Raw genomic sequence first — 58359 nt, forward strand, 5'->3', positions numbered from 1 at the left:
AGAACACAAAATTAAAGTCTCTCACTGATATACGTCAACTATACATCATATAGCAATGCATAGTGTATATGGGACTTGAACGCACTCCAACTGTAAGCCATTACAGGTGCACGGGTGAAGACGGGGAACACAAACTGTTTCCTCATTAACTGACATACACTCAATATAAGAAGGGTCCACAGTTTACCCTACGCCTTATACAGAGGTCATTCCGATTTAAGGTCGTTCTGATTCAAAACTGTCGTAAAACGTAGTTCACATTACGCCACTCAAAATCCGGCAGATAAGCGTTTTACTGTCCTGTTATTCCCGACACACGATAACATACAAGGACATCGAAACTATGTTCGGAACATGCCTGACTTTACAAGTAAATGTTTCTAGTTTTGTCGTATAACTGTATATGCTGTTTAACAAAGATGGTAAGCACTGGATTTGGTAAGATGCTGTTTAACCAAGATGGTAAGCACTGGATTTGGTAAGATATACGATACTGTAAACACCATGTTACACGGGGAACTTTCCACCTGTAGATCAGCCATCTGCTGCTGTAACTTGCGAACATGGTGTTCGAAGCTCGTTTATACACGTAACGACGTAACAAGAAACTGACTGTTGTTCTATTGTTAAATATTCTGTGTACTGAGTCACGGGATATTATGTATCCCAACTTGTTTTTGTGTGTAAATCTTCATTTTGAAAGTATATATATGACTTCAAAGACATGTGGTGTGTAGAAATGCATATTTATACATACCTTTAAAAATTGTTTATCGACACCGGCGTGCTTTAAATTATAGGCATGTGTACTTGTATTCATGATCAGTTCGGTCCGTCTGTGTTATACACCTGGCATTTAGCCTAGCGTGCTTGCTTTCATATTGTGTGGAGTATTGCACACTGCTGAAACGTGAATACCGCGTCTAACACCTATAGGAAATCATATATATACTCCCAACTATATATGCATATTTATATCCTTGTTGGTAACTCGTAGCATTGGCAGGCTTTATGTCATAGACGTATGTGTAAACAATACTGCCAAACACAGAAAGAAGTGCTTCTAAACAGGGAATTCGCACTAACTACATCTTGATCCTGAGTGGACGGTATATATGTTTAGATTTCCATGCTTTTTCACTGTTAAAAATTTGTATGCATTTTACACCTTCACTTAAGTAACAACATTCCTACCTTTCTGGTATTTCGGACCGACATAATTCAGGCCACACATATGTATATCGTTCATGACTTCCTTGATTGATACTAATGACCCTAAAAGTGACATTGCGTGTCGAGATGTAGAACTAAAAAGTATATTTTTCGGATATAGCTCGGTCTTATCGATAATTTACACGATGAAGATTACACTTCAAACTCGACATACTCGGCAAGTTAGATCTGAAAATAAGTCTGTCATATATTCATAACCCGTCCTGTAAACGAACCCGGTATTGTCAAAGAGATCTCACTGGCAATTACAGTTATTTTCAAGCCAGGCTTAGTATTACCCATAGAGCACCGCGGTAATTGAGGTTTAAGGGGCAGATAACTCCCGAGCTAAGCATTTTACTTCCGTGTTGTGGAATATGGTTAACATTTAGCCGATGTACGAATCAACGACATGGGGGATAAACCTCATTGCCAAGTGGCCGGATATCTGTCCGTCCATTTGAAGGGAGTTTTATGGGTAAGTAAACTTTATTAAGAAAGTAATGACAATTTGCATCGAGCATTTATATCTCATAACAATGACGTTGTTACCCTTACACTTAATAGTGACTTATGTCTTCATTTAGGCCATCATGGCTCAGACGGTAGACTAATGTTATCTAGTGTAATAATGTTATCAGATGTAATCAATGCATTCGTTGGTTACACGGTAATGTTTGTGGCAAGTTGTGTGACAAAATGCCTTATCTCTTATAGTAGAATTAGATCCAGGGTAAATTATAAAATAGTTTTATAACCCGTTATAAAATATTTTAACAACATGCTTACATACAAAATTCTACGTAAAAACAAACCTTTATACAGCTGATGGGAACATTCATAAATAAGGCAATAATCACACTAGTGGAATACGTATTGTAAGTTGTAAAATGATTATTGTAAAAGAATTGTGAAAATAATATGAACCAGTACTATAAAAACTTGAAGCATGTTTTGATAATAAACTATTTAATATGTAGAATATGTGTTTATATGTTGATTAAGTGTAACATAAAACAGCTGGGGGAATTTGTCACATTCACCATGGCTGCAGGTTCATATAATTATATAGATGGGTATATTATGCATGTTATATAATTATGCAGTGTAGTTGATAATGTATATATGATATGGGTATATTCTATCACATTACTGTACCCTTTATGCGTATCATGTTTACTCAAAATAGTCCTTTGAATTAAAGATGATAGATTTATTTCTAAACAGATTAAGTAGGCATGATTTACAGAACACAATGTTTTTACATTAAATACATGTAGTTACTTTACTAAAAAGTCTACTTGAAGTTTCTGTGAGAAAGAGATCCTGATAGAATGTGTCATGTGAACAATTGATACAGACTGACTTTAACCCGAGTGTAAGAATGTGAAAGACTCTGTGTTTATACATTGTACAGGTATCCCAAGGATTAAGTAAGGACAAGATGGATCAACAACTTGTCTATTTACATTGAGGATGTTTTTGGTATAGATTCTAAAACTGTTACAAAGCAAATGATATACAGTGAGTGAGTGAGTTTAGTTTTATGCCACGCTCAGCAATATTCCAGCTGTATGGCGGCGGTTAATAATCAAGTCTGGACCACACAATCCAGTGATCAACAGCATGGGCATCGATCGGGAACCGATGACATATGCCAATCAAGTCAGCGAGCCTGACCACCCAATCCCATTAGTCGCCTCTTACGACAAGCAGAGTCACCTTTTATGGTAAGCATGGGTTGCTGAAGGCCTATTCTACCCCAGACCTTCGTCGGTCAGTGATATACAACGGTAGTATAGAGAGGCATATATGCAGATATGTAAAGAGGTGTTTCCAGTAGTTATTGTCAGCTAGTTTGCTTTGTATACACTTTGAATATCTCAGCTTGTGCTATTGTAACTTGTGAATGGTGCTGCTAAAAACTGGATACTTGAAGTTCAGTCCATCTGTCAAAGGATGATCTATGTTCAACTGCATTATCACTGAACTCCATGTTCTCTAGACTGTCTTTCTAATCTCCATTGCTGGTGATGCACCAGAAAGCTGTCACATCGCCATGTCAACACATCTCATCCTAAGGTGTAACCTGTGAAGATCTGAATTAGAATTGGTTTTCAAGAACCCATACTTGTACGTGTATAAAGTGATTGGTTAGGCTCACTGACCTGGTTGGCACATGCCATCGTAACTTATTTGTGGGGATCAATGCTCATATTGTTGATCACTTGGTCCAGACTCGATTATTTACAAACTGCCATTATATAACCTGCAGTGTAAATTTCCTATTTGATTGCTACATAACTATAATGAAAACAACTAAGGTTGTTTTCTACTGTTTCATCTACCAACGTACTTATCTTGTGCATACTTTTCATTTTGTATGCTTGAGCATGTCACAGACATGAATATATGCGCTATATAAACGGCCTATTATTATTTTATGCAAATCCTTTTTGGTAATAATCTTATAGTCTTTGGCACATACTATTGTGAATATGGTAACTGGATTGTTGCTTAACAGTGTATGTTCTGCTCAGTTTATTAAAGGTAACTTTTGAGTGTCTAACCAGCGATGTGACACCATAAAGTTGTCTCACTGAACATGCTGTATGATGTAGCTTCCAGCAATTGCTGATTGCACTTGTCATCAAGACTGCATTACTGCTTGAGGCAAACATTGAGATATCTCCTGTATTAGCATGAGTCTTGCTATATCACTCGAGGTTAGTGATGTCATCATTAATCACTATCTTGATGTATCAATAAATGTGGATAAAAATATTGAATGTGAACAATGTGATGCATTACTGCAGAATTATCTGTATTGATTATGTTACAATGGTTAAACTGGACAACAAAAAGGCAAAACATTAAAAAGTTAGTTTATATTTGCACAAATGTTTGAAGTTATGAATGGAATCGATTCACCAAATATACTGTTGAGTCAGAATCATGTATCGGCCCTAGTATTCAGGAGCTGTGAAGATCTGTGTTAGAACTGACCTTCAGCTTAAGCCCGTTCTTGTTGTAAGAAGCAACTAACGGGTTCAGATAGCCAGACTTGCACATGTCATTGTATCCCATTTGTGTAGATTGATGCTCATGCTGTTGAATACTGCATTGCCTGGTCCAGACTAGATTATTTACTCATTACTGAGTGTGGCGTAAAATGAAACTCACTCACTCACTCACCAGGTATTCAGAAATAGATTTTTTATTCCAAATTAAGTGCCATGAGCTGAAAGTTGAAGAGTGTTTTTCCAAAGTTGTAGGTATTTTTTAACTCCAATTTTATAAAAATTTAGGAGGATTTTTGACATTGAACATTAACTTTGTATTTAATACAAAACAATAAAGCTTCTACCATTTTTATTATCCTTGTATCAATAAGTGCATCTGTGCAAGAACATAACATAAATTGTAACCCTAACAACATGAATATGGAAATGTCAAAGCATTTTTTAGATGTTTTACTGGTACTTGCTGCATACTTTGAGATGAATCACCGTGATGCATGGTCAGTTACATTGCAACTATTTCAGTGTCCATTGATGTATCAATAGAATATGTTGTGTGGTAATCAGTATTTTGCCATGGTTATAAGGGTCTGTGTCTGTCTGTCTGTGCATGCAGTGGTGATTGATCTACAATATGATATAGGAAGGAATTCATTCATCCTTCCTTCCGTCAGTTCACTGTTAGATAAGGACAATTTTTCACAAAAGCTGTTCAAGTTTGAGAAACGTCCCTCAGGATCTGAAATTGCTCCATGCTTTGCATCTAATGAAATGCGAACAGTTTTTATCAGAAATGGCTAAAGTTACATGAATAGTAGTTTTTATGCTCATCTAAGTATTGCTTGTCAAGACGGAATTGGAAATTGTAATTTCTGTCTTGAGATGTAATACAATCTCAGCTCCATGAGGTGAATACTTGGGCCTCTCAACCTTTCAAAGGATGTCTTTCAGTCTCAGCATCATTTGGAGTATACTATCATGGGTGTCAATCATTAGTATGAGTCTTTGTAGTTCTTACAACTAAAATAACTATGAGAAACAGATAAGTATTCAATAAATACACTCTAATACAGAGAGCATTAGAATAAACTATCATGTAAAATTTGTAAACCCCAAATATACCATCACATAGATCAAAGACTCATGTATACTCATATTTGACACCCAAGATAATACTAAATCAAAGGACTCTCTAATAGCAGATGACTGCCTCCATGGTGTAGTGGTGAGAGCGTCTGTCTGGAGACCTGAAGATTGCAGGTTCAATCCCCGGCATGGCTATACCAAGAGAAGTTAAAATATGGTACTTGTTGGCCCCTCCATGGCATTCAGCATTAATGGGTACAACAAGGGCTGGTCAGCTCGGAGTCAGTTTAATGTGTCCGAGTGGGATATTCATGCTTAACACAGTGAACTAACACTCTAAAACCAGTTTAAATCTGAGCTAGTACAAGCAGCCACACATACACAAGCATGCACATTGTCATTTGAGGGAAATTTATTCTCAAGTACTAAGGTAAGTACTACGGTATAAGTACTACAGTAAACTCCATTTCACTTCATCACACCTATAGTGAGAGGGGCGGTGGGGTTAAGTGTTTGCTCATCATGCAGATAACTCGGGTTCGATTTCCCACATGGGTACAATGTTGGAAGCCCTTTTCTGGCATCTCTGCTGTGATATTGCTGGAATATTGCTGAAAGGGGTAAAAAAACTAAATTCATTCACTCACTCTTCTCAGTCATAATGCAATCTCAGAAACAGGACTCTGCAGTGGTCAATTTCACCATATCCAGGCTGCACCATGGCAGTTAAAATATCCAAGTGCAGGAAACTTATATTGTCAGACTGCACCGAGTGCAGGTAACATTTTCCATCACAAGTGCATGGCAGCAGTTTTATTGATATACACTGTACACTTCCCATTTAGAATAAGTCTTTTCCTATCGTCTATGTAAGGTGAATAAATTGCTGGAAATAAAAAATGTAAACACGTTTGTCAAGTGAATAAATTGCAGGAAATAAAAAATGTAAACAAGCCTGTAGACCGCCGACTGTGTACACAGAACATTACATGGAAGATCTCCTAATGTTCATGATGGGATTAGAAAAATGGGAAGTTTATGTCAATAAAGGTTGCAAAAAGTAGTGAAATCCTGATTTGAGCTGATAACTGAATGATATTATTTCAGGTAATATATACTCATGGAAACAAATAAGGGCACACATGAAAGGGACAAGTGTTCCGCTATTATTTTCCAAGGTATGCATTGCACTGTGAGTGAAATTCTGGAAATAATTTAAGGTTCCCATATATATTTCCATGAGTCTATATCTGAAGCCTGATATCCATTGTTTTCCAGAAAAAAAAATAGTTTGGGGCTGATCTATGCAACCAGACTGGGAATTTAAGTGAATTGAAGGGTTGTGTGTCACTCTATGTATACAGCTTGTCATTGTAGTTATCGGTCAAGGATATTGCAAAGCATTGTACATGTAAATGATATATGATAAGATCAGTACTGTTATAAATAACAGAGAATGTTATTTTTTTACTTTTAGCAATATTCCAGATATATCACATTAGGGGCAACAGAAATGAGCTTCACTGGCGCCATACCCAGATCCACATGTCACGCTGAGTTCAGTTTCCTCGGCTTCTGTTTCACCATCTATGCATCCAATAGGAAGTATAATCCTGTAGGATCTATGGTCTGGTGCTCTCACAAACAATGAACGCTATTTATAGCATCCGTCTGTGTTGTGAAACGCGCATAGTGTGGTTGTCTGGGTTGAATTTTGCCTTTACACTTACCTCTTTTGGTGGGTGCTGAGGTAGCCTAGTGACTGAAGCAGTTTTTGTCATGCTGAAGTAGTGACTATAGCAGTTTTTGTCATGCTGAGGAAGTGGTTGAAGCAGTTTTTGTCATGCTGAAGAAGTGGTTGAAGCAGTTTTTGTCATGCTGAAGAAGTGGTTGAAGCAGTTTTTGTCATGCTGAAGAAGTGGTTGAAGCAGTTTTTGTCATGCTGAAGAAGTGGTTGAAGCAGTTTTTGTCATGCTGAAGTAGTGGTTGAAGCAGTTTTTGTCATGCTGAAGTAGTGGTTGAAGCAGTTTTTGTTATGCTGAAGTAGTGATTGAAGTAGTGTTTCAAACAGTTTTTTCATGCAGAAGTAGTGGTTGAAGTATCTTTTGTCATGCTGAAGTAGTGATTGAAGTAGTGTTTCAAACAGTTTCTTCATGCAGAAGTAGTGGTTGAAGCATCTTTTGTCATGCTGAGGAAGTGGTTGAAGCAGTTTTTGTCATGCTGAAGTAAAGGTTGAAGAAGTTTTTGTCATGCTAAAGTAGAGGTTGAAGAAGTTTTTGTCATGCTGAAGACGAAGGTTTTATTCCCTAAATGGGTGAGGTTAGGTGAGGGGAAATGGAGTTTAACATCTTAATATTTACAAAAGAATATTTCACTCATATGACAACATGCATCTGTGTGTATGTATGGTGCTAAATATTAAGCTCACTGAGATACCATGCCACAGTTAAGCATGAATACCCTACTCAGACACATCATAATGACTCTGAGCCAAGCCAGTCTTTGTTGTACCCATTTATGCCTGGAGCCATGCAGGGACCAACAAGTACCATATTTAACGTCTTTTGGTTTGACATGACCAGGAATCGAACCTGCGAACTTCTGATCTCTCCACATGGGTACAATGTTGTATTATTACTGGTGTCCCCTCATGTACTGGAGTATACTGAGGTTACCTTGTCATGAGACGTCATGTAGTCCAAGCTGCATGACGTAATTACTTCAACTTCTCTGTCTTGAGGTGTGATAAAGTCTCATCTCCCTGAGGAGTATACGGTCTCATCTCTGAGCTCCCTAGGATGTTTACCAAGCCATGCCCTCTTTACAGAAACAGAAGAGAACCTACAGCAGTACATTACAAATAATTCCTTGAGAAGTTTATTTTTACTAGTGATGATGCTAATGATAAACTTCCTGTCATACTTTCTTTGACATTTTTTAATGCTACTTGTTTCCTTAAAATGCTGATTATTGAAAGTACATTTATTCAGAGCTGTTAGGATGTCTTTGTCCAGGATATTTGATGATGATGTACAATGTGAAACAAATGAAAGCAATCAATTTTTTGCTTCATTATTGTTTCTCAGTCACACTTCTGTGATGAATGAAAGAGTTTGTCTGTTTTCTTTATTATTAGCAGTACTGATCTGGCAGTTTAAAAAAATTTATTGCCTATTTTCACCACGTACATTTTTATGCCAACAATTGTGAAAAATGTTTAATGAACAATTGTAAGCCTTATCAGAAAGAAGCATACAGCTTTTGTGTATGGTAATGTTAGTATGTCTCACAGCCCCTGAAGCATGTTATTTTCGGGGCAGTGGGCAATCCTCGTGGTTAAAGTGTTCACTGACTTCATGTCAAAGTCCCAGGTTCAATTCCACACATGGGTACAATGTGTGAGTAACATTTCTTGTGTCCATGGCTGTGATATTGCTGGAATATTGTTATAAACGGCATAAGACAAAACTCATGGGCTGACATTATTTTTCTGACTGCCAGGCTGTCCCTGCAGTGCTAAAACCCTCAATGAAGCAAGTCTATATATCATCTGGTTCTGAATCTCCCATCTCACTATTATAAGGGCTCCATTTCAATTTATATGACTTTACAATGTATTTGTTGCTATCAAAATTATATATATTCAGCGACTGAACGTCAGTCTACTTTATATATAACATTCCCTTGTTTTTTTATTGAGACGTTTGGATGTAGCAGTGGATTCCTACACTGTTATGAAGATAACGTGACTTCAACCATGTGATGCATGCATGCATAGAAGGATGTTTTAGGCATGAATACTAGGTGTGACTATTGAAGGGAGAGCAGCTATTGTGATAGCAACTGTCTGTTGGAATATAGTATTATGATAGCAATAGTCTATTCGCGACCAACTATTGCAACACTACTGCAGTAGTTGTAGCCCTCCTTGAACTGTTTCATTTGATTGCCATAAAAGACGACTATGCTTGTTGTAAGAGGCGACTAACAGGATCGCGTGGTCAGGCTTGCTGACTTGGTGACTCATGTCATCGGTTCCCAATGGCGCAGATCTGTTGTTGATGACTGGATTGTCTGATCCAGACTCGATTTTTTACAGACCGCCGCCATATAGCTGTAATATTGCTGAGCGTGGCGTAAAGCTAAACTCACTCACTCGCTCACTCACTCACTGTTTCATTTGAAATAATTTCCCAAATGAATGTATAGTTTACATGAAATGAAAAAAGATGAAGTAGTTTCTGTCTGTAAAAGCTGAAAAGAAACTTGAAACCCAGATCAAGTTTGATTAAGAGGTAACAAGAGCAGATAACTCTAAATTAAAGTGAAAGAATCTTGTGCTTCCTGTATTTTACACTGTGCATGTATCAACAAAAGTCAAGTACTAAACTATCAGTAGTTACACATGCTATCAATGCGTTGATAGTTTTTCATTACTACGATCAATTAATTGCTATCGGAGACTCTACAATTGCAATCCATAGATGGTTCAATAGGAGATAAACATCATGTGTTGGCCAATTTCCGGGTGTTATTGAGTATTTGAAGCATGGGAATGCATTTGGAACCAACGGCGTCAGCCGGAGGTTTCAAATGAAATATTCCCGTGCTTCAAATACTCAATAACACCCGGAAATTGGCCAACACATGATGTTTATCGACATTGTAAACACAAAAGTAAACCAAAGGGGTTTTAGTGTCTGCACTCGTTTACATCGAATACGGACACAGCAGTGAAGTGTCATCAGCTGACCGTTTCAGCTGGTTCCCATGGTAGCATCTGGAGTTGCTCATTTGTGACGTCATTCTAACTTTACGTCACAATATAATTTGAATGACGTCACCACTGTTGATGACACAACAAAACAATTGTTTACGTGTAAATACGCTGTGAATAGTCTTGCAGTTTCCGGGAATCTAATACCATTTGATCATGTTTTTCAACCAATCAGATTACAGAACACAGTGACTTTTGGTTTACGATGCATCATTACAGCGCTGCTAGAAATTACCACAATCCTTTCATTGCAATAACGTTGTCAAATATGACATATGATATATCCATATCTATATTCAGTGGTTATGCAGACTAATTGCACATTGGCATTTTGGAAGATGCTATTTACTGTTCATTTTGTTTTACCTGATGATTACGCCAGAACAAGCCTTGTATCAGAGAATAAAAAGCCATGTTTGACCAACCCAACACTAAACATGCACAAGGTAACTATCCAGTCATGGAAAAGAAAGGTCATTACAGGTACTCCTAACTAGGAAATTAACACTTGAGTGGTTTTTTGTGCCTACCCTCTCAAACACAAGCAGGAATGCCTGGAAGAATTTGTGCCTCTTATGGTCATATTCAAAGAAAAACATGCCTTTTCTGAAACAGGTTAACAAATATCTTTTTTTTATTATTCACTCATACAAAATTGAATTAATGAATAAATTTGATGATTGGTGAACATCTAGGTTCGAACTGGTCTTCAGCAACCTGTGTTTGTCAGAAGAGATGACTAACAGGATCAGGTGGTCAGACACGCTGACTTGGATGACAAGTGTCATTCTATACCAACTGCGTAAATTGATGCTCATGCTGTTGATCACTGGATATTCTAGTCCAGTGCAATGCTGAACAACAAACAAAACATTCATTCGATGTAATGACACCTTTTTGACACCTCTTCATGCAAGATAACACATAGTTCCTCACAAAGCTGTAAATAAAGCATGTCATGTCCATGGGTAATATGATGTGGCTGCAAAAAGGGATGATACCAGTCATAAGTGGTGTCCTGTTGAATTGCGGAAAGTGATTGGTAGAAATTAGCTAGTAATATGAGACATGGCTAAATAGCATGCATGCACATGATACAGGAAGTTGTGTTCATGTGTTAAAACCTCAGTTCAAAACAGGACATCTCCTGAAGTGGTAGGTAACTCATCAAGTAGGAAAATATTTCAAGCAGTGATTTTTGTAGTGCATGTATTATATGAGGATTTATGTTTATTGATGAGTCTTTTCAATGAGTAGACACTCATTAATTACTGTTGTTTATGTCTCCAACTTCATCCATGTCAGATAACCTACAGTATGCACTAGTGATGGAAACTGGTTGAAATCTCAAAACTGATCATTGCTGTATAGTGAGTTTGGTTTTACGCCGCTTTTAGCAATATTCGAGCAATATCACGGTGGGGGACACCAGAAAATGGGCATAGATGTATAGAACCACTGGGCTGGCTGGCTGTAATTTAGACTGTCAGTCAGAAATCTAACCTGTCTAAGGCAGTATGACGGGCCTTATTTCATACACTGGCTTAACATGCCGTTATGCTTTTTGGTGTTTTTTTGTCTCACCAATCATTGTAATCATGCTGGTCCGTTAGCAACAAACAGTGACAAAACAGTACTCCAGATGGGTCCGAAGGATTGAGAGCAAGACTGTACTGAAACCTAGCCTTGCTTCAAGGTGGTACTAACAGCACAGCCCTGGGATATATAGTAATTCTACCCTTTCAAGAGGCAAGTCTTGATAACTACTCAGTAGCAGACTCTAGTATGTTAGATGGATACTGATATTTTAAATTATCTTTTAAATTATTGATTATTGCCATAGTTTCAAAGGATAATGATTTCTCATCAGAGGATTATCATTTGAAGTAGGCATTAAATGAGCAAAAAATTAAGGCAACTGAACCAAAAGAAATATTTCAAAGGATAATGTTTTGTGTTGTGGCGTTACCTTAACTAAGAGCAACCTTTAACCTTTAAACTACACCAGCTACAACCAAGTATTTTACCCCAAAAGCTTGAAATAATGTAATTTTTGTGGCAGAGAGTTGTATGAGCCCACTAATGCACTGATATACTGAGTGAATGAGCTTGTAAACCACCCGATCCTTTCCAGCTATATGGCGGCAGTCCGTAAATATTGAGCTTAGGCAAGACAGTTCAGTGATCAACAACATGAGTTATAATGCATCTGTGCAATTGAGATACAATGACATGTGCCAACCAAGCCAGTGAGCCTGACTGTGTGATCCCGTTAATCATTTATTACAGAATGGATTACTGAAGATCAGTTCTAACCTGGATCTTCGTGGGTTACAGCAAAGGGGAAGCTGAGGACTTATCAGTTTTACTTAAATTTAACATCCTCATGATCACAGAAATAGAAACGGTTTGCTATTACTGAACAGTATCTGAAATATTTGAAGATGTTTAAGTGAAAAAAAAAATTGAGAAATACAAAATATGTGAAAAAGATGTTTAACTTCAGAAATCCAAAAGGAGAGACCTTACCTTGAAAAAATCTGTTTGGTCACATAGTTCCTGAAAAGCATTATTTTCCCTACTGTCTATCCCTCTCTGCAGTGTTAACGCTCTAAATGAAGCAGCCCAGCATTTCCTCACGTTCTAAGTCTCCGATCTCACTGGGACTCCTTTTCAGTTTAAAAGAAATTTTCTGTCTCTATCAAAATCATGCATATTAGACTAAGGATTAATCTAAAGATGATCAAGTCAAACTGGTATTTCCACACAGGGACAAACTGTCATTAGCCAACACAGAATTGTTTTTATCCTGCTCCACCTGCTTTGGACTAGTGCTTAAAGGTCACATGCAACCAAAAAATCAAACGTAAATAAAATACTGTTATCACTTATTCAGGACATAATATACATTGCTGATTGTGAAAAAAACCCAAATAAACAATTATAAGTGTACAATCGAGAATCAAAAGTGCAATATTTTGTACTTGGGTTTACTTCCCCCAAAACGAAGCACCCGGGAGACCGAACCTGATCAGAACAGATGGATGGGCGTTAAAATGTAATGAACTTTTCAGTGGCTGGTTCATTTGCTGATATGCAGAAGGCGCACTTTGTATATATAGATATTGGCATTTCAGAAGTTTGGTGAATAATAAGAAAGTAACATTTTTTATTGATAACAACTTTTTTATTGTATATGATGCAGCGTTTCAGTATGGCTTCATAATCTGTTGTCAAACAAGATTGATAATGGTATAAACGTCCATGATGTATATAGAAATGTTGGGTTTTGTAAATACAAGCTCTCAGCATTTCCGTTCAATCCAATCAACAAATACTGAGAAACATCTATTGTTCTCCAACTTCGACTCAAGCGATAATCCTTGCACACATCACTTGCTGTGTTTTTATGAGTTACCATCCCAGTTCAAGCCTTAAGTACCTAATCACTGCACATGCCCTATGGGTGCAGTGAAGCACAGCTGATGAAACCACTTTTTTCCCCAGCGGGAAAATTAGTGAATAGTTTGAACTTTGATTTCGTTGGATTTTTTCATCGCATTATGTTTCTACTTTATAAGTTGAATTTGCATTTTTGATAATTACCGAACAGTGTCAGAATCGGGAAAGTTCTTTTGCATTGCATGTTACCTCTAAGGAAACAGTGCTGGTCAGGTGAGGTGGTCAGGTTCCATGATTTGGTTGTGGGTCAACATGCCTTTCTGGTGTATGTCATTGCTCACCATATCGATCACTTCATTGGCTGGTCAAGGGTGAATTCTTTACTGCTGCTCTGGTTCAGATAATTTTGAGAGCAGTATTGATCAGCAGACTCTTGTATGCACACATGCACGCACGCACGCACGCATGCACACATCTGATGACTAGCAGTTCATCATGGTATAATGGGGCGGTGGTGTAGCCTAGTGTTTAAAGTTTTTGTTTGTTGCACTGAAAATCAGGTGTGATTCCCCACTTGGGTACAATGTAAAACCCACTTCTGATTTCCTTTGCAGAGATATTGCTCAAATATTGCTAAAAGGGGCATAAAACTAAACGCATTCATTCTTAGTATGCCACATTGATGCTCTGTCTGTTTCTGCTCTCATATTTTATCCCCTGCAACGCGCTTTGCGGGGGCTGTTAAAATGCGCTCCATCTGTGCACCTTTATATTTTCCGGGGCAGAACTTTAAAACCATGTAAAAATCTCTACCAAACTTGGCACGTAGATAGCTCTGCTGGTGAACTTTTGGCAGTTTTGGAATTCTATTGGAATTTTTGTCGTTTCCATGGCAACAAGTTTAACTAAGACTGAAATTGGTGGTTGTGCTCCTTTCAGCAGCAGAATTTTAAAAACCTATCATTTCTCTCCTTCCACTAGTCTACATACACATCAAAACATTTGGCATAGTCATAACTTGTAGACATATTTATGAAGGATAGTTTGCCTTTGCGGGGGATATTGATGACTTTGTCTCCTTTTTGTCCTCTTTTTTCATTCCTGGTGTACAATAACACACTTAGACGAATCCAAGTTTATGTATGTGTATGTACAATGTTTCACCACTTCTAAGGGCGGTGGGGTAGCCAAGTAGGTAAGGTGTTTGCTTGTCATTCCGAAAACACAGGTTCAATTCCCAACATGGGTAGAATGTGTGAAGCCCATTTCTAGTGTCCCCCAGTGTGATATTACTGGAATATTGCTAAAAGCGACATAAAACCCAACTCACCCACTCCTTCAATGTTTCAGTCCAAGTCATGGCAGAGACGATATTGTGTTCTTGTGGAGCCAAGCAGCAAGTCTCCGGAAATTCATGCATTTGAGAAATTTGAACATTTCCAAAAAAAGAAGGAAGGAAAAGTGATCAGTCTGGATCATGCCAAGGGATTGCATTACCCCAAAAAGAGGAAACTCGGTTTTGATGTGATCACAAAAAAGGACAAGTTCTGTTTTACGGCAGAAAGTAATGAAGACTACATAACCTGGTTGTCTGGTTTAAAGCGATTCTTGAAAGTGGGTGTAGTAGTCGACGGCGACAGTGGAGAAGTGTCAGATGACGACGAAAGTGATAGCCATTGCTACATGGATGACAATATCATATATGAGTCGGCGGATACAAGTATGTTTAAAGATTGGTGACCTACATTTTTAGCATATATAAATAATATTATCCCAGTCCAAGTATATTGGGAACAGTAAAATGTTTTCTTGAAATATGGTTTTGCAGTGATGTATGGAAACAAATATATTATATATCTGGTATCGCCTAATTTTTTGTGGTGCTGTTTTTTCCTATGCATCACCAGGGTCCATGGGGGAGACTTGTGGTTAAAGCGTTCTCTCATCATGTCAAAGACCTAAATTTGACTTGCATATGAGTACAATGTGTGAGGCCCATTTCTGGTGTCCCCCACTATGATATAGCTGGAATATTGCTACGAGTGGTGCAAAACTAAACTCACAATGGAAAACACATGCAAACTTTAATGGTGTCCAGCCTTAGCTAGATTGCATGATCTCCGGTGTACGAACGCTTAGACTTAGAGCCCCAGACCTCTTGCTGCCATAGGTTTGTCAGACCTCACCTTGCATCACCAGGTATACTGTATGTATCAACCATTGTGTTGTCTAACTCTCACACTGCATCACCAGGGATAATGTATGCATCCACCATGATTTTGTCAGACCTTACGCTGCATCACCACATATAGTACATGTATCACCGATCTTGTTGTCAGACCTCACACTGCATCACCAGGTATACTATATGTATCAACTATCATGTTGTCAGACCTCACACTGCATCACCAGGTGTACTATGTGTATCAATCATTATGATGTCAGACTTCACACTGCATCAACCATCATTTTGTCAGACCTCACGCTATTCACTCTACTCAAGCATGCTATTTGTTTGTTCCAGCTCCGATGTTCAATGTCGTTGTTGAAGAGACAGAAGCTTCAGTAAGATGTGACTTGAAAGGTCCGTACATACTTGCAGTGAACATTCAGAATATAGCATTGGTGGACTGTAACACCAAGAAAGCTGTCTACCAATGGCCATTCAGATACATCCGAAGGTTTGGCAAAACAAAAAACAACTTCCAGTTTGAGGCTGGCAGGAAGTGCCCATCAGGAGAGGGGGAATTTTCTTTAAGGACTGACCACGGCATTGCGATCTTTGAGACAGTCACTAACACAACTCAAAAGATTCGAAGTCATGGTGATGACACTGTTTTAAGTGCGTCAGGGAAATCCCAAAGCGAGACCAATCAAGGTTCCCGTCTTAGTCAAGGTAGAAGTTATGGCATGGGTGCTGCACCAGTGGAAACGAAAGTGTCCCCAAAGATTACACCAAGAAGTGTTTCAGTAGATCCTGAGAAAAGATCGAGTGTTAAGTCAGGTGGAAATGTAACAGGAATTCCAGAAGGCTTCACTTCACAGTTGAGCCAAGTTATACAGCACAAAAAGGATGGGGAGCATCTAGTTCCAAATGCAAGACGAGGATCAAATTCATCTTCTGAAATACTCTCAGATGATACACAACATGCAAAGAAGGGAGATAAAAAATCAGATGGTGCACAACCTGCAAAGAAGTTGGATAAAAAAGAACTGAAAGCAAAGAAAGAACAGGAACAAAGAGCAAAGAAAGAACAGGAACTGAGGGCAAAGAAGGAGGAACAAGAACAGAAAGCAAAGAAGGAACAGGAATTGAAAGCAAGAAAAGAAGAACAGAAAGCAAAGAAGGAACAAGAACAGAAGAAAAAAAAACAGAAAGACAAAAAGGGAGATGCAAAAAAGGGTGAGAGTGAGAAGAAGCCGGTACAGGCAACATTGTCGGCAAACACCCCAAGGTATGAAGAACCAAACCTTCATGCATATGAGGACATAACTGACATAACACCCAGCAGTATCAACCAGTCAGGACCGGAACCATTATATGCTGAAGCAGCAGAAACTTCTGCAAGACCTATACCCAAACCAAAACCAAGAACAGTGGACCAGAAGAAGCTTGCGCAAGACAACTCAGACACTGTTCTATACTCTGAGCCCCAGAAGAAGAAGGATGCTTGGAAGCAGCATGCTCGGGATGATGACAATGTTCATCAAGAGGATTATGACAAAATTAAAGTAGCTGCAAATTCCAGTCCTGGCAACCTGGCCAATGGGACTCCTCTGTTTGTCACCCAAGAGGATGATGAAACTTATGATCACATAGTCCATATGGGCGCTAGGTCTCAAATTGCATCTGCTTCTGAGAATATATACGGAATGGCCTCAGGAAGAACAATTGCTGAGCTTCAGAAAGAAAGAGAAGAGAATGAATATGAGGAGGCTACGTTTAATACCAGTGCAAAGAAGAATGTGTCCACACCAGGTGCTTATGAGGAACCATCGTCGATATCACCATCCCTTCCTCTGCCATCCCAAGTTCCAGACAATGAAGAAGAAGAGGAAGATGCCTATGCTGCTATTGATTGATACGATTGGGTAGTATCTAATGACATTTCGGAGTGTGATAAGGTCGATTATTTTGGACAGTCACGGGGCTACTGACTAATATAATGGGGTATATTAGAGCTGGATGAAAAGGTTGATAATCAGAAATATAGGAAAAATGATTAATGATTATCAGTATGACAGTAGTGTCATTGATATAATCATTCATAGACTTTTGTCCTAACTGGAACGTTATGACAATATATATAATATATGACAATGTATATAATTGGTAAGCTGCTGCAAGAAATTTGTTGGCATAACATGGTATTCTATTGTGGTTAATTATGTACAGATGCTTTACATAACCTTGATAATGCTTGAAATTGTGGACACTGTTTATTGCGGATGTCATAACTAGACACTGATGGGACAGTTTTGGAAGAAGACTTTACAGTCACCCTCAGAGAGACCAGACAGGTGGCACTGGTCTATGGTGTTCTTTATATTTTGGTACAGGGAACCCAGATTCATGTGAACTCTGGAAATAAGTCACGATGATGTCAACATGTTGATATGTAACACAAGATCTGATACATATGATTATTATTATAGATACGGTTAAAACTAGTGGTTAAAGCATTCACGTCTCACTCTGAATCCTCGTGTTTTATTCCCTACATGCGTTCAATGTGTAAAGCCCATTTCTGGTGTCCCCGCCATGATATGGTTAAAAGCGGCATAAAACTAAACTCACTCTCTCACACATTATTATTATTATGTAGCAAGTGGGTACAAGAATATAATTCTTGTCATTCCATGACAAGTTTTCAAATGTTTTCAACTGTCCTGGCCTGAAAGGTCTGAAGCTAGAATTCTTAGTTTGAACAAGTGCAAACACAGACAATTCCGTATCTGGTGTGTGCATCTCAAAAATGGAGCCAGTTCCAAATGGAAATAACAATGCCTACACAATGATGATTGTTTTTTTCAACAATGGTGGTTTTTTTCCAACAAACATAGTGTCTTCTTGAACATGGTTCATATATTTGTAAACATGTCTCTTTTATCTTCCATACATTAATGGTTTGATGTGGTGTCCCGTGCTGTGATATTGCTGGAATATTGCTGAAAACATCGCAAAACCAAACTCACTTACTGTTTGAAACAGGGAAGCCAAAGAATCCATGGCAAGGTTTTTGTTATGTTATTGTTTGATTGTTTGCATGTACATATTTATGACAATATCAATTTCAAAATCAAATATATTTTGATTAGTATTTTATTATTGATTTAATGTCACAGTGTGATGTAACATTCCAGTGAGTGAGTTTAATTTAATGCTTCACTCAGCAAATTCCAGCTATATGGTGGCGGTCAGTATGTAATACAGTCCTGTCCAGACAATCTAGTGATCAACAGCAGGAGCATCAATCAACACCAATGACATGTCAATCAAGTCAGCAAACCTGACCACCCTTTCCCGTTAGTCGCCTCTTACAACATGCTTAGTCGCCTTTTATAGCAAGCAATTATACTCCAGATCTTCATGGAGCAACATTCCATTGAAGGCTAGTTTTGGTTTTGTATGATTGAACAAATGGGTAATGTTATCACAGGTGAACTTCTGTACATGAGTACAAAATTATGCCATTATTTCAGTTTTGTATTTTTGCACGAAATTTGTTAGGGGGTTGTGTTTTAACTGATTATTTTTGTTTTGCAGGTACTCTCAAAATCTAATCTTGTGCTAATTGTATTCACCTTGTTGATTTTAGATGCAATAACATCTACACAAAAAAGGTGTACAATTGTGGGAATATCTATTTTGAATGGTTTTTTTCTTTTGTTTAAATCAAATTTGAAGAATTTGAAGTTGGATAAAGTAATTGGCTTCACATCCCACTCATTTTATATTCAAACTGAGACCCAAGAATATTTGAGTGAGAATTGATCACCAGTAACCCATGCCTTCCGTAAGGAGCGACTATCAGAATCAGGTGGTCAGGGTCACATACTGTCATCGTATTCCAATTGCAGAGATGAATGTTCATGCTGTTTATCACTGGATTGTCTGGCCCAGACGTACTGACCACTACCATATAACTGTAATATTGTTACATGCCAGGTAAAACTAAACTCAATCAATCATTTTTCACTGGGCCTAGAGATCACCCCTTTTTAATTCTTGTCACATCTTGCACAAAGAGGTGGCATATGTGCTTAAAAGATTTTGTCAATGAGATTGTTTTCGTGAGATGAGACTAAGGTACAGGCTGTTGAGAAGGCGAAGATGTACAGGTGTGGAGTGTGAGTTATCTCTACAGCTAGAAACCTTTGAGACCTGCTGTCAAATGAACACCAAAACTGATACTGTGTGAAGAGATTGTACATAGTAATTATTGATTAGGCCAGACGAATTTTATTCCTGCCAAACGTTCAAAGTATTTTACTTTTGGCAATTTATGAAGTGAATCAAATTTTCTGTCAAAAAAACCAACCTAAAAGTATTTTCTTGTGAGTTTACATTTGTAGCTCAAAAAACCATTAGGATTTTATTTTTTGAGAGGGGAAAATGTAGCTGGCAGATCTGTCAAAAGTAAAATTGGTCTGGCCTTCTTGCACAATGTTTTACATCTATGATGAAGCAGGGTTCCCTTGTCACAAGATTAACAATCTTGTTTTATTTGTTATGAAGCGAGGAAGCAAAACATGTCTGTCCTCATGACCTCAACTGCAACAATCAGTTATGTAGAGTTCTGCCCCGTTGTCAAGCCAGGATGTACTGGTCACAATTATATCAAATTATGCCCTTGTCAAAAAAGAACATATGTGATATGTATAAAATACTCTTTAAATACTGAGATCAAACACCTCATTGACTGGAGAGGCATTGCATAAACAAGCACCCAGAACATTTTGAATAGAAGTTTTCAGTTTCTTGAGTTATCCAATAAGTCTTTTGTACAGTTTGGGATTGTGACTATTTTCACAATTTAAGATGACTTTACATGATTCATCCAAATTTTTGCAAACTGAATAATGATGACTGTGTCTGTTCTGCATTAGCAGATGGCTGAAGTTAGATGTTTGGATTTGATTCAATGAAGGACTGTTTAATGCTGCATAGGAGTTTTATATCTTGAACATTTGTCTAGCTTCATGTTTTCTTACATAAGGTTCACAAAATGTCTTTCCCATGTCATTCATGTTTACCTGTGAAGATCCAGGTTACAGGGTTGGATACAGGTTTTTTGAGAAAGGTGCACACTTCATTTTCATCTGAGTTTCAATGGTCATTTTACAAAATTTCAGGGCAAAAGGTAGGGGAAGGGGATGTGTACCCCTGCAACCCCCTCTGGATCCGCCGATGGGTTAGAAATGATCTTCTGTAACCCATGCTTATTGGTGGCAAGTAACAGGATCAGGAGCTTGCTGACACATCATCATATCCCATTTGTGCAGATGGGATGCGCTCATGCAGTTGATCACTGGATTGTCAGGTCCCGACTAATCATTATTTACAGACTGCTGTCACATAGTTGAAATATTGCAGAGTGTGACATAAAACTAAACTCTCAATTTTACCAATGCTGATAGTTTATTCATGTTCACATGTATTATTAAAGTTATATCTTAAATGTACCGAGCATGAATCTAAAGGATATGACTGAACCTGTATTAATTAGTGTTTCATGAGCCATGACATATTCGCAGCATTTATTGATTTGCAGATATGTCAAGAATCTAGTATGTATGCACCATAACTATTCTCTGTATACACCATACATTCATTTTGCCGAAGACATGGATTCAGTTCCCCTCGTGGACACAATGTCTGTCCGTTTCTGGTGACTCTGCAGTGATGTTGCTGGAATGCTGCCAAAGGTGATGTAAAACCAAACTCACTCACTGTATACACCAGAATTAACCAATTATGTATAAACAGAAACATACCACGTGGATAGGAGTTCCAAAACTGCTGATTTAACATATTTTGAAAATCTGGTGTCTTGTTTCATGCATGTGATACTAAGGAACAGTCATTTATTGGAGGGGGTGGTGGTGTAGCCCAGTGGTTAAAGTGTTCACTTGTCACACCGAAGATCTGGGTTTGATACCTTACATGGGAACAATGTGTGAAGCCTATTTCTGGTGTCCCCCTCTGTGATCTTTCTAAAAGTGGCACAAAACGAAACTCATTCACTTCATATAACCTATCCCTACCATCTCCAAAACTAGCTGACTAGTTCCTTAATACCAAGATATTAAGGGGTTACACTTTGTAATGTGACATGCAAAATGTACTATATTGGTCTTGTCACAGGCTATTAAGTGTCTTTCTTGCTACAATTCCAGCAAATAATTCCAGTATTTGTTCAATGAAGGAAAGTATTTGAATACTTTAAATGGTCTATGTAAACAAGTGTATTTCTTTGAAATATGCCAACAATATTCAATATATTTTGTTTTGTAAAATGTTTGTAGTGGTATGGTTATCATGTCCATACACAAGTATACATACATGATGACATTGGATAAGAGTTAACTTTGACCACAATGTTATTAAGTAACTTCGATCAATGAAATCATGACACATTGTGCTATTATTGGAAAAGGATTTGTTAATAATTTCCCTTCATCCAATAGTAGCTGCATGATGCATATTTTATATTTCTTGGGTTTTTTTATATATACTAAATAAATGTTCACATGAATTTGATGGCAATGTAAATCCACAAACTTGTTATGCACTTGGCATTTTTATGATATAATAGCTGGTCTATAATCAATTGACACATCTTTATGCTTGTGGACATTCATGAGTATTTTTATGCATTTTATTGATATTAATAACAATCTATGCTTTAAATGTACAATTTGTAATTATGTTCACAATTTTGCAGATTAATTGTTCAAATGATTGAGATTATCATAGCCATCAAATGTGGTCCTGATTTAGTTTAAGAGAATAAGCTTCTGATTTGTTTACATGTTAAAATCGTTTTCACATTCACCTTGAGTTTATTAAACTTATCAAAGGTATTCAAAAGTCTAGTGTTAAGGGTTTGGCTGCTGGTTCCATTATGTCCAAAATCATACAAGGTACAGTTCAAAATTACACTTATCTTTTTTATGATGCTTTTTATTTAGCAATATGGCATTGATATCAGTGTTTGAAGTGTGTAGATATCCTAAATATATTTTTATAAACATACCAAATAAGCATGTCCTGTCGGACAGCAAAGACCGATATCTCAAAGTTTGTTATTTCACTCCACGATTTCAAACTGAATATTTTTAGATATACTTACAAATAATCCTTCATTTCAAGGGAGTTCAAAAACAGAATTTTACATCCCGTTTACTGTTCAGCCTGCGACGGAAAACTGACACTTTCTCGTAGTTATTTATTTTTCTCAGGACAGTCTCATTTCCCATGAGGCAAGAACATATATGTTCTGTGTTGGCCATGATTTGGCGGTCCTCTTGACTCTAGACTTTTATACAATTTGATATATGTAGGCCAACTTGGCTGCCCCAGTCTGAGATTGGGTTGCATGTTTGAACTGTTTGTAGATACACATTGTGTGGAATTTTGTGACAGAATTAATGTCTTACAGGTATGAATACAATAGAATTATGTGGTAGAAGCAAAAATCAACATACTAATTGCACTTGGAGTCTTGACACATGAAGTATTGTTTTTCAATTAAAAAAAAAACTGTTTAGTGTGCCATCTTTCATTGTCATCTTATCCCAGTTGTGTAGATCAAAGTTATCCAAGCAATGGCTTGTCTGGGATACATTTGATTATTTACAGACTGTCATAATATGACCAGGATTTTGCAATGCTAGACAACAAACAAGACATCTTTTCATTGTGTTCATGTACCTGATAATTGTTTTTCCAAATGAACACGTTTTGAATGTGCATTCTTTAACACAAGCTTGACCATCATTCTGATGGACCTTATATTCCTAAAAGAGACATCATGTGCAGTGTTGGTCATAAAAGAGATGGCGCTGGTTATTTAACTTTCAAAACAAAGTAGGTCCAGAGAATATATCATAATAGTTCAGAAACATCCATGGTAACTGAGGATGAATCAAGGCAGGAAATACATTACATTTAGTCACCTGGACGCACACTGAACGCTATCTATGAGAAGGATGGAGATACTTGACAATACGTCAGTATGTTTATTTGTTGTAGGTGTTCAATGCACCACTCCAAATGCTCCTTTACGACATAAGTTTATCACTGACGTGGTGCTGTGCACAAATGTATAGTGACGCCCTTGTATATTATTTGCAAAACATTCTAAAGTCTGCTTCTAAAATTGGCATGGCAGTTTTCCGCGAAAAATAGATTTGAATGCAAATCAAGCGATCGTGAAATACACCAAAACTCGGAGAGAAACTATTTAGGGGGTGAGGGCCTGCTTATCAATGCCATTACCCACATCTGTGTCTCTTGGGCTGTCATTGGACAAGAGCAGTCATTGGACAAGGGCAGTCAAGTCATCTGAGGCCCCACATTTTGCTGTACAGAGTTGTCTCCCTCTGATGTGTAAGAATCCTAAGTTAAACACCCAATTTTGCCTGATCATGTTTCTTGGTTTCTCATGACTTTCCCCTGTGTAGTAAACACTGCAGACCTGTATTACTTTGGACTATCCTCCCACACAAAACAGACCCACCTTGTAATTAACATGAATTTTTCAAATCGGTGTTAAACCCAGCTGATTCATGCACTTAATGCTAAGAATATTACAAAGCTATAAGGGTGTTATGATGGTCTTAGTGCTCAGGTCAAATTACATGTGTGGGTCCTAGAAGACTGAAGTGTGTTCATCCTGATAGATAATGAATTACTCGTATCCTAGCATCAGTGCTGTGTATTTACCGACTCTCTGGTTTGGTGTGACTTTATAGCTGTTCTAATGGTTATGACTATAAGAGTGCTTTATCAGTTACTATATATAATCCATACAGTTATTATGAAGCAAATTTACTTCATCCAGGATGGGATTTAACAAAATTACAAAATATGAAATTTACTTTGTCAAGATGTTAAGCGATTAACCAGGAGACAGGCTTATTCCATATGATGAAAATGAAATATGTATGTTAATATACATTTAACATTGCATTGAGATATTCAGTGCTTCTGTATCCAAATTAGAATGCTTTTAAAAATATCCAGAATTATCCTTATCAGATTTGTATGGTATTTGCAGAGATGCCAACCCCAAAATGTTGCAAATAGTTGGCCATAAAATGAGCAGTCAACTAAACTAAAAAATGACAGTCATGATGGATTCTGAGAAAGATGATTCTGATCAGCATCAGATCTCGGATAGACAACTTTGCAAAAGTATGTTTGTTACTTGCAATGATTCCAGTTCAAATATGTCATAATATTTGATAAATGAAAGGTAAGTGAAGTCCAAAAACTGTCCAAAAATTGATGAAAATATAATATATGTTTTTGTCTATATATCTGAAGTTTAATTACTTTTCTTAAAATGTCATAGAATTTCTAGTACAATTGTTTAGGCGTAGTTTGAGGCTAAAATTTTTAACAGCTATGTCAATATCATAGAGGATGGCACCTCTGTATTTGCTATTGACTGCGACAATAAGCTTGAGGCTTTGTCATGCAAAGTCACACCATGTGATAAACAAAATTTATTCTGCAATTCTCTTTCTTTCATATTTCAATTTCCCAATTACGTCCCATGTTAATCTAATAAACCATGAAACAGTCTTCCAGTAAATTTCGGAAGATACATTGGAAAATTGTATTCATCTATTTAAAACCTAAAATATCAAGATTGAGGCAAAATAGAACATGAATCTTAAAGTTGTTTGCACACTTTAGTATCTCTAGTCATTCTGGAAGGAACTGAAAAGTATCATTAAAAGTGAAGATGTTGTTAGTATCAAGGAACTGAAATTGTACCAGGATGTAGCCAAGCTTCCTCCCTGAAGTACACATGCTTAGCAGAAAACAAAGTTTCTCATAAATTAAAAAGCATTTTTAAGTTATATTTTAACCCTTTCATGCTAACACATTGCTCGACAATATCACTTTTACCTTGCTTGGGTCATACAGTAGTATTTTTATAGATCTGTTTTTTACCGTCTGTTTGAAAACAGAGCTTAAATCTGATTCAGAGTGTTAAAGTTAATGTTTTGAAATACCATGTTTATTACAAATAGTGACACAATGTTGCTGACTTTCTATGCAATGGTGTGTTTTTGAAGAATGTATTATTTTCACAAACTACATGTATAATGAATATTCGGACTCTACAGATAGTGGGCAGAGTGTTAGAAGCAAGGTCCAACTTGAATGTCTGCTGTATTTTCCATCAATACGTTTTCACTGAAAAACCCACAAATTTTCTTCAGTTCATTTCTACCAGGGGTAGAAAAAGAAAGTTGTTTTGGTAGTAGATTTAGGTGTGAATATCAGCAGTAATTATTGTAAATTTTGTACATATTCCCTCTGTTCAAGTATGCAAACATAATTTGCTGGTACATTGGTTTGCATTTATTCCACCAAATACCAATATGTGATAACTGTTTCTATTTTTTTACAAATTTATACATATGTAGATTTGTAACATTTAAAAAGTAGATATCTATGGTAATCTGTTTATCCAAATTTGAGATATTGTTTTGCATGTCAGTTAGATATCTTAAGATTTTAATACCCTTGCATGGGGCTATATTTAGCAATAACAAAACATATTCTTTCTTGAAATATTTTCCTTAAACAAAATATTGCACAAAATGCTGAAAAAAAGGACAGAGTTCAATTTACATGACATACGTGTGTAAAAATGTATATTACCCTCAGAATTCATGACATTTCAAAGGGGATGTGATTGTTTAGACTTTGTATAAGACAATATTTATATAATACAGTCAAACATTCCAGCATTGTAGAAGCATAAATTTGGGCAAACTTGGACACAAATGATAGCCACATTGTTACATTTAACCTAAGCTAGCCTATTCCAAGACCCCATTCTATTAGTTGAAATTTGATGTGATATGGAACTTGTTTGTTAAAGATATTTAAGATGCTGTATTAATCAGTTGCAAATACAGAAACTCTTTTTTCCCTGAGCACTTTCTGTTAGGGCCAGAGACATATGGTCTCTTTCTTTTCACATATAGTAGTAATATTGGTGTGGCAGATAAATATGGCCCCCTCTTTTATTACAGTTTAATACCAATTGTACTCCTCTGTGTAGATATATCTAATACATTTTGTACAATTTATATCATGACAGTATTTCTACTGCTTATGCTTCCACCTCAGACATACGTGTATCAGTTGGATTTTCAAGAATGAAAGTTTTATAAATATTTGTTCAGCAACATTCCAATATTCAAGCGCTTGGAAGAAACAATAAAATATTGCTTAAAAGAAATTGTTTGCCTTCATCCTTCTATGCTTGTCTTCATAAAGATGTGAAAACCCTCCACATAACATATGAACCTTCAGGGCCCCATTTCACCAAGATCCCGTAAGCCTAAGTACCAGTGTTACACTATTGGAGGTATGAATGCTACAAGACTACAAGACTAAGTAAACTTAGTCTCAGTGTATTTCGTTACACTCCACCACTGAGTCTAACAAAACCTAGTAGAAGGTCGCGTCAGGTAACCTTTGAGTGACCAATGACCATCCAATCAAACGCGAGACGGTTAAATAGATTCAACCAATCAGACAACGGCTACTGTTTAGGGATCGGAGGGACTTTCAAAATATTCAGGTCACTGACACAGATCTCTCCACAAACAAATCTGCATATAACACAATTATTTGACCTGCAGTATATAAGCTTTGGGGTTTCTGTTGACATGGTTACCATTAGCTTATATTTCCGCAAGATGACATTCTTGAATATTGCCAAAAACACCATTTTTAGCGACTGTTTACTCACCGTTGTCATGGTTGTACGTAAGCAGTGTGCATCACCTGAAAGCAAGCGTACGCTAAATAGCATTCGGAATCGTTCAAGTATGAAGCTTTTTGAGATAAAAAGTTCAAAAGGTATGTGCGAATGTGCACTTTCGCAATTTGGTAAGCTGTGTTGTGATTGGTCAACCTCAAAGGTTACCTGACACAACCTCCCATAAGGTTTTGATGGACTCAGTGGTGGAGTGTAACGAAAAGTACTGAGACTAAGTTTACTTACACTGGCTACAAGAAAAGTTACGAGATTGTAGGCTTACAAGAGCTTTGTGAAACAGGGCCTTGTTTCATTTCCAATAACAGTGACTGCTTGAAGATGAAAAGAGAGATCCATTTCAGACAGCAGGCAGCCTAGTGGCTACAGCATTCGCTTGTCATGTTGAAGATCTGAGTTCGATTCCCCAAATGAGCAAAAACTAAACTAAAACTAAACTCGTTCACTTACTGTGAGACACTGACTAGCTGAGTACATTGATTTAAAAACTGCTTTGACAATATTCCATGATGCAATTAATCAGTGTGGAAGGAAACACTCAACACGCTTCATAGCCCTATTTCATTTGGTGAAACACAAACAACACGCACACCAAAGCAAGAGAGTGTGGCTTTATGCCAGTTTTGGCAACATTCCAGCAATATCAGAAAAGGGTACACCAGAAGTGGGTTTCACATATTTAACTGGTACTAAAAGTCAAACCCAGACACTTTAACCATCAAGCTACTCCATCACACCCTGGACCAATTTAACAAACAAAGACAACATATCTACAACTGGTGGCGTTGGGATTGGCTGGGTGGGAAAGTGTTCGCTCATCACCTCGAAGACCCGGGTTTGATTCCCCACATGGCTACAATATGTTAAGACCATTTCTGGTGTTCCTCATCATGATATTACCAGAATATTGCTAAAAGCAGCGTCAAAAAATTATCTGCAACCTTCATGCACAACAAGCTGATCCTGGAATAGCCTGGAAAACAACAACAAAAAAGGTCAAGTCAGGCAGCTGGGACAGTCACAGTCAGCTTCTGACTGATAGGTCATTCAGATATGTGTGAATAAAAGCTATTCAAACATATCACAAGAAAGATACAGGAAATGTTTTTGTATTTACTTAACATGACACCTATCTGCATAATGAACTCAGTATCTGTGTGCCCTGGCTTATCAGCTCACAGCACAAGGGTGTAAACAGGCCATCCTCAATGATCACGGATCTGGCCTCAACCAGGAAGTAGAATGAGGGCAGGTTGAAGTGCACCATAAGTTATCTTGCGACAAACAGCTTTGTTCTGTCAACCATGGCAACCTGCCGCAAATCCAACATGGCTGCCTAAGAGAATGAGAACGATGGGCTTCATGCTAAGTTTATGAATATTTCTCTTTCATCATAGCATATTAGTGGGAGGAGAGACTGAAAAGATTCTGGTTGGAGATGTTTGCTACTTTGGCATGAATGACAAGAAATAGTATGGAGCTGAAAAATCAAGGAACTAAGGGGAATCTGGTATTAAACACAGGATCACAGGAGCCTTGTATTCCTAAGGGAGACAATGAATGTTATTTTAAGCACCACTCTCAAAATCTGCATTAACGAATAAACTCTCAAATAACTAGTTAACAAGTAATTTTCTTACATTTTTGTGGAATATATAGTCATTTTCTATCAAGGTATATTTAGTATGACATAAGTAAGATTAAAAGAGTGCAGTTTTAATGAGATTTAAAGGCACGATGTCATGCTTTTTCTACAACATTTTGGTCTATGATATGTATGTTGGGGAATATGCACTCATGTTAGCTTCCTATTGATACAGTAAAACCTTATTATCCCATAAGACTTTCCGCAAACAGATAATTGAAACTTCCATCAAATTCCAAACATACAACACTTGATCCCATTAGTCGCCTCTTACGACAAGCATAGTCACCTTTTATGGCAAGTAAGGGTTGCTGAAGGCCGATTCCATCCCAGATCTCAACAGGTCATTATTTTTAGAGACGTGTGGCATGATAGTGAGTCTTTAAAGAAAATTGCTGACAAGAGCAGTTTGAGGTCATTATCATAGTCAGTATAGTTTGACAAGTAGTTAAACTCTCCTCTGTCTGAATATCAATTTTCTCGGGTGTCCAATATCCTTCGGAGAGTGTCCGTTATCTTCAGCTGGCAGGGTATTTGTGTCAAGGTCAGGGAGGATCATGTCATCATCAAAATCCCCCTCCTTCAACTCAACACCAACTTCATTCTGAAGGAAAAAAAATACACTTGACTATTTCACAAGAAATGGTGAGTGCAGTATTGTCACACTAATTTGAGAATAAGCAGATGCTTTGCTCAACTTGCATCCTAGTGAGTTTACTTGAACTCTGTACTCAGCAATATTCCAGTGAGTGAGTGTGAGTGAGTGAGTTTAGTTTTACGCCGTACTCAGCAATATTACAGCTATATGGCGGCGGTCTGTAAATAATCGAGTCTGGACCAGACAATCCAGTGATCAACAACATGAGCATCGATCTGCGCAATTGGGAACCGATGACACGCGTCAACCAAGTCAGCGAGCCTGACCACCCGATCCCGTTAGTCGCCTCTTACGACAAGCTGAGTCGCCTTTTATGGCAAGCATGGGTTGCTGAAGGCCTATTCTACCCCGGGACCTTCACGGGTCAGCAATATTCCAGGTTTATGGCAGCAGTCTGTACATAATCAAGCCTCTGGGAAAGACAATGCAGTGAGCAACCAGGATACAATGACAAGTGTCAATCAAGTCAGCAAGCCTGACCATCCAATTCTGTTTTTGCCGACAAGCTTGGAGTACTAAACATCAATTCTCACCCAGATCTTCACAGGTAACGAGTCACTTATGTTTTAAGTATAAGACAAAGTTAGCTATGTACATATCCTGCTGAAATTCAGTAAAATTTCAATAAAAAGGTTCTGCTACAAATCAGAAAAATACAAAATGTCATGCTTTCACCTAATCAGAGCTCCAGATAAGACGCATATTGGCGTGTTTCACACAATAAAAATCACATTTACCCACTTAATTACAAATATGGGAGTACAGAAACAAAAAAAAATCACTTAATCCAATTGGTCAATAATACCTAACATATGCTTACTCAGTTAACTAACTTGGCTTGCATGTATGATAATTTGTTGACACCTGAACTGTACAACAGCATTAGCTAATGTTAAGCGATGTCTATATATATATACACTATTACAGCCATAGCCATTGTTTGATTTACAATTTTAATGAAGAGAGATATTGATTTATAAATGTGTGATTAGTCAAAATTCAGATTAAATTTTAGTGTTGAGAAATGAATTGCAACTGTTTGGCACGATACAAACTATTACAAACTCAGGCCTGATGAGGAGCTTTAATATTATATGTTACGATGTGTTATTTACTCAATAAGGATAAGAAACTCTGTGTAAAAGTACTCAATTCTTTAACTAGCGGGAATATACAAAATGCTAAATTTAGTTACTCCTAAAAAAATGCAATTACTCATTCATAAACAGTAAAAATAACGGTAAAATACCCCAAAATACCTAGAGCTTTCCCTTTGAAATGATTATCATGCTATCAACAACATTAATCCTTTTATATTTTCTTCATAACTTACCATCATTTAACCACTAAACACTCCCAAATACTTCGAATTCCTTACCTTTTTAGCAAAACAAATGTTACATAAAATATGGGCTGAACATTATGCCCCTACTTTACTGTTAAGAAAAAATTGGTGTTATGATAACATCAACAACACATACTGTACAGTATTTGTTTCACTGGTTTGATACACACACATATTTAAAGGTTTTATATTTAATTTAACCAAAACTAGTATAGATGATAAAAATAAGCAACTCTAGCTCGCTATATTTAACAGCATCAAATATTTTACACCTTTAGCAAAAACCAAATATAATATTTTGGGGCCATATTTTCTATAAAAATATATAAATCTATAAACGCACAGTGTTATGAGTATATTTGCATTGTAAATAACAACTTCTGTAGTAGAATTACTTTGTTTTGTGCACCTTAGTGATGTCATGATGTGTAAACACTTTGTTTCTTTTTAAGCAAATTAATTAAAAGAACGTGTAATTGTAATTTTTTGTGAAGATTGATAGGTGGTGTAACAACAAGTTATAGATATTGACAAAATGTAGACTTTGTGTAGTTGTAGTAATCCAATAGATATAAAGTACAGCTCTATAGTTCCACCCCAGTGCATCATGTTAACCTTTAAAGCACAAGTCCATTAAAAATGGTAAACATGAGTTACAATAACACAGTTATCTCCTACTTGGGTCTCAGTGACCTGCTCAAGATAGCTTCACTGTCAGGAAGCTTGCTTTGCAGATTAGGCCGGTCTACAAATAGCTTTTCCTGCTGGGGAAAGTAGGTCAGTCATATCAGCCATTAATTCCACCAGCTGCAACATGTAAGCCTCCATAGCTCAGTGGTTAGAGCACTGGTCTTGTAAACCAGGGGTCGGGAGTTCGATCCTCCCTGGGGGCTGGCAGGTGTCTTTTTAACAGTTTTGTTTTTTTTACATTTTTTAACAATCCTCATTACTATGTTAGGTTTCTTGGGTAATAAGCAAAAAGCACAATATACAAAAATACACAAATTTTGTTTTGAGAATAAATTCCTTAACATCTTGAAAAGATATATTTTTAAAACACACACAAAAAATTAACAGCATCCTTAATTTATTTTTCAAATTCTTTTGACAAAAATTAGGGTGCCAGTTAGCTTGAATCAATGTCAAACAAAACATACTGATCTTTTTGTTACAAGCACTATTCACAAATGGATTGTCAGCTACTTCCCAGGAATTCAATGTCCCTGGTTGAGACACATACCTCTATTACTGTCCCTCTATCTGCATGCTTGCCCTGTGTTACATTCCTGGCTAGCGATTCAAAACAGGCAAATGACTTGGAGACTTTACCGAATGTCATCATATCCTAGGTAGTTCTTTGTCTGAATTGTCTGGTCCAGACTGACACGATTGTTTACATAGTCATAGCAGAGCTACAGATAATGTTTTTGATCACTGAGTTATGTAATTGCTTTAGTTCATCTAGGAACACTAATTTTCTTTCGAGTGACCAGATAAATTGTACTCATCCTATGCAAAATCATTTGGGTAGTTTCCCGTTAATTTTAAAAATACAATAAAAGTTTAAATGTTAAAAGCACTGTTGGCAATAAAGAAAAACTGTTTTTAGCCTGTTACTCTATATCCCTTACATTTACATAACTGCAACTATGAGATGTTGAAATAACTCACTTCAGTCTAACTGCAAGAGACCATCCAGAGAAGCATGTTTACTTGTAAAATCTGGCTAAACATAGAAAAAAAATGACTAGCTGCCCAAAACAATTGATCATACTATAGATGGCTATTAGGTCACTCATCCAGGTATGACGACGGAAAGTCGACTTACCTGGCACAAAATGTATACACTGCCTACTGGCACATGGAGTCATCTCAAAGATAGTTTGTGCTATTTCTTGTGTGTTGAATATGTCTCATTTACTGATTAACAATTCTTAAATGTCTTTCTTTTGTGAAGGTATGTGAAAGAGCATGATACCTGATACCCACCCATACTAAAGCATCATATTAAATGTCTCATTTCTGACAGTACAACAGACTTTGTTACATGTATTTATATTTGTTCTGTTGTATGAAAAACGATATGCAAACCTGCAAGTTGCCAAGTTCATGTCCTTAAATAGAACCTCTCAATATCCGTCAGTTAATTCATCTATCCACCGGTGTGCAAGCAAATATTTGATATTTTTGTGTGTACGCATGTAAGATGACATTTATTTAGTATTTACAAACTTCGAGCATGTACTTGTACACAACAGCCATAATATGAATTGAGTCTTCACATAAATATTTGCCTAATTTATGCAGATATGCAGGTTGCTGTACCTCTCTATACAGTTGAAATATTAATGGGTGGTCTTAAACTACCACAAAACAAACAGATCCACAGAGATCAAACTTGAAGGCATAAACTTGCTTGACGTTACCATAAACATTATGGTGTCCAGGAAATACTTTTTTCCTCCAAGCTTATGTGAATTAAAAGCTGACATACACTGTTATATTGGCTAATTAGAATTGTCTAGCCTGCAACTTAGAGGGCTATACCTTAATGGTCTAGGACAATGCCCATCCAGACAATGCTCACGTAGGACAATTGCCACCTGGACAAATGCATCCCGGACAATTACCATCTGGACAATCCCAACCCAAAAATAAAAGTAACATGAAGAACATAGTTCAGTTTCAACATTTATTCATGCCAACATATGTACCATATAACAATATTTCATATCAAACAAACAGGAACTATTGGCTTCTCCTTGACATGCTTGAGTATCAGTTGTACTGATCCTGAACTATTACCTTCTCCTTGACATGCTTTAGTATCAGTTGTACTGATCCTGAACTATTACCTTCTCCTTGACATGCTTGAGTATCAGTTGTACTGATCCTGAACTATTACCTTCTCCTTGACATGCTTTAGTATCAGTTGTACTGATCCTGAACTATTACCTTCTCCTTGACATCCTTTAGTATCAGTTGTACTGATCCTGAACTATTACCTTCTCCTTGACATCCTTTAGTATCAGTTGTACTGATCCTGAACTATTACCTTCTCCTTGACATCCTTTAGTGTCAGTTGTACTGATCCTGAACTATTACCTTCTCCTTGACATCCTTTAGTGTCAGTTGTACTGATCCTGAACTATTACCTTCTCCTTGACATGCTTGAGTATCAGTTGTACTGATCCTGAACTATTACCTTCTCCTTGACATGCTTGAGTATCAGTTGTACTGATCCTGAACTATTACCTTCTCCTTGACATGCTTGAGTATCAGTTGTACTGATCCTGAACTATTACCTTCTCCTTGACATGCTTAGTATCAGTTGTACTGATCCTGAACTATTACCTTCTCCTTGACATGCTTGAGTATCAGTTGTACTGATCCTGAACTATTACCTTCTCCTTGACATGCTTGAGTATCAGTTGTACTGATCCTGAACTATTACCTTCTCCTTGACATGCTTTAGTATCAGTTGTACTGATCCTGAACTATTACCTTCTCCTTGACATGCTTGAGTATCAGTTTTATTGATCCTATTTAATACATAACTAATGATAGCATTTAAGTAAGGAAGCACTATTGTGTGACTTACGTAAGGTTACTGTAACTTTTAATGGTTTTGCCATTTTTGCATATTTACTGATGTAGCGTGAACTCAAGTTCTTTACATTCTAAAAGAGGTGCATTGAGGTGCATGTGGAATAGAGATGTACAACTCTAACTTACTACAAAGACTACTAAATTAGATTAATGATGAAAAACAAAAGGATGAAACCTGTACAATTGCTGTTTTTCTAGCAAAGTATGTATGCTCACCTTATATGAACATTCGCATTAAGATTCATCTCAAAATATGTATATTTAAAACAGTAGCACCCAAGTTTAGATTTTACCAAAGTGAATATTGCACAAATTAAAAACTTCATGTGGTATGGTGGGGATTATAGTGAAAATAACTGGGTGGGAATAGTCCTAGGTGGTAATTGCCCTCGGTGGGAATTGTCCAGGTGGGTATTGTCCAGGTGGGTATTGTCCAGGTGGGTATTGTCCAGGTGGATATTCTCCGGGTGGGAATTGTCCAGGTGGGTATTCTCCTAGTGGGAATTGTCCTGCTCCCACCTCAATTAACAAACACTGGGGTCCCAGGGACCCCTAATTACTGGTATTAGTTTTAAGGCAAAAGGAACTATACCTTTTAATAATTTCCTGAGAGCCTAGAATGAATCACTGATCATGTGGTATGAAATGATACACATAACTGCTTGGAAAGAAACACCAAACGCGTTACAAAAAATCGTAGATAAGTTGTGGGTACAATGAATTTTATTGTGTCCGACTGGATGCAGAGAATTTCTCTCTGCATCCATTCTTTACATATGTGCACACTGGACCCATATTTGTAAACCGAGTAAAACCCTGACAGTTAAAGCTTATCTGTTCTAAGTGAATGAATTTTGAAAGTACAACATGGGGACCTTGGCAAGGACTGTGCTCACTGGGCAAAACTAATAACTGATTTTTTTAAAGTACTGTATAAGCATCTCATTTTAATCTTATATTTGGAGACCATTGTCATATTGTTCGTTTTATCTCCTGATATAAAAAAACTCATGTCTCACCTCTTTAACAATATGAGAAAAATTGGAAACACAAAATCTGTTGCTTGTGCTGCTCTCAGGAATGGTGTCTTGAGGCTGTAACATGGAAAATAGCATCCATTTGTTCATTTCTGGACTAACTTTCCTTTCTGAAAATCAACAGTATGGCAGGTCATTACTTTCAAATGTGCAGACAATATGAACTGGATGATCCAGCTTTGTTACATTTTTACTCACACAGGGGCAGCAAGGAAGCCTAGGTGTTAAAGTGTTTGCTTGTAACACCCAAGAATTGGGTTTCATTCCCCACATGGGTACAATGTGTGAAGCCCATTTCTGAATTCCCTCGCCATATTGCTGGAATATTGGTAGAAACTGCATAAAAACATATTCACTCACTCACACGTACAATACACTGTTGTATCATGTATTGCCATTTAAATAATTTAATAACATCAGTCACAAAATATGATATCAAACAGTTACTAGCAAACCACTCAAATTTGAAACTACAGTATAAGCCCTCTAAACCAGCATTCATTGAGACAGGCCAGAAATGCTGGTACAGAGAGTATGCCAGTGAGCGAGGGACACATTGTGACATGACAATTAATTTACATTACAAGTGACATGTGTCACTTACCAATTTACCTCACCTACCTAGACCTAATCCTTATCCATACTTTTATCATGCAACATCAATGAGCTTAATGTCTGAGGTAATCCACTGTGTTGTAAATACACATTCCACCAATCAGCAAATTAACAGGAGAGCCGAGATACCAGATACTGGTTTAGAGAGCGTAAATTACAATACTAACAGTCAACTGGGTGGTCATTATTGTGCCAAAATACAGAAAATACAGATGCCAGAGTAGAGGGCATGCAAATGATCATTAATTAACCAGCTTTAGCCAGGACCAAATTCTAGTGCCGATATTGAGGGCATACTGGATAAAAGGGCTTCCGGTTTCCAATGCATGTCACGTTTATGGTAAAACTTTTGCAAATCTACTGACACAGATTTTGATTGTCAGGACCACTAGCATGCAAGTCAACAAACCTAGTGACAAACTTTAACCAAGATTCCCACTGGAATAGAGACTCTTGGTTTAGGTTCACTCTCAGCAGCCTGAGACTCATATTTCAGCAATGAGGGCACTTATCAACAATTCAAACATGCACAATTCAGGGTTCATACAAATTATCAGCCACAAACTATAATGCATTCTAAAGTCCTATTCAAGATCTATCCAACAAAGAATTTTAAGTAATTAAAGGCACACATATGAAACATTAGTTCAACAGTTGGCCCGACCATCAAAGGGAAATAAGTCATAGCTACATGGTTGTGATGGAAACGTTATGCATTGCAACAGAAATCAATCAACACACATTGTAACTGCAAGGTATTTTTCATGTTGCAGTCTTCTGTAATATATTATAGCTAAAATGGCTAAAATTATCATTAAAACGCCTGCACGCTATCAGAAATGAGCAGGCCACAGTGTAACTTGATAATGCCTGGAAAATTCTTGATAACGGGCCATTATTAAGCCCGTTGCTATGTGACATATAAGTAGCTCAGCTGTTGAAGTTCAATCACCTACAGCTCGTTTGAACTTGAGTTCATTATTGACGATACATCTGGCTCACATTCGTCATATGTACCTGTGCCATTATGCAATTTCTTGCCTTTGCTAACCATAACAATTGTACCATAAATTACCACATACAGTAATGAAAATATCGACTTGAAGTCTAACGTTGTTGAGCACTGAAAACAATGGGGCCTGGTAGTATGGGCAAAGGCCAAAATTGAATGTCATCACTCTCAATAGTGACATCATCTGTGTTGCTCTATGACATGTTTAAAGATGTATTTGTAAAAAGTGTGTCAGTGACCTCCGTGGTTTGTTGTTTAAGCAGTAAACCGATGCTGTTGTTTTCAGTCTTATTTTATTAAAAATTCTATTCATTTTAGTCATAATAACGGTAACACTATTTTTCAGGGCATTAACATTTGCAGAAGCCTGAGGCCTTTCATAAATGGACCGAAAAATGCCCTGAAAAATACCATTACCCTTCCAACAACTTGGCAAGTTTTGATAAATTGAGGGACTTTTCAGGGCGAGTCACTTGCAATTAGGGCCTTTACAAGGATTAACTGAATGTAGGGCTATTTTAGGTGAAATGTTCCTATTTCAGGCTTTTTCAACGTGCATGAACCTTTCAATTTGATATTGTCATCAATACCATCTCCTTGTGAGGACATTTCATATCAACATGATTCTAATCCACAGTCACTTCAGCTAGGTAGCGTTGCTGTTGCAAACACTGTGAAACCCTTTGGAGAAGATGTGTAAATGTTTACTTGTGGCTTGAATGTATCTTCATCATGCTGTGGAGGTCTCTGCTGCTGATGCTGTTTGTGTTCTTGCTGCTGCACTGCCTTCAGTCTCAGCTGCTGTTGAAGGCCGTTCAGCTCTGTTTGGAGTGATGTACATTTCGCTTCAAGATGAGCAGAATGTAATCCCTCCAGTTCCTTGTGTAATCTGCAAAAAACCATACCTACATATCAGTGACTGGATGAAAAATACATGAAATTCAAATTTCAGCTACCTCAAAGTAGTGCTGTGCTGTGAAAGAATGGATTGTAATCAGGGTAAGATGACTGAAGTGAGACTTGACAATGTCAGATTACTACACCTACAAGTGCAAAGATTATTACAATGCGCATGCAAGTCTGCCGACGCTTTTAGTAGCCTGCAATGGTACAAGAATCTGTACCAAAATGACAACAGACTGGCAACAACTAGCCATGTTGTTACCTGCCCTGTACCAATGACAACAGACTGATGGCACTTGCTCATGTTGTTACCTCCCCTGTATCATTGACAACAGAATGGTGGCAACTGGTCATGTTGTTCCCTCCCCTTTATCAGTCACAACAGACTGGTGGCAAATGGTCATGTTCTTACCTCCCCTTTATCAGTGACAACAGACTGGTGGCAACTGGTCATGTTCTTACCTCTCTTGTATCATTGACAACACAATGGTAGCAACTGGTCATTCCATATATCACACACTTTGATTGCCAATGCGTGAAGTTAACTGATAACCTTCACTGCAGGAAGCATGTTACTCATGTACACAGTTTAAGTAAACTTAGTCTCAGTGTTATTCATTACACTCCACCACTGAGTCTAACAAACCTTAGTAGAAGGTCGCGTCATGTAACCTTTGAGTGACCTGATGACCGTCCAATCAAAAACAAGACAGTTAAATAGATTTAATCAGACAATGGTTACTACTTGGGGATGGGAGGGACTTACAAAATACTCAGGTCACTGACAAAGATCTTTCCACAAACACAAATCTGAATATAACACAGTTAATTGACCTGCAGTATATACGATTTGGGGTTTCTGTTGACATGGTTACCATTAGCTTATATTTCCGCAAGATGACATCCTTGAATATTGCCTAAAACACTATTCTCAACAACTGTTTACTCACCATTGTGATAGTTGTAACATGTGCCATGTACATCATCCGGAAGTGAGCATTCAGAATCGTTCGGGTACTAATCTTTTTGAGATAAAAACTTCAAAAGATATGTGTGAATGTCCACTTACGCAATTTGGTAAGCTCCCATAAGGTTTTGTTAGACTCAGTAGTGGAGTGTAATGAAAAGTACTGAGGCTAAGTTTACTTAGACTGCCCATGTACAAGGCACAGGGTGCAGCCCGATAATGGAAAATAAACATAATCTACTTCCTACATAATAATGACATACATTCTTATTCAAACTTTTCTCGCTGGAAAATTTTCAAACCCTTGACATCTAATAGAGAAGGTTTACAACTTTTGTATCATTTAAGTTCACCTTACATACTGACATTGATATATTTAGTTATGCTTAAGTTACACGCCAATATGATATGCATCCTCATACACTTTAAAATCCTCTCCGTTCAAAGGGATGCCTGCAACATGTGATTTTTCTTTCTCAAGGCCTTCAACCAGTTCTTGAGCAGCCCTGATCTCTTGTTCAAGCTCTGCAACAAACAAGAGCACAAACATATCTTGGATCTCTCCACAAAACTATGGCACCTTAACAAAATATAAACAGCATATACATCCTGAAGAGACAAGCAGAGACCATAATTATTATACATAGTCTCTGATCCAAGTAACATTTGGAAACACTTACAAATGACACTTATCTAGCCTCATGTAAGAATGTCGAGTTTTGATTGGTCCATGTGACTGATAAAATACCATGTATATCCATCACAATCCGCCAGCAGGAGTATAAAAGTTGTATACTCCTGCTGCGAAAGTCATATCATCCCGCTACGCCTCGGTGACGATGCGAAGTGAGAAAAGCGTGCATTGACAAGCCTTTAGTAACGTGCAGTGCATTGGGTCAAACGATCAGCTGGTGTCAACATGGCAGCAAGTTATTCAATGTGTGTTGTTTTGTTTTCATTTAGTGAAAACATTCAGCTAGATAAATACGTCATCACATCATGTCGAGGGAAATACAGGGTTTTATCAGTCCCTCGCCTGAGGCAAGGGGAATACAACCTTACGAGGGACTGATAAAACCCTGTATTTCCCTCGACACGATGTCATAACTTATAATATCTGAGATATCATCAACATCAGATTGAAATATTTGTAAATGATCACAGCACGTACGGTGTATTTCTGTATGGATGCTTTCAAACAGCATACTGTAAAACCATAAACTGTACAAAAAAGAAAATTCCCTGACAGCCTAATGTTGAGATTGCTGTTATCAGGACCATAACATATATGTTTAGGGACTTGTAATGTAGAAAACAGGATTGACATGCACAAAATTAGTGTCACTCACTGTCAAACACTTACTGTCCCAATATGTCACATTACTTATTGTTATACGGGGAACTGAATTGAAACATATTCCAATACAATTAATTGGCAAATACACAATCTAGTGTACATGTACTGATTGTGAAAATCATGTACAACAAAACATAACCTTTTATTGTTTCATGTAAAACAAATAACTGGTTTTCACACAAACGTTCTGTGCAAGCATGCAAGCCAAGTTCTGTCTAGTACACTCAGGCGTGTGTGACGATAATGTCCTTCTTCAACAGACTTCTTGGATCTGGATTTTAATTCACATCTGTTTGCAGATTACTTAGCCACATCCCAAAACAGCTCAACAGAATCCTATGAGCTAAGATATATCCATTTATGACCTACCTGCAAACTGAACTTTGGTTTCTTCCAAATTGTTGTTTGCCTGTTGGAGCTCTTCTTTTAGTGACTGGCCTGCAGTCTTTCTCTCCTCATACTTCTTCAGCTCTGCTACACATAATGGTTATGAAAGTACAGGTGTCTTTCTCATCGCTCTAATCCTTAACAAAGATTTCGGGATTCCTCTAGGTCCAAATGAGATTTAATAAAGAATAAAGAACCCTGGTCTGGTTTTACTGAAACATAATTTCGAAACAGGACACTCAGATGGGCAGATGGGCAGATGGGCAAATGGGCAGGTTGGTAAATAGTTTGGTTTCTAGGCTTTTGAAATCCACTTAAAAAAGCTTCATTATGAAAAAGGGTGTCTATAAAGATTTCAAACAAAATCAGACAGGGTGAGTGAGTTTGGCTGAATTCTCAAGAATAGTTTTGAACAAAGTACGAGGTACATGTGTAGCTATTATCACCAGTCATGAAACATTCAGTGGTCCTAGTAAGTGTTTTGAGGAGCCACTCTTGTCCAAATTATGAAAGGAAATCATGAACAGTGTTATGAAATCTATCTTTTTACATATCTATATATTCCTTACCTTCAGTGAGTTGCTGCAGTGGTTGCTCCAGCTGGTTAGCTTGTTCCCGAGCCTCCTTTTCCCTTCTTGCCAAACCAGAGCTGAGCAGGTCATAGTCCTCACTGAACAAACTTACTTCTTTGCTGAACTCAGACATAGCGTTCAGCAATTCTGTCTGAAGCTCCTTCTGTGAACATCAGAGTAGAGTATAATAGGCCAATGTATAAGGGGTTGGATGTACCCTGAAGATTCGGTGTTGGATGGGTTGGGATGAAGTGGTGTATGATGGGTTGGTCTGAGGAGATGCTGGATGGGTTGGGTTGGGTTGAGGTATGGCGTGAGTGAGTGAATGAGTGTGTGAGTGAGTGTTATACACCACACTCAGCAATGTGCCTGCTATATGGCGACAGTCTGTAAATAATCAAGTCTGGACCAGACAATCCACTGATCAACAGCATGGGCAGGTATGGGACAGGTAGAGGTGATGTTGGATTGGTCAGACTGGATGTTGACAATGGAACCACACAGCAGGTGTATGTAATTGCCTTGGAACCATTATTGAAAAAGTTCTAATTTCATAAATGTTTGATTTATAACTAAGTTTGTTCTCTTGATGTCTGAAAACAGGTGTCTATGAAATTTAAATATCTTCATTTTCAATCTTCAGTCCAAGGTGCTTATCTTACAGCAAAAATGGAAGGCATCCTCATGAACAAAACTGCCTACCAGCTGTGATTTGACATGGTCACTCTCCGCGTCTAGAGCCTGTCTCTGCTCCAACAAGATGGCCTGCCTTGATGTAAGGAAGGAGAGCTTCAGCTCTTCTTGCTTCCAGTGCTGCACCTGTGTGCCAGGCAAATCAGTCATATTTATACAGATTCAGAAGAATACAAATTCAAGTAAAATTCAAGATGAATCCATGACATTCCTTGTGGACTAATCATTTTACCATTAAATAATTAGCAGAGAATTTTTTTAGTGGATTATTGTAAATATCTATAAATTTCAAACCCTAGGAAATGTGCTGAACATAGCTTAGAGCTCCAAATAATTATTTCAACCATTGGGCATCCTAAGTATACACCATTAAACATTTTCTTTAAGTACCAGTGATTTTGCTAACTACAGATGACAAAAACTTTTTTCAGCTGGTCATCCTATGATAGGATATTTTTCTATATTATTACAAAATATGAAAACGTATATCAGTTCTTTTGAATAACAAACAGTCAAGTACCTAGAAAATGTACCAATCTGACACCCTAGGTATCACTGTGATGTGTTATGGTTTCTGAACACTTATGAAGCATCTGCTGTTTTCTCATTGACCATATGAACAACTGCAAAACATTTCAATCACTAAGAAAAGACAATTTTACCTTTTAAGAAAAAACTGTTGCCATCATGTAAGTATAAAGGGGTTAAAGTTTTTGCTTGTCATGCCAAAGCCCTTGATTCAATACTCATACGGGTATGATGTGTGCAGTCAATTTCTATTCTCTTCACATAACATTATTGAAATACTGCTGAAAACAGTGCAAAAAATATACTTACTCTACAAACATTGCTACAAATATCACTTCTAAACAATCCAGGGCAGTGGGGTAGCCAAGTGGTTAAAGCGTTCGCTCTTCACGCCGAAGACCCAGGTTCAATTCCCCACATGGGTACAATGTGTGAAGCCCATTTTCTGGTGTCCCCCACAGTGATATTGCTGGAATATTGCTAAAAGTGACATAAAACTAAACTCACTCACTCACACTAAACAATCCATGTGTCTCAAATATTCTTTGAAAAACTATTTATTGATTACAGAAACAGTTAAATCCATATACAGTGTTTGCTCAAGGACATAAAAATTTAGTTGTCATCCTGACTCCCTGGTGTCATGAGACGAAGTCATGGACATGTTTTGGGGAGTCAACTTCAGTTTGGAACTTTCACTAAGGACGCAGTAGCACTGTCACAGTTTGTGTCAACAATGACACAAGCTTCTAACTACACTGTGTACTCGATATAATTTGTGCGTCAAATGCTCATTTTTTTCTGTATCATGATCAACACAACAGATACACCCTTGGGTCTCATGGATCCATGGTACATCACATATATGTCAAAATTGAAATCCCTATCAAAGCTGTGTGAGTTGAGCAGCCAATGAACATCCAAAACATCCTATTTTACCGAGAATCAGCATGTTACCTTCAATAGTAATTGTCCTTTAAGTCTCTTGTGTTCATCTTCTGACTCTTCCAGTTCTGTCTCCAGGGAAGACAGTTTGGACTTCACTTAAACATACAGAAAGAGATCTCAAGGATGGACTGTGCCCAGGGAACAGGGTGTATCAGTATTAATGTCACTATTGTACAAGTAAAGTACAAGGAAAGACATGACGGGTCACAGTGTAGAGAAGTGCATGTTTTGATAATTTCTTGAGAGCCTAGAATGAATTGTTGATTACATGGACTGATGGATGAAATTATGCACGTAGCTACCCTGAAGAAACCACCAAACATTTAACATTGTGATGTGGTAACAATGAATAATATTGTGCATCCTCTGGATGCATTGCTTTTTTTCTGTATTCATTCTCTACATTTCTGCATAATGGATGCATATTTAGGTGTCGAGTAAAATTCTGATTAGGGCCATTTAGCATGCTTGAAAAAAAGAGACATTAAATTGTCATTAAACCTTTGTGAACCAATCATGAATAATGCTTCCTTTAAATTGTTGTTTAGTGTTGCACTCAACAACATTCCTCCTATATCACGGCAGTGTGTAAACGTTCAAGCATGGACCTGGGCCCTTATTCTCGAAACGTTCGTAGCCATAAGAATTCGTAACTTTGATCATAGCCAATGTGTTAAGAATGGGCTTAAGAAATTTGTAGGGCTACGAATGTTTCGAGAATAGCTAGCCAGACAACCTAGTGATTGAATAGAGCACTGTTCTTCATCATCAACCCAGTCAGTGAGTCTGCCCACCCAATCCTGTTACTCATCAGTGTACTTGTTTTGAGGGAAGCATTGCAATATGCGTTGTTTGAAAGGCATTTTGTGATATAACAGTATACAGTAACACTGTATATTCCTACTCATTAGTCCACCATAGATTCTTCACACAGTTCACTGTGTTCCTAATGATTTTTAAGTAGACCACCATAGATTCTTCACACAGACACATATAGACCAATGTGTAAAACTGAAATATTTTCTCTAAACCCAGACACAGACAAAATTGTCCTGAAGTTTAGGACTTCAAACTGGAGTACATGTAGTAAAATTAAGGAGGGAAAAACATTTATATCAGTTACAGCACACAATACACATGAAGATTAAAAGCCCTGGATCTTCAGCCCAGGAATGTTTAGAAGGCTGATCTCTGAAGCAGTGCAGTGCACTGCCTTCATCATCACAATCATTGCTTTTAAATTACATGTACATACTGTATGTACTAGATCTGGGTCTACAACTCAATTCTACACTGCCCATTCCTTAGTGGTGACTTGTAAACCTCTTCTTCTCAGAAGTTGGGTGAAAGAAACAGAAAGAATGCAAATATTGGCTTTGCAACTCCCACTGTGTGAATCTGCTCTAAATACAATGTCCCATGCAGTAACCAGTGTTTAACCTAAAATGTAAAGTGAGTGATTGTAACAATTGTTGGAGTGGATTGTTGTAGAGGTAGTATTAACTTTATAAATGGGATTTTGTATGCGATGTCATCAGTTTGCCAGACCTAATCACTTTGTCAGTTTTCAGTGCAGCCATACTGACATCACACATATATATTTACTACTGGTACGAAGAGTAAGATATAAACATTGGTACAACATTACATGTACAAAAAACTCGTCTTTTCTATTGCCCTTTCAGCTACTGACAAGCTAAAATTCCTAATGGGCAGCAAAAAAGTCACATTCTCCCTGCATTATTCGTGAATTTAAAAAATATTTATCACCTCTGATTAATCAAATATCACAAGTCAAGCGTTTGCTCAGGGTTCTCGTCTAATATTTCGTAAACTATTCCAAGTAAGAGCAGAGACCATATAATCTATTATATGGTCTCTGGTAAAACTAAGAGTTTTAAATTCGTTATTTACTGTATGTATTGTATTTATGTGTTTACCTTCTTGTAAATAGTTCTTCTTCTCCTGTGCCTTCCTCTCTGAATGAATAATTTTATCAAACAAATCATGGAGAGTTGTCGTCATGTCTGCGTCTTAACTCCACTTCTTACAGTCGTATTACGCGCCGTAAAATGTTCGCGGTAGAGGTAATACTTCCCAAACAACAAATATTATTTTTGCAAGCTTCAGCACGCTTCAGCGCAATGGTGACCCAACCGCATCGAACTGTGGGATTGTGACTTATATATATGACATACTTATATATAATATTCTAAGACCATATTACCCACAAAGTCAAAAAGGTATCATTATCGGCATGGCTAATAATACAGTAACGTGTCATTATTCAAAACTTATCCAGACTAGACACAAGTCTGCGGTACTATATTACAGTAGGATAATTAAGAAATGATGGGCTTACCACGAAGAACTACGTTGGTGGTGTTCTAAATGAATGGGTGTGGTTTTCGCTGCTTCTAGCAATATTCCAGTAATATTACGAGGGTGAACATGAAAATGGGCTTCATACATTGTATCCGTAAGGGGAATCGAACCACGATGCTACCCCTACCGTCCCCAATTTTGCAGAAGTTACAGGGTCAGGTTGAGGGTTCGGAACTTAGCCGGGCACTTCCGAACTGCACTGTCTTCTCTGGTCTAGATAAAATCTCATCTTCAGCAACGCATGCTTGCCACAAAAGGCAACTATAGGCTTGTCGTGAGAGGGGACCATGCAGTGGGATCGGGTGGTCACACTCGCTGACTTGGTTGACACATGTCATCGGTTCCCACTTGCTCAGATCGATGCTCATGCTGTTGATCACTGGATTGTCTGGTCCAGACTTGATTATTAACAGACCGCCGCCACACTGCTGAAATGTTGCTGAGTGCGGCGTAAAACTAAACTCACTCACTCACTAAAATCTTATCTTACCTTCACGTAAAATGCTCATGCACTGGTCAATGACGCGTTAACAAGTTTCCGTGTCACCCCTCTCGGCATCGCTAACAATCGTATATTATATCACATTTAAGAAAAATACAGGGCTGGTAATATTTTGAAGTTACCAGCCCTGATGTCTGGCTGGATTCTTGGCTTATTTCATGCACTGATAATGGACCAAACAATTATGATACCATTTTGTGTTTAATGTAGTAAGTTCGTCTAGAGTTCACCATAAACCTGCTGTTAGCAAAAGTAACTTTTACTAATTTACTTTACTCAGGTCTAGTGTTAAGACCCACTGGTCTGGTAGTAAAAATGCTAAAGTAGAACCTTGAGCTGTTATATCAAAAGAGCTTTACGGCAGTATGGCGACATACCAGCTGAGACTGTAGCCAGACTAGCAAACATTAAGAAACGCGAATAACAACACTAATGTTGTGGATATGCACTTCTTATTTTGTGAATTTGACGTTTGACATAGATTCTGATGATTCTAATGTCGCAGTCATCACTTGCTTGTCAACGACGAAACGTCGCCTTTCATAAAATAAAAAGTTGCATATAATATGCATAAAATTATAATACGTCATCACCACAATTTCTTGACTTGCTCATGAAATAAAAACGAGACATATGAAGGAGAGTACACATCCCATTTCGATGTTGACTGACATTGAACAATAGGTGCATGGTTATTCGATGATCGTATGGTTTGTTATAGTCGTGTTTTGGACGGTTAAAACGCTTGCTGTGTTCCTGTGTCTCATTTCAGCCAAGTATCAAGGTCATTTATAACGCTTATGAATTTCTCTGTCGATGCAGTGTGCTGTTTGTTCTGATCTTCAGTGTGCAGTCATTCATAACTTGGAGAGAACTGTTGAAGTGACTTCGTATGGTTGTACGTTGAGTTTGAGCTATATCGCCGCTGGGGAAACCAGAAATGGGCTTAACTCGCAATACAGATACCGGAGAATCGAACCCGGACTATGTGAATGAACACACATACAATTATTGAAGACGATTCATGCAAACTATTGTGCGTAAATCATTAATTTAATTTAGCTCCGATCACAAGTATGATTAAAAACACAACAGTATCTAATCTACAAATCCAGTGATACATATGGTAAATTGTAATTATCTTAATTATATTATGCGTAATTAAATGTTGCTAATCTTTCATACAAGACGGATTGATAAACAACTATGTTATCTATACGTTGCGAAGATAGTGTGTGTTTCCGGCGCTTGTTTTCGTCAAAACACGAGTGGTCACGGCGTTGACAAAGTTACTTCGGTTGTCTCCGTGAACAATCGATAGTGTCCGTAATACTCCGTATAGTTTTCACGTGGAGCCGGTAACCTTTGACCTTATGCAAATTACAACGGGAGCCAATCATATTTTGCTAATAACGTCATGTTTCGCGGAATCAATCTATTTATGGCTCTGTTTTCCTAGAAGCACGTTGCCAACAAAAACACTGCGTAACTTACTATTAATAGAACCTTTACTCACACTGTCAAGATTTAGGCGAGGTTCAGTTTGTATCAAATACATATATTCGTCATCTTAGGCTAGGTATAAAGTAAGTTTTGACCATGGCTGAAGCAAACATTCCCTCTGCACCTGATTGTGAAGACACCGAAGTTACACCGGAAGATTCACCGACAATGGCTGAAGCAAATTCTCCAACTGGCATGGATCGATTTCTACAGAAAACCAGAAGGTAACAATCTAGCAAATCAGCATTGTCAGCTTATTTAATATCTAAATTTGTTGTTCCTGAGACAACTCCTTTAGAAGGATTTACCTGAATTTGACGTCGAATTTGTTGTTCCTTTTTATATCACAAGTGAACACTGAAGCTAGGAACATATCAGTTCTGAACACAGTTGTCCGTTTTAACTACAAAATATAATCAGGAGGCATTCCCGACTACAAAAGCGTAACCTTTAATCTTTTTGTCCAAACAAGTCTTAGGTTTTGAAACACACGTCAGCTACTATTTGAAAATAGTTTGTAAATGCTTATGAACACATAAATTATTCATAATGTAGGAGACTGGCTCGCCCATTGCAATCTACTTTTGGTACTATGATAAGTTGATACAGAGACAGTTGATGCAGGCGTACTTTTTAGAGGTACCAGTTATCACCAACACCTGGCTGTAGCTAATGAGAAGACAGCTTGATTTGTACTTTCTTAGTATTTCACACATTGACACATCACTAAAGCAATAGGCTAAGAGAGTTAAAATCCCACAAGTGCCACAGCCAGTTGTTGGTGGTATCTGGTATGCAGCAATAATTGGTCTCTAAAGCCAATAGCTTCCTTTAATCTGACATAACTAGATTTTGGTTGCAATATATTTATTGAATACTTAGTCACTTTCATCACTATACATATACTGGTTGTTTGGTTTTATCATAAATGTAGTGACCCAAAATTGCAATCATTTTAGACTTTCATTCAACATGACTTGCTGCAGTTAAAGCAAAATTTAAACTTAATCAGATATTTATTTACGAAAACCATAATTCCTGAAAGGGGTATTGCCTGGACAAAACTATCAAGTCCATAATGTTCATTATAGGAGTGCTACTGGCAAACAAGGATAAGTTGAGCACCGACCTGACAGGTGACTCATATTAGCTTGTATGAGTGCTGCCCACTGGTGCTTCCCATTTTGAGTGAAGGGGCCTCAGGTTGTCCGAGATCAAGTGTAGTGCAGTGGGTGAAGTGTGTGGTTTGTCTTACAAGCAAGGTGTGTGCAGCTACACATGGAATCAATTTCATCATCACTAGCCTGCATCTGCTCTCCCTTTCATAAACCAAATGGGTTTGCTTATTCCCGTGCACCACCTACTTCTCGTAAACTCTTTCTCTACGCTATTCCAACTTATCCTTATTTTGCCAGTAGTTATAAATGTAATTCTCAATATTTAAACTGGTGACCAACCCATCTTGCTCAATCTGATTACAGCGAGCTCATGTACGAGTTGAGACAGATTAAGCATGGAGAGCGTCCAGTCACTGGTCAGAATCGGCGAGAAAACATCAACCAGTTTTTCGCCAAGCATCTTGAGGCACCAGCTGGGAGTGAAGGAAAAGAGAATGTTCCTGCCAATGTTGACACAGTTGAGGAGCATCGACCAGAGTCAGTTGTTGTTGAGGTTGAGGGTTTGTTTGAACAGCGTCGCGTGTCTTCAGTTTTGCAGTCAACTGCATTCAGGCGATCTTTAGAAAGAATAATTCGAGGGAGCATTGCTACAGCATCTTCAAGACCTCAACCCACACCTCCTCGTTCTACCACCCCTCAGCGTACACATCATAGTACTAGTCAGAGAGAGGAACAGCGGGCAGAGAACAGTCCATCTGTAGCAGTGCCACAGCAAAATTCAAGAGGTAGGGATAACATTGTCTTAGTGAGTGAGCCACTTTTGGCAATATGGTAGCAGTATCAGAGCTAGGGACACCCACAACAGGCTCCTTACATTGTACCCATGTTAGGAATCAAACCTGGGTCTTTGGTGTAATGATCAAACTACCAGGCTCACATTACCTTACAAGATAGCTGTATTTGTCAGTATTACTGTCACATGTCAAACTCACAGGAAACCATGGTAACATGACCTAAAGTGGGAGATATGCCTCATTATGCTGTCACTGATATCAAGATGCTTAGCTGTTCAAAACACATGCCCATGTATCAGTTTTTTTTATGTAATTTTTACATATTTTAAATTAGTTTTTAATCTTTTCATGAAAGCTGTGTATTCCAGTGGTTCAGGGAACAACTTTCCAGAAATATCTTTTGTCTTGTGGTCTTGGTAACACTGACCACTGTACCTTCTGCTTGACTGTATACCCATTGCTTCAGACAACCATGTGCAATTTGTAATTTGGATAATTGTTTTGGATTGTTATTTGTTTCAGCTCCATCACCTCCAGAGATGCGGGTGTCACCTCCACCTAACCCTCCCACTGACCAACCTGCTGGGTACGTTCCCGGTAACAACAATGAAAGTCAAACTTTCCATGAAGAGAAAATGATCAAAATATCTTGTTTAATGAGTGTCCGTTCCAATGTCAGTTGTAAAAGTCTGGTTTAGTTTAAAAGCTGAGCAGCAGAGCACTGGGGAACAGTTTTGGCATCATTCCATGTTTATGCACTTTGTGACTTACTATCTTTCCGTCCAGCTACTGCAGCCATCTTGTCCACTCCATAAACATTTTATAAAATATACTCTCCTAAAATCTAGATATTCCTTATTGATCGCTCACAAGAAAAATCATCATCTCTGATTCATCGGTGAAAGTCGGGGTTAGAATGTTTGCCTTCAATAACCCATGGGAGCATGGTGGGTGTGCAGGCTGGTAATCCAGACAACTAGGAAGTGCTGGGAATAAGCCCACCTGTGACCGGGTGTAAAAAAACCCTTAGAGTCACCTTTGTGTGCAGACTCTTTCTGTGTTGTCACAATCCCTAGTGTGCAGTACACAAACCTGTGCACTTTAAAGAACCCATGCGTCTGTTGGTGTATGACCAGATGGTGGCCACATGAATATGTACTATCACCTAGTTGCAGGTACAGCAACGCGCAGTAAACTTGGACAATGTACTGTGACTATGTGTCCCAGTCCACCCAACTGAATGGGTAGCTTGTAAGGATGGCAAGGCCACATTAACTCGGTGCACAAGAGTTGTATACTCCCCAGGGAGTTGAGATTGAAAATATGATGTGCCGTTCTGATGGACATCCATTGATCAAGAGAAAATAAAATCGCCTTTGAACTAAGCTCACTCATTGTTGCCGTCATCGTCAACACCATTATTCTTCTTATTATACTTGCAGCGTGGTTGCTCCACATGAGATGCCTACATGGCAGACAATCGCACACATTCAGCGTGAGGAGATCGTTCAGGAGATCAGTGAGCTCCTTCATAGTCGACTTGTGTCCTCGACACTTGATGGGGAGTTCCGTGGAACTCTGGAGGTCCATATGCAGGTGAGTGCTCTTTGTGTGCTATGGTCAGGGGATAATTCCTATGCAGGGATCAAAATAGTGCTAGTTTGTATGCTATGACCCAGTAAGTATGGAAATCGCAGGGGTGATATGTTTTCTATGTACCTCGCCAACAGATTATAAAAATGAAACTTACAATGATTCAGTCAATGGGAAAATGTGATAAATTTGACCAACTGAAACTATTATTTTTGGTTTTGATCTTATGCTTTGGAGCAGTTTTACTCATAGCCTCTGTCTGATTTTGACAGAACCACCTGGAGTCGTCTGGAGGAAATGGAGAGGCTGTTGCTAATGCCATCCGCAGTCTGCCAAACACCGGCATCGCCCACAATGATTTCAGTCATCTTGGTCTTGGGCAGGATCTGTTTGAAGACAATATTTCAGTGACCAGTATCAGTGCCACAGCAGTTCCATATGCACAGGTAAGAGTCTGGAACAGTCCATTGATTGTGAACAGAATCTAACCATCTCACTGACCAGTCACCATCGTGGATAAATGTAAACAAGCAGTCAAATGTTATGTCATCAAATCAGTAGGGTATATGTTCCATGTTTCTTATATCACAATTTTGAATCATATCATGTTTTGAAGTTTATGGATTTCTATAAACACTAACATTTGTGTTTATGGACTCTAACATTCGTGAGATGATAGTTTATGAAGTTAATAACATGGCCACTATAACTATGAAAGTGTTAAGAGTTACCTCCCCTGATGTGTTTTCCACGATGTTTTGCTGAGTTGCACAGGATCAGAGGACATCAGAAAATGACATAATTATTTTAATTATTGATACTCTTCATCTAGGTCAGTCAATACTGTTGACAATAACAATATGTTTCCATTTTCAGAGCAACCTCCATCTAAGTAGAGAGATTTCAAGTCTCAAGTCTCAGATGGAAGAGATGAAGAACATGATGAAGCTCTCCTTTGACCTTCAACTTGACATACAGAGAGCAATCAGACAGGAAGTTGCTGCTGCAATATCCCAGGCAACAGGTAAATACATGTAGAATGTACTGTTTTAATACAACTATAAATACAAGTCTGTGATGTGATGTTTTATGATCATTGCGTGAGTGATCAAGCTTACTTTTATGCCACTTTTATCAATATTCTAGCAATACATGGCATGCGACACCAGACATGGGCTTCACACAATGTCCCATTTGGGGAATGAAACCCAGGTCTTCGGCATGACGAGCAAATGCTTTTTCCAGGAGGCTACCCCACTGCCTCTTACAATCATTGACGTCACAATTTCTTTCCTGTTTATTGCAGTGTAATTACAAGAGAAATATCAATTTTGAAATTTATACCTGTTTTAAGAGGGTTCTTTATGAAACAAATCACAAATGAATCCAGCTTTTATTATTGCACACTTGAATGAATTGTCATGAATGAAATGTACAAAAAAGAAATTATGTTTGTTTTGCATTGTTGTTGTTGTTGTTGTTATTGTTAGCATCATTTCTGTTTCAGCAGGAGCTACCGCAGCCCCACCTGTGCCAGCAACAGCATCACGACCCGTCAACGACACCCACTGTCTGATCTGCCTAGAGAACACCACTGATACTGTGCTCTACCAGTGTGGACACATGTGCCTGTGTTACGCCTGTGGTAAACACCTGGTGTCACAGAGCGGCAAATGCCCAGTCTGCCGAGCACCAATCAAAGACATCATCCGTGCTTACAAATGCAACATCGAGTGAACCAACAGTTCATTAATAGAGTAAACCTTGCTAATACAGACATGCCAGAATACATTGATGGAGCATCTTTGCTTGAACAAATATTTTCCTTACTAAGCTGATGACTGGCAGATTATTGATTCCATCATAAATATTTTTGCCAAAGTGACAAAGTCAGTCTATCATACTCACACATTTCTTGTGTGATTCATTATTCATTATTCATGATTCTGATCCAGTTCAAAACATTGCCGGGTTGTTTTTGTCTTTTTTGCTTAAATTGGATATCAATTTGTCGCAGAAACTTTTCCTTTTGTTGCCATGGCTGTGAAGGTCACTGTACTCCATCACTATATTTAAATGCACAGGTCGTGATTTTTTACCTGTGATAACTATCAGACTCTTTGCTCTGTTGAATTGTGAACTGAACATCAATTTGTTTACAGCTTCTGATTTTCAACAAGGTAAAGATTAGGTTTGGGGTATTGTGCAATAGTTTGATACCATGCTCTTCAATTTTTGCCCCAAGTTCAATACTTATCATTCAAGGGATTTATCTTGGATTTTCAGAGGTATTTTAAAATGACACTCAAATCTGTAATGTGCAATTTACCCTCTTCTTCTTTATGTAGGGTGTATTTACAATGGAATGCAGGTTACCTCAACCAAACCATTGTGCCAGTTGTAGAAATTTTTACATGAAGAGGGAACTTTCTCAGTCCTGTTTAGGCATATTCATAGACAATAGGAGACCTTTGGCAGAATAGTGGCCTCTGTTAGGGTCCAGATAGATCAATAGCAGGTGAGATCATTGTTGATACTTTAAGACACTAGATCATTTGGTACAGACTGTTTGTTATATGCAGTCATTGTATAGCTGGGATTGTGCTGATTTAAGGGCAGTGGGGTAGCCTCGTGGTTAAAGCTAAAGACATGGGTTCGATTCCCCACATGAGCACAATGTATGAACCCCATGTATGGAGTCCCATACCATGATATTGCTGGAATATTGCTGAAAGTGGCATAAAACTAAACTCACTCACTGACTTGTATCATACCCGTGCTCAGTGTATAGCCAGGTATGGCTGAATCTATGTGATACCAACAGTTTGAGGTGGTGGTATTCTGTTGTGGAGAAGAATTTCTGGTCAGGTCAGGTGATAGCTGGCTATCATACCATGTTCGTAAATAATCACCAATTTATTGTTATTTGTTTTGTGTATATATGTATATTATATTGTTTATCAATAAAGACATATATTCAATATCTTTCATATGTTCTGTTTACATGTTATCTGATAGCTGGGATGCTTATGGTTAAAGCTTTCGCTAAAGACACTAAAGACCCATTTTCTGTTGCCTACATGGGTACAATGTGTGAAGCCCATTTCTGTTGTCCCTGCCCTAATGGAATATTGCTGAAACTGACATAAAACTAAACTCCCTCACTCACTCACTCATCTGAGATCTGGACATTGTTGTACAGAGCTGCCTGCCTTATGTAAACATCCTGCGATGGTTGTTTGAATCCAGATTCAACCTGATTTTGATACTTGTTTTTGTCAGCAATAGTTGTTTCAGTGGCATGTGTAAGACAGGTTATTATTATTAAATCGGGTGATATTACAGAAATAGTGTTTGAAGGACCAGTGATGATTAGGGTTAGAACTGCTCCTCAGTGAGTGAGCGAGTGTGGTTTTATGCTGCATTTTGCACCATGGGTTACACCAGAAATGGGCTTCACTAAATGTACCCATGTGGGGAATCAAACCCAGGCCTTTGGCAGGACGGGCAGATGCTTGATCCATTGTGGTAAGAGGTGTACAGATGATCAGGTGGTCAGACTCGCAGACTTATTGACACATGTCATGGTATCCCAGTTGCGTAGATTAATACTCATGCTGTTGATCACTGGATTGTCTGGTCCAGACTCGATCATTTACACACTGCCTTGTAGCAGGAATTTTGCTGAGTTCTGCTTTAAACAGCAAAGAAGCCTCAGTGAGATCTGTAGTCATTTGCCCTTGTCAGGTAGTAATCTATGATTACATGTTCTACATTTAACAAGGAGATGAAATGGCGGAGGTGAGTCTGAATATATTAAGGCAGTTGTGAGATGGGTCTTCAGCTGCTTTTGTTAGCACAGTATCATGGAGGTGGACACCAAAAATGGACGTCACGCATGAATTGATGAATGGAGCCCGGGTGCATGGTGTCCACTAGGCAATTAATCCCCCAGTATGCATCAAATGTTGGGTGGATGGAGTTAGCCTACTAGTTACATGGCATGCTGTTGGTATGAGAAACAAGGTTTCAATTCCAACCCATCACATATCTTACAGACGAGCCATAGGAAATACACATTCGCATTAAGGCTGGAACGGGTTGTAATGAGTTGGACCCGGTACCCGTCTCAATACCCGGACCCATTGTAATCACGTGTCTTACAGATGACACAATGTAATGTGTTATTCTTTCATGAGTAAAAGCTTATGGTGTCTGAAGATGTTGACATAATCTACAGTCACCAGTTTTGAATATCATATATGGTTAAGGTGCTGAAAAACTCGATATGAAGAATATGTTGTCATTTTTTATAAATTTGATGTCATGAAGTATCATAACTTGTATCAGGGTGGGGAATGGTAATACGGAGTGGGTTAGTCGGGTACAAAATTGGAACCCGCCCCAGCCCACATTCCTATCTGATATTCCTGCGAACATTCCACTCAAGAATAGGTCACCAGTGGTATATGCTTGTACTAGGCAGAGATCTGGCGTCGACGCTGACAGAATTTGACGTCTCCAAGACAACATATGCTATTGCAGGCCGTCGTGTGTGTGCAGCTGTACCCGGCAGCAACAACACACAGCAAGCCCATTACGCGCGCACTGGCTCATATGGTGCAGGATAGTCTTACGTCAGATACATGGTGTCGATGACTGATTTTGTATCTTACTGTGACACTTGACACTTCCAACAAGGCAGAAGAAGCTGTAGTCAAGTTCCGTCGACGCCATGACTGACCACGCAAGGACTGTTGCCACAAGCACTTGCAGCAAGACGTTCTCAATAACCGCCTGTGTCCTTGTGTACACACCATGTGTATCTCAATGTGTATCATCACTAGAAGCGACAGCAGGTGTAGGTGAAGGAGCAACTGAATTAGTAGTACTAGTCGTCTCCTACTGCTGCTACTACTACTACTACAGTTATCACCACTGCTACTGTTGCTCCTCCTCCTCCTCCTCCTACTACTACTATTACTACTACTACTACTACTACTACTACTACTGCTGCTGCTGGTGTTACTATTGCTACTACTACTACTGCTGGTGTTACTATTGCTACTACTACTACCACTACTACTAATGTTGCTGCTGCTGCTACTATTACTACTACTACTACTGCTGCTGCTGGTGTTACTATTGCTACTACTACTACTTCCACTACTACTACTGCTGCTGCTGCTACTACTACTACCGCTACTATTGCTGCTGCTGTTACTACCACTACTACTGCTGCTACTACCACTACTACTGCTGCTACTACTACTGCTGCTACTACTACTACTGCTGCTACTACTACTGCTACTGTCACGGTCACTCACGTATGATCGATGCTCTTAATGTTAGTCACTGGAGTGTCTGGTTCATCGGTTCCCAAGTTCGCAGATCGATGCTCCTGCTGTTGATCACTGATTTGGCTGGTCCAGACTCGATTATCTACAGACCACCGCCATATTGTTGCGCAGTGTAAAAAGACGCTCACTCACTCACTCACTCACTCACTACTACTGCTGGCACTACCATTACTACTACCACTACTACTGCCACTACAACTATTACTCATTTAAAACTGTAAGAGGGCAAAAGGTCATGTGACAGATCAACTGATCAAACATTTATCAATAAAATCTAAAAACATGTTTTAAAAACAACAACTTTTTATTACCTATAAATATAACATTATACATCTAAACAGATCGTACATATCATTGTCATTGCATAGCACTTGTATGTAAAACAGGTTTGTGTATATGGTACAAAGTGTACCTAACAACTGCATGTGCGTAACACAGATACTCATCTTTATGACACAAGTATCATACGTTTTGGCACTAAATGAATATCAAAAACAAGGTACGCTATGAGGTAGCACCACAAAATACAAATAAAAATTTATGTGGTCGGATTACAGCATTACATGCTATGTTTTTAACCACATAAAAGCAGATTAATCCGCAAATAATTTGAACCAGTAATGAACATTTTTTAAATTCATTTCCTAAACTGTGTCGTTTTTTTTAAAAAAAATTATCTCCATGCTCTGGGCTTAATCATCATATCTAACATATTGGCTCTGTCCACCCATTTGCCCACTTCAGTTCGAATCCCTTTGGCACACAGGGATCGACGCTTCTATAAAATTATAATACAGCGAGCATGGATACCGTTTTATGATCCTGGTATTTTGACCGGAAGCTGTTGCGCCTTTCAGTACTCTTGGATAGTGGTACCTATTTATCTTTGCCAATCAGCAGTATATGTTCTACATTCGTCCCCTGAACATCAAAACTAGTGAACGTTTATACAGTACAAATTATTGACGGTTTGTATAAGCTCAAATGAAGTATGTACACATGATTGCAAGACAGCACCAGGAAGTCAAATTACATTAGAGGAAGGATGTTCATAAATGTCTGTAGAGAGACCTGCCTGTTTCCCCAGGTCCTCCTCCTTTAGTCCTTCCTCTCGTCCTCCTCTGCTTCTCCTCTAACCTCCTACAGCCCTGAAGATGGCGTCCAGCTCAGCCCGGACAGTGGTCAGTGACATCCTGTCTATGGGCAGCTGCTGGGTGCAGGACTGGCTCACACTCTCCAGCTCCGGGATCTCACTCTTCCTGCTTATCTGTCCCAGGAGATGCCCCAGACTGTAG

General features: G+C 38.1%; 3 protein-coding genes and 1 non-coding gene across 6 annotated transcripts; 3 read left to right on the plus strand and 1 right to left on the minus strand.

Annotated features, from left to right (window-relative positions):
- Nucleotides 1–297: 297 nt before the first annotated feature.
- LOC137265350 (uncharacterized protein DDB_G0286299-like) lies at nt 298–26990 on the plus strand. Of its 2 annotated transcripts, none has more exons than XM_067800735.1 (3): nt 298–462; nt 14848–15217; nt 16022–26990. In XM_067800735.1, exons 1-3 carry the CDS (start codon nt 460–462, stop codon nt 17578–17580), a joined length of 1932 nt encoding a protein of 643 aa, XP_067656836.1. In that variant the 5' UTR covers nt 298–459; the 3' UTR covers nt 17581–26990. The 2 variants fall into 2 exon arrangements, with proteins under 2 accessions (XP_067656836.1, XP_067656835.1); XM_067800734.1 differs by lacking the exon at nt 298–462 and adding an exon at nt 1514–1690.
- Nucleotides 26991–28078: 1088 nt separating this feature from the next.
- Nucleotides 28079–45834, minus strand: LOC137265850 (coiled-coil domain-containing protein 172-like). Its single transcript, XM_067801310.1, has 9 exons — nt 45750–45834; nt 43819–43904; nt 42343–42459; nt 41638–41803; nt 41051–41152; nt 39747–39849; nt 38163–38343; nt 35810–35884; nt 28079–29782 (listed from the first exon to the last, which is right to left on the minus strand). Exons 1-9 carry the CDS (start codon nt 45832–45834, stop codon nt 29627–29629), a joined length of 1071 nt encoding a protein of 356 aa, XP_067657411.1. The 3' UTR covers nt 28079–29626.
- On the plus strand, nt 32002–32074 carry Trnat-ugu (transfer RNA threonine (anticodon UGU)). The gene has a single exon. It is a non-coding gene; the product is annotated as a tRNA-Thr (tRNA).
- A 2279-nt stretch (nt 45835–48113) lies between the features above and the next one.
- Nucleotides 48114–54689, plus strand: LOC137265344 (uncharacterized). Of its 2 annotated transcripts, none has more exons than XM_067800728.1 (7): nt 48114–48423; nt 49681–50102; nt 50634–50697; nt 51554–51707; nt 51977–52150; nt 52581–52728; nt 53212–54689. In XM_067800728.1, exons 1-7 carry the CDS (start codon nt 48296–48298, stop codon nt 53439–53441), a joined length of 1320 nt encoding a protein of 439 aa, XP_067656829.1. In that variant the 5' UTR covers nt 48114–48295; the 3' UTR covers nt 53442–54689. The 2 variants fall into 2 exon arrangements, with proteins under 2 accessions (XP_067656829.1, XP_067656830.1); XM_067800729.1 differs by having other exon boundaries at nt 48147–48423; nt 53215–54689.
- The last annotated feature ends 3670 nt before the right edge of the window (nt 54690–58359 follow it).

The sequence above is a fragment of the Haliotis asinina genome, chromosome 15 (genome assembly GCF_037392515.1).
Source record: "Haliotis asinina isolate JCU_RB_2024 chromosome 15, JCU_Hal_asi_v2, whole genome shotgun sequence".
NCBI lineage: Eukaryota > Metazoa > Mollusca > Gastropoda > Lepetellida > Haliotidae > Haliotis > Haliotis asinina.

What these genes read in the sequence shown, in the direction of transcription:
- LOC137265850 (XM_067801310.1), bottom strand. Translation starts at nt 45,834, where the DNA reads ATGACGACAACTCTCCATGATTTGTTTGATAAAATTATTCATTCAGAG. An exon ending in AAGGACAATTACTATTGAAG is followed by an intron (nt 42,460 to 43,818) that starts GTAACATGCTGA and finishes CCTGGCACACAG; the next exon opens with GTGCAGCACTGGAAGCAAGA. An exon ending in ACCATGTCAAATCACAGCTG is followed by an intron (nt 41,804 to 42,342) that starts GTAGGCAGTTTT and finishes TGATGTTCACAG; the next exon opens with AAGGAGCTTCAGACAGAATT.
- LOC137265344 (XM_067800728.1), top strand. Translation starts at nt 48,296, where the DNA reads ATGGCTGAAGCAAACATTCCCTCTGCACCTGATTGTGAAGACACCGAA. An exon ending in TTTCTACAGAAAACCAGAAG is followed by an intron (nt 48,424 to 49,680) that starts GTAACAATCTAG and finishes ATCTGATTACAG; the next exon opens with CGAGCTCATGTACGAGTTGA. An exon ending in CCCACTGACCAACCTGCTGG is followed by an intron (nt 50,698 to 51,553) that starts GTACGTTCCCGG and finishes TTATACTTGCAG; the next exon opens with CGTGGTTGCTCCACATGAGA.
- LOC137265350 (XM_067800734.1), top strand. Translation starts at nt 1,625, where the DNA reads ATGGGGGATAAACCTCATTGCCAAGTGGCCGGATATCTGTCCGTCCAT. An exon ending in ATTTGAAGGGAGTTTTATGG is followed by an intron (nt 1,691 to 14,847) that starts GTAAGTAAACTT and finishes TCAATGTTTCAG; the next exon opens with TCCAAGTCATGGCAGAGACG. An exon ending in ATATGAGTCGGCGGATACAA is followed by an intron (nt 15,218 to 16,021) that starts GTATGTTTAAAG and finishes TGTTTGTTCCAG; the next exon opens with CTCCGATGTTCAATGTCGTT.